Here is a 72,089-nt window from a genome sequence, read left to right as displayed (position 1 = left end):
TCGGCTCGGGCGCCCTCTCCAAAAAGGGGGGGGAGAGAGATAAAAAAAAGGGGGGGGGGAACAGCAGGCTGGATCCCATCAGTCCAACACCAACACAATGCACATCACTTAGGGGGGAACATCTCTTTGCGGTCTAGCCGCTTTAAGGGCTCTATCTTCTCTATCCAGCCACTGAGCCGCCATATCCGGCCGGTCAAAAAAGCGGGTTTCTCCAAGTGCGACTACCCGCAAGCGGGCAGGATACAGCATGGCATAGGGCAGATTTAGATCTCTCAATCTTCGCTTGACATCCATGAACTTTGCTCGCTGTTTCTGGAGTTCAGCCGAGAAATCCGGGAATAGGGATATCTTGGAGTTTTCAATAGTTAGTTTGCCTCCCATGGTTCTGGCCTTGGCAAGGATGGCATCTCTATCCTTGTAGTTGAGAAGTTTAAAGAGAAAGGCGCTAGGATGATTGCCAGGTGGTAGTGGGCGAGATGGCACTCTATGCGCTCTCTCAACCGCAAATAGTGGAGAGAAAGCATCCTTTCCGAATGTGTTGAGAAGCCATTGCTCAATGAAGGTGACCGGGTCTTTACCCTCTATTCTTTCTGGGAATCCCAGTGCGCGTACATTATTGCGGCGCATGCGGTTCTCTAAATCATCCAAACGCGCTGCGTGCTGGTCTACTAAGTGACAGTTATACTTTAAGTCCCTCTGCATGGGTACAAGATCGTCTTCCATCACACTGACCCTGCTCTCTACTGCAGCTGTGCGCTCTCTCAGTTTCTGCATGTCCTGTCTCACATAGGATATCTCAGCTTTGACTCCTTTAACTTCATCCGTCAGATGTGATATGGATTTGTTATATATAGTCACTGCTGAGAGAATGTCTCTGAGAGTGGGTTCAGTATTATCCACTGGCATGCTCAGTGTCTGGGTGTCCTGACATGTGTGTGGTGCTGTACCACTGTGGCCCAATCTGCAGGGGATCCAGTGCCATCCTCCAGTGGTATAGTGTTGTCTAACTCCAGCTGGCCTCCCTCCTCTTCACTGAGGTCGGATGCGGGCGAGGATGGCTCTTTAGAAGTTTTGTTGCCAAACAGGAGTCTCTGAGCGGCCTCCTTGTATTTCTCCTTCTGTGATCTCTGTGGCAGAGCGCCATCTTGGGCCTGAGTCACAGGCGGGCCGGTGCCTTCTTTTCCCCGTTTTGGCATGCTAATCAGCCGCGGATCGAACGGCGATATGGACCGGACTAGTCACCAGTAGCGTGCGGTTCCGATCGGGGGTGTTATCGGGTCGGATGGGTAATCCGCAGGATTAATTACAGGATTCTCGGCGGAGCAGAGGAGAAGTGTGTCCTGCTACATGCGCTGCCTGGCCACTAGATACATAGTCTTACAGATACAACCAGCCTTTTGAGGGCAACGATACTGCTGATGCGGCCTGCAATGAACTTGAGTTTGACACCCCTGCTTTAGATGAACAAATCAGGCAATGTTCACATGAATAAACACACACATAAAAAGTTTTCATTTTACAGAGGAGCCATATTTTATAATAACTACAAATGTAGGATACAAATTTAGCTTCAAAGTCTTTCAACACTCTTTTAAAATTTAAAATGTAGTTTTTGCTCTTGCTTTTACGTGGTTGATACGAGAGGTACCCACATCCTAAATCAATATATTGTGAGCCAACAGGCATATATGGGGGGGGCGGGGGGGTGCAGAAGGATTTTTCTTGGTACCATCAAAAGCATAACAGCCAAATAAAATCTAAATACTTTATTACATATTATATATTTTATGGAACATATACAAAAAGGTATAAAACCAAAAATTAGCCCATTTCAGTAGCTTAACTGTGCATAAATGTTATACCCATAGTAATGAATTAAGCACTCACTGTATGTAGTTGGAATGTACAGTTAGCCAGCACTCAACTTCTTCGGGAGTTCAAATGGGAAAGGAATCAATCCTACAACAACAAAAGAGGAAATTAAGTCATGTAGTCTATGTAACAAGGTATATATACTGTATATAAACATACAATTTTTTGTGGTCATTCCTAAAAACACTCACCCCAGACGTCAAATACACATAAGATGGAAGCCGACCATGAGAAGATTTGATTTATTGCTTATTTCAGGTCTTCATTAAATATATGGTAGCCTGAGAGTTGCTCCTTATCTGATGTACCATCTTTTTAAAGGGTAAATTTTTTTGAATTTCACAAGATTTTACACTTCAATATCACATTTCACTTTTTCATACAATATCAATGAAATACATTTCAGACTGTTATCATATATTTAGACCATATAACTGTTAATATCCAAGCATTCCAGTTTTATCATAGAATGTAATCAATAAAATTGTTTATTAAACATGTTGTTAACCGTTCTGATTTTTTTTTCCCTGTTTTTTGTGTCCCATCTATGTTCCAAATATGACATTCGCTCTTTCTCTCATTTCTCATTTTGATGTACCATCTTTAGACCATTTCTGATTCAATTTCTGGTAAGGGCTTGCCATCCATCTCAGTATATGGGTTTTCCCTTGTAACCTCTTCTATTACAGATGCTCTGGGGTCTTAACCTATTACATATTTCTATTTATTTATATATCCTCATATTTTCTTTATAGGCTGCATCATTGAACATCATTTGAACAATTTTTGGACAGTGTATATTGCATCAAACCCGTCACCACTTTATGTGAGCCCAATAATGTACCTAACATTAACCGACCATCAGTGGCCCACACCATGTATTCATTTATATTCCGCATACCATTTTGGTTTGGTTTAGCTCAGTGAGATGATACCACTAATACCAGCACCATAGTTTACAACCTACCTTCTTACTCATAGAGTTCCAAGTGGCCCTTTCTTACCTGTTGTAGATATATAGATATACAATTTATGCACAATGAAGCAACTTGTAAATTTTTGGTTTTAAACCCTTTTGTATATGTTCCATAATTAAGTAATAAAGTATTTTGCTTTTATTTGGCTGTTATGATTCTGACGGTACCAAGAAAAATCCTTCTGCCCCCCCTTCCCTGTATATGCCTGTTGGCTGACAATATACTCTTTTGTATTTTTTGCCAATACAAATTTGAGGTACTTTGCACAGTCCAAAATATTCACCCCGAATTAAAATGTAGCAGAGCAGAATCAAAAAATCTGAATCAATCTTTGCTTTTAAATTTTAGAGAGTTTTTTTGTTCCTTTCAACCTAAAAACATAGAAACCTTAAAGAGTGATGACAGAAATGCGCACAGAAGGTTTTTCACCTTCATGCAAAGAATGCATGAAGTTAAAAAAAACTTCTGCCTTTACAACCACTTGAATGTCCCAAACATGTTTAAATTGAATTACTCGTGACTGACTCAATACCTCTGCTGGAAGTCTGTTGCCTGTATCAACTATGCTTTCGGTAAAAAAAAAAAATATTTTTTATATATTCTGGTAACTATTAAAAATGACAAAGGGGAAACCCCATGTGTTACTTACAGGGTATCTATATGTTGATGGCCTGGTACTGTGGGGCATTAGTCCCCCCCATGCAGGGTTTCCCCTTTGTAATTTTTAGTATTTGTGACCATATTAGACCAATTAGGAATTCATATATGTCATTGCAGAGATACATTACACGCTTTCTCCTAATGAGTGACGCTAAGTCACGAAACGCGTCGAGCCAACAGATGTCGTGTTCCAATATCAATTATGTGTTATTATATCATTTTACTGTGGATTCCATTCATGAACTATGAATTTACTATATCAATCATGTGTTACTACTTTTCTTGTGGACTGTTTATGAATCATTAATTTATTATATATTTAAAATACAATTTTCATCTAGTATTCTTCATCTTTTTTTAATGATTGGGATTAAAGGAACCTTAGGCTGCAGGTACCAATTGTTGTATGTGCATATATATGAATTTTATTGATTATGTATTATTAATATGTGATACTGTGGTATAGATTAGCAGAATATATTGTAGATATGTTAACTATAATATAATTTCTATTCAATACAATATTTTGTCCCATCGCGTACTTCATTTAAAGTCCCACTTTTTTGCCTTTTCTCTGTTCATATTGATAGGGATGGAGGCAGATAACTATGTCATTGCCTAATTTAAAGTCCCACAAACTCCCCTCCTCTGGTAATATTTTTTTAATGTTTTTAATGATTATAAGGTTAGTTTTGAACGTTTTGCTAGTTTAAGGCCATGTCTCAATGTTCTTGATTTTAGCTTCATGTTGAAAATACTGCCCTCATGAGCCTTGTTCACAGCATTCATGTATTTAAAGCAGAACTAAACTCTCTCAATCAAGCATTAGTAAATAGATAGGAAGGCATATTATAAATAGCAAGTTTTGAACTTTTTTTTTAATATCTGCAGTTGCTGGCTTAGACCTGGGGGGGATGGGACTTTCTCAGGTAAGTACACCCGACTGGCCGTATGCCTGAGCTAAGGGCAGATGCATTCCAGGAAGTAAACACTAAATGATTTATCTGACTTCAATCAACATGATGGCTGCTATAAATCCTAGGGGGGGGGGGGGTTCTCAGAATAATAAAGCATGGAGACATGAATGGATGGGGGAGTTTGCTTTGAATATTAGAAATGCATTGAATAGCATTTTCTGCTTGTGGTGCTCATTTACAGTTTAGTCCAGCTTTAAAGGATTCAATCATGTCTACCCCTTCGCTTCTTTCCTCAAGACTATACTATAGTTACTGCAGTATCTCCTGATATGTTTTATCCCTCAGACATTTCACCATCTCTGGACTCATTCTATCTTAAAAACATCTTTGTAAAAATTAGGTCTTTGGACACAGTATTCTAAATGAGGTCTACCTCTTCCATTTTCATAAAGTTTGCTTCCAACATCTCCCACCCCACCCACTCCTATCCATTCTCAAAATAAAAAAAAAAAAAAAAAACAACGTTACTTTTTTAATTAACTGAGTCAAACATCAGGTAACATTTTGTGGTGTCTTTTTCGTTAATGGAAGCCAATGCTATGTTGTTCCAGTCCAGGCCAACAGAGCCATCTTGTTTTTGTGTACTGCATGGTGACATCATGACAATGCATCTTTAGGGATAAAGTACCCTACAAGGACCCTTCAAGAACGCTGTGTTGGGCACCTTCATTTAACCAATGGAAAGCATCCGCTCAATTCAGTTAATGACCCCTTTAGGACCCCTGCGTTGAGTACCTTCATTTAGCCAATGGAAAGCATTCACTTAATTCAGGTAATGACCCTTTAGGACCCCTGTGTTGAGTACCTTCATTTAGCCAATGGAAAGCATTCACTTAATTCAGGTAATGACCTGTTAGGACCCCTGTGTTGAGCACCTTCATTTAGCCAATGGAAAGCGTCCGCCTAATTCAGGTAATGATGCCTTCAGGACCCCTGTCTCGAGAACCTTCATTTAGCCAATGGAAAGTGTCCACTTAATTTAGGTAATGACCCTTTCAGGACCCTTGTGTTGAGCACCTTCATTTAGTCAATGGAAATTGTCTACTTAATTCAGGTAATGACATAGGCAATAAAAGAAGGACCCTACCACTCTACAAAACAGAAGAAAGAAGATTTGAGACCTAGCCTGACCAGAATTTTTTTATGGCTTTTTTTTTTTGAGAAAAATTCTAGATTAGATAGTGAAAGTGGAAAAGGGAAGGCTTTTTTTCGGAGGACTCAAAAATCAACTTTAAAGAATTTTGGATGTCCAAAATAAGAGATGTCTGCAGTAGGTGTTGCAGCCAATTAGCTTTACCGTTTCGTCAAAAAAATGTGACTGATGGTTAAGGGTTATTTGCGGTTTCAAGCTCTATGATCATAAAAATAGCTGTAAAAATACAAGGACAATAAAAAAAAATCTACTTACATCACATGTACAAAATGTATGGGGAAACCTGCCAAATTCCATCACAATACAGATTTTTCTTTTCAGTTTTATATATCCACTGTTTTTATCAAGGCTAAAACTAATTTTTAAACCGGTATTCAAAGATATCAGGAACCACAGGGGCTCTTTGAAGAGACAGACTAAGTGTATCCCGTAAGTTATAGCAAGAGGGAAGTTTATTATGATCAAATGGTATTTTTAATGGGAATTGATAGAATCTCTCATGAAAGGGCCTTTCCATGAAACCAGCACACATCCGGTTCCATTTAACTGTAATAACCTTCCTGTGGCCCTCATTACAGAGCTTCATGTATACGGCTCATATAAATAACCCGGCCTCCTGTTATAGATGTTACAGTTTTATAAGTGGTCATACATTCGTCTCCCTCAGCTAAATTGGACAGCTCCACTTTGCAGAGGCAGAACTGTTTGCCTATATGCTGGGAATCTGCTGACTTACAGGAATCAGAAATAGCTGAAACAAAAATCAAAACTTGTTATATGCCGTACACAACTCAAAGGGGCCGATCGTAGAAAATTGTTTGGAAAAGGTAAACAGAATTTTATGAATAACAGAACTGATGGATGCAAGGCTTATGCTGGATGGGATAGTGGAATTAGGTGCTTTGGAACACTCTTTGTAACTTTTTTAGACCTCTGGGTGGAAAAACAGTTTTTGAAGAGTCCTGGGTAACTCCCAGGCAGGCTTGCCTAATATACTCCCAGTCACTGCAGCAGATCGCTACCATGCCAACTGTCACCAGCATTGCACTCAAACTTGCCCCAGAGAAGATCTATGGAAGCCCCTGGAGTTGTGTTGGCATATTCACTCTAGACCAAGATTTCTTAACTAGGGTTCCATGCAGTGGCATGAAATCTGGGCCCCATAGCCCTGAGTCTCTAGGGTGATCAAGGTGGGTTCTGAGGCGGGGGGAGGCAGCCCACATCTCCCGCTGTGTCAGCTTTAATTTGACTCGCCGGGCACCCGCCGTCATAAAGTCCTGCCTCCTGGTATGGCTCCTTTGACAGACAGCTTACTTGTCCAATGAATGTGCGCTGCCAATCATAGGTGGGAGCCAATCCAGGAGGCAGAACTTATGTTACGGCAGCACCCGGTGATTCAAATTAAAGCTTACACAGCGGGAGACGCTGGCCTGTGTGATGATTCAACTGGCTACCCTCTTCCTCTCCTCTCTGATCCCTAACACAGGTGAGGGCGATGTGGGCACTGGTGAGGCTGCATTCCTGGGCACAGGTGAGGCTTCACTGCTGGGCACTGGTGAGGCTTCACTGCTGGGCACTGGTGAGGCTGCATTGCTGGGCATTGGGGAGGCTGCATCCCGGAGCACAGGTGAGGCTGAGATGTGGGCATAGGTGAGGCTGCATTCCTGGGCATAGGTGAGGCTGCATTCCTGGGCACAGGTGAGGCTGAATTAACGGGCACTGGTGAGTCTGCATTGATGGCACAGGTGAGGCTGCATTCCTGGGCACAGGTGAGGCCGCTTTGCTGGGCACTGGTGAGGCTGCATAGATGGGCATAGCTGAGCCCTGCATTCTTTATGTAGCGCACTCCTGAGCCCTGCATTCTTTATGAAGTGCACTCCTGAGCCCTGCATTCTTTATGTAGCACACTCCTGAGCCCTGGGGCTCTCTGGGGACCCTGATGTAAGGGGGAGGCTCTCTGTGCACCCTGATGTAATGAGGTGGGCTTTGGGGGCACTGATGTAAGTAGGGAGGCTCTCTGGGGACCCTGATATAAGGGGGGCGGGGCTCTCTGGGGACCCTGATGTAAGGGGGGATCTGCACTCAGATATGTAACAATATCTTATATGTCATATATATATATATATATATATATATATATATATATATATATATATACACACACACACACATGTATATCATATACGTGTGTATGCTCGTCCAAGCATATGACTTCCTTTACTTCGCTGCTATGAACTCTAGTCCCAGATCTTTTGTAGACCTAGCAAAACCCCTGGTTCCATCGAAACCTAGGATTTCTCCAGAGGTTGCTAGGGGTTCCTTGGGTACGAAGCAAGTTCTGCCTTTCAGATAAGTTCTCACTGACAACAATGATCTTTTTTTATGTCTTCCAACTTACGTCAAATGTAAGGAACGTTTTATCACTGATCATCCTACTAATGTCCATTGATCTGGAGATACAGTAATTATTAACAGGGGTTTCCTGAGACTGGAAAGATATTTCAAGGGTTCCTCCATGTTAAAGTCAAACTCCAGGTTTCTGTCACTTTAAAATAGTTAATTTGGACCAAGCTAGTCCAAAAGAACTATTACCTTCACTATCAGATGTGCGTGCTGGGAGCTCTGTATAAACTGTGTGTAGCATCAGCTGCATACAGTATACAGCCTGGGGGTGGGGACTTCCCATCCTTTTACCAGAACACTGTCGAGTCAGGCTGAGTGCTACTCAGCCATTCACAGGAAGCTTTGTATTTTATGAATGAGTACAAGGATTTATCTGATTGGCTGAGGTGGCGCTTTAAATGTCATCGCCTGCCTCTCCATCTGATCCAATCTGAAGGAGCCGTATATTTAGTCAGTAAATATAAAGCTTCCTGTGAATGGCTTAGCAGCGCCCAGCCTGATTTGATTTGTTCCAGTAATGAGACAGGAAGTCCCTACCTGCTGCCAGAACACAGCGCTGTATCCTGTTTGTAACTGATGCTACATACAGTTTATACAGTGCTCAAAGTGGGCGCATCAGTTGGTAAATATAATAGTTCATTTGGACCCACTTGGTCTAGACAAGCTATCTTAAAGCTGGAGTTTGTCTTTAAAGCGGACCTTTGGTCATTTTTTCAACTGTCCATCTATTAAATCTTCTGCCATTGTTGTTTTAACTTTGGATAGTAAAATAGTAAAACATTTTTTTTTATGCCAGTAAATACCTTATACAGCCCACTTCCTCTTTCTTGTCTGGTAAAAAGCCTAGGCTGATGACATCATGCACAGCGCTCTCTCTAACTCTAGTGAGAGTTTGCCAGGAAGGGAGGGGGGATGAGTCATAAGAGGGCCAATCAGGGCTGCAGAGCTGGAGGTGTGCCTCTGTGTGTCTGTGTAAATCCAGGAAGTGAACAGGCAGTAGCTGCCCACAGCTGAAATGGATGCAGCCAGACTTGGTGGAGGGAGATTTCTGCAGCATATTTGGCAAGTGCAGAATCACAGTATACATAAAATAATATGCAAAGTGGTTGGAGGGAAGCTTCAGAATGGCAAAGATGTTTTTATTACAAATTATGTGAGCAGACTGCAGTTCCTCTTTAAAGAAGATCCAAAGATGGCAAATTCTCATTTTACTCCTCTCAGCAGCACTTCCTCCAAATATTTCCAGCACACTCCAGTGGTCTACACTTGAGGCATTTGCAAACTCATTCTGAATCCTGGAGGCAATAACCGAGAACAAAGCAATTCATGTGGATCTTTCAGCAAATTTACAAGTCTGGCACAGATTGGCATGAGTGTCGTATGTCGCAGGCTGCACTGCATCCGTGCAGAAGCCAGATGAATAGAGCTGGACATGGTAGAACTCTGGGAAATGACTGGACACAGGAATGACTTGACACCGGGAAAGGAGACAAAAGCAGAGTCCAAGAAACAAGCCAGGTCATACATATGAAAGAATTATCAGGTTTCAGGGTCACAGGAACAAGCTGAAGACCATTCAGTAACTTCTCTATGGTTTCTATTGGCCACTGAGCGCCAAACCCCAGTGCCAAGCGTGCACACTAATTTCTGTGAGCATACATGGTCATAGCTCCTAACTGTCCCTGATTTCGAGGGACTGTTCCTGATTTTGAACAATATCCCTCTGTCTCTCATTCGCCCTCATTTGTCCCTCATTTTGGTCTGATTTATATAGCTGTATATAAAATGCACTTTTTATCTATCAAAAAGTGTTTTCCAGCGCTAAACCTTTCATCTGATTTCTAAATTGCTGCATTTGTAAATTCCAAAAGCCAATATAAAGGAATAGTAGTGGTAAAAAAAAAACACTTGTTGGTTTAACCTATCTTGTTTTTTTGTACAATTCTACTTTAAGGGAGTGTGGCAATGGGGTGTGTCCTATGCCTGCATACTTTTGCTGATAGGTGTCCCTCATTCCCATTTCAAAAAGTTGGGAGGTATGTACATGGTAAATGCTGGTACGTCCAGCGTTTCCCTTGAGCTTGGAAGTATGGGCAGTATAGTATGCATGCGCATAGGTTTGTAACACATTTTTCCTTCTGCTGGGAACCCGGTCTTCCTTACAGATAAGCTGCAGCAGAGATCTGTGTTAGGCCTCATGCATTTGGACATCTGGGCCTGTAGAATGTACAGCCACAGGTGCTGCATACAGTCACCCACAGATATGAATGACTTTATGATGCTGTACACAGGTATATGTTGGTACTTGCTCAGACACGTGTGTGTGTATATGCATATAAAGCATATTTCCCTGAACACGAAAGTGGTACTTTTGGGGAAATACACTGTATACACATGTGTGGGTAAATGCCAATGCAGAAGCCATTCACTTGTATGGGTGCGGTACACGGCACTACAGCTCCAAAGGTGCAGGAAAGCATTGGAGGTTTTATATTACAAAACTCAAGGGCATGTAGGTGTCCAATTTTGTCTTGGTATCAGCCTCTTGCAGTCCCTCTACGGCTATGCAGTGACAGATGTAGTCATCAAAGGGCCCCTGTGTAATAAGAATTTTTGGGGCCACTATTTAACTACTGTTTAGGTGCAAACACTTATTGAGGCTGAGTTCACACTGATGCGATGCGTCACATCGCATGTGATTCCCACAGGAATCACACCGCATTCCTGTGCAAATCCGATGTGATTCTGTGCGGTGCAATTTGAGCCCATTCATTTTGTATGGTTTAAATTGTACTACATCAAAAGAAAGAAGAAAGGTGCAGGGGGGCGCTCGTGAGCAGCCGCTCCATTGCCACCGCGCTTTTCCAGAAGCTGGTGCCTGCCATTCCAATTGAACACTTGGAATTAGATCACATACACAGGGCCCTCTGGCCAAAGAAGCCAGAAGCCCCCCCCCCCCCCCAGGGATATTGGAATCAAATTTACCTTTAACTGCACAAAAGAAACACTTCTGCGGGCGGCCCAGAACAAACGTGATCTCTGCTTCCAGGGCCACCCGTATCAACTTTTTGCAGATCTGGCGCCCTCCACCATACAGAAACGGCGTCAGATGAAGCCCTACACATGGGCCCTTCTGGATCATCACATCAAATATCAATGAAGCTTCCCATTTAAACTCAGCTTCACCTACCAAGGCCGGAACCATACGGTTTACAACCCGGAGGAGGCCCAGTTGACCCTGGAGGCGCTCCACCTTTTGCCCCTGCGGGACACCACCAGTAGCCCGGCGCAGCCCTCCAGTGCCCATCCTCCTTCCAGCCAACTGGGTCGCATATGGGAGAAAGTTGGAAGCCGCAAGCATCCCCTCCCTCACACCACTCCGCAATCAGGACCCTCACGCTCTGACCCAGGATGAATTGAGATACAGGGGTAAGCCTTGTTCTCTATAGTTCATATTGTACGGCTAGGCCACCACGTCAAAAGCCTCTTGACCCTGCAAGTGTAACGGCCCTTCCTACCCCTGGTTGAACATTACATCCCTCTATTTACATTTGTCCCCCCCCTTTTTTTTTTTTTTATCTGACCTGTGCCTCAGATGATGCGCAAAGTAGCGGCTGGTGCCACCCTCCTGGAAGTCACTCTACTTCAGGCTACTGGATTACCAATGCTTGAGACTTGAACTGCCCTTCACAAGTTGGACTGCCCCTCCTTTATAGACACTTCCCCTTCCTTCCCTTTCCTACGCCCGCCTCTGGCATCCACTTGGCCGGACTTTGTCCTCCCAACATGTGTAGACCACCTTCCTTCTGGTTTCCTTGTTTGCATGCCCCACCACCTCACTTTCTTCATGCTTTAGCAATTGTTGTATACCAAATATATTGCCTTACCAACTGGAGATCAGTTAAAATACATGCTTGTTAACTAGGTGGTCTCCCGGCCTCATCGGCTCGCATTACCGGTTGCTCGACTGTTTTCTTGGCCGGGCGGCCCCTGACTGTGTTTGTTTTGTGTGTTTTTTTTTGTTTTTTTCTCTCAAATTTTTTATGAAAAAGTCTGTCATTTCGGGATCATTTTACTTCTTATGTAATTGAACTAGTGCGCTCTCTAATGATCTTGTTTTTGCAATTATTGTCCTTCGCTTTTTCCCTTCCCCCTTCCCCCCCCCCATTCTCCCACCCCCCCATTCCCCCCCCCCCTTTTTTCCTCTTCCTCCCCCCTTCAACCTCTCCCCCCCTTCCCTCCCCACTTCCCTCCCCCTCCTTTCCCTTCCCACTTTCCTCCCCTTTTTCTCCCTCGCCTCTTCCCCTCCTCCTTTTCCCTCCCCCTCTTTATCCTCAGTTATCTACCAGACTGCTCATTTTTACTTTGGATGCCTCATTGTGTTCTATAGTGCAGCCATGTGTCACTGTTGTACTACACACTCGTGCACCAGTTTTCTTTTCATTTTCTGTTCTCTCTTTCCTTCTGCTCTTTCTCTTTGCTCTCCTCTTTCTACGGACTCGGGATCTACTGTACATCCATGTCTTATGATGTCTGGGCCTCTGCTCATTGTCCATTGTCGCGGTTCACATTCCTATGTTTGATTTAGCTCTGAGACCCTCGAAGATCCATTCCCAAAGTATTCATGGCTTTAACTCCCCGGTTAAACGATCCAAAGTGTTTCATCACCTTAAATCCCAAGCCGTGGACGTAGTCTGCCTGCAGGAGACAACGTTCTCCCAGTCCTCCGCCCCCCCCCCCGATACCTCTCCTCTCATTACCCGCCTTTTTCTCGGCTTCCGCTCCTGAGAAAAATAGGGGAGTGTTGATTGCGTTTAGGCTTAACCTGCTCTTCACTTGCTCTCATGAAATTGCTGATCCTACCGGTAGATACCTGCTCTTTCAAGGTACAATCAGGAAGTGACCTTGGTAGGGTATTATGCTCCGAATAGGTTTCAACATAGATTCTTTTCTCACTTACTGAAAGTCGTCTGGCGACACCAGAAGGGTGTTCTTCTCCTTATGGGTGACTCAAACCTAGTGCTCAACTCTTCACTTGACAGATGCTCCTTGAGTGGGGGGGCTCCATTCTATGATTCCTCATCAGAAAAGAGTGAATGCTCTCTCCTGCGGAACTATGGCCTAGCAGATGTCTGGCGGGAACTCTGTCATTAGTGGATAGGATCTCTAACCCTACTTCAACCTGGTCAGATTATGACCCTCTGGTCTTGCTGATGTACCTTGTGAATCTCTCGCGCCCTACCCATCAATGGAGGCTGAATAAATCCCTGTTCACCACTCAGGCTCCCTGTCACCAGATACACTCCCATTTTCAATCTTACTTTTCCAACAATCTGGCTTCAGTGTCTTCAGCTTTATCCCTATGGGAGGCTCACAAGGCCACTATTAGGGCTCACCTGATCCACTTTGCTAACTCTAGAAAATGAGACAGGGAACAGAGGGTATGGCATTTGGCTCTCCTGGCTCGGGCGGATGAGGCCTGGAAGGTACGACCGACTGTGGCCAACCGTCTGTGGCCAACTGTAAGGCCTGTGACGCCTTGGCCACTGAACTTGACCTCATTGCCACTAAGCAAGCTGAAAAGGCCTTGCACTGGTCCAGGCATACATTTTATACAAGTGCAAATAAACCTGGACCAGTGTTGGCCAGGAACCTCAACTCTGTGGGTTACATCCACAAGCCCGTTCAGCTACGTGCCAGGGGTGGTGGTCTTACCTCCGACCCAACGAAGGTCACGGCAGAGTTTGCAACTTTTTTGTCCTCATTATATCGGAAACCAAACCCGTTTGATCTAGAATGCGCCGAGAGATTCTTTCAGCATCTAAGTCTCCCCTCTTTATCTACAGCGGCCCGTGACCTCTTGAACACGGATATTTCTGAGGATGAGATTGCCCTGGCCATTAAGTTGCTAAAGCCCTCCAAGGCCCCTGGACCAGATGGATTTTCAGGACTCTATTATAAGAAGTTTGCTACCCTCGTGACCCCCCACCTCACAGCATACTTTAACTCCTTGAAACAGGGTTCTCAGCCCTCCCCCGAATCCCTTAAGGCTTATATCTCCATGATTCCTAAAACAACTGACGAGGCCTCTGAGCCACAGGCGTTCAGACCCATTTCTTTTTTAACGTGAATCTGAAGATTCTGGGGAAGGTCCTGAGCACCCATGTCAACAAATACCTCTAAACCCTCATACACAGAGACCAGGTGGGCTTCGTCCCAGGCAGGCAGGCAGGCAGGAGACAATATCCGTAAGGTTATTAATTTAATCAATATTTTACGTCAACATAAGATACCTGGCTTTTTAATGTCTCTTGACACATACAAAGCATTTGATTCGCTTTCCTGGGACTATCTAGAATTTGCACTTCTGCTGTGGGGATTTGGCAGAGATTTTATGGCCTGGACTAAAGCCCTATATTTGTCCCCTACTGCTTCTGTAAAATATGCTGAGTTCCTCTCCTCACGATTTTCCGGGCTGTCCGCTGTCACTGGCACTCTTCTTTCTTGCATTAGAACCATTGGCCATGGCCCTGCGGGATAATCCCGATATATATCTGGTGTTCCTTATGCGGGCAACCACTACAAGGCCAATTTTTATGCGGACGATGCCCTCCTGGTCCTCACTAATCCTATTACCACTTTTCCCAACTTGCAGGTGCTGTTGGATCATTTCTAGGCTATCTCTTGACTCCATATCAATCTCTCCAAAACAACGGCGCTGAATATCACCCTCCCTACTGACCTGGTCACACATTTACAGACACACTTTCCCTATCGCTGGGCACCCCACTCATGAGCTTACTTGGGGATTAAACTTACTTCCTCCTATTCCACCTTGTTTTCGGCGAACTACTATCTCTTCCTGCGCTCCTTAAACTTTTGTTCTTGGCAGTTCCGCTCCCTCTCTTGGATAGGCCGGATCCATGCAGTCAAGATGACTATCTTGCCAAAAGTTCTTTATTTCTTTCGGACCTCCCTATACACGTCCCATCTTTTTATCTCCGTCTTTTACAGAACAGAGTACTTCAGTTTATATGGGCTCATAAACGCCCCAGAGTACCCAGATCAACGCTCTATACCCATAGGTTGCAAGGGAGCACCTAACCTGGCCAAATATTACTTGGCAGCCCAGATTTCTCAACCTCTCTATGTTGCATGCCACTTTTGAGTCAAAAGTTTTGAAATCCCGTTGTGGGTGCTCCTGGAACTACCTAACTGCGCCCCGATTTTTCTACAAGCATTGCTTTGGCTTCCTCATAATTTACGCCCCCAGGCACTAAGCACTCTTATGCTTCATGGCTTGAAATTGTGGGACTCTGTCCGATATTCAGGAAATCTGATGTCCCCTTTCATGCCTCTTTTACCGATCGTTAACAACCCTCTTTTTCTGCTGGGGCTGGAACAACCCCGTTCCTTCTCTTGGGGACCTCCAATGGTTTTACCAGTGTGCATAATTTTTTATCTATGCGCTCATTTCCTTCATGGGAGACCCTCCGGGAGACACATGAGATCCCCGGGCAGGAACATTACCATTATTTACAATTGTGCAACTGGATTTGATATCTCCGTCGCACTGCCTCATTTCCTTTTCATAAGACGTCCTTTGAGCTTACCGGTTTACACTCCCCGGGGGCCCCTGGTCTTATATCATTGCTTTACGCCTCCCTTAATGATAGGTCGTCTTTGTCGACCCTTTCCTATGTGACACAATGGGAGCGGGATCTTGGTTCGGGCGTTGAGGGGGAGGACTGGAGTAAGGCCTGGACGACAATAGCAAAATGCTCATTTAATACTAACATTCTCGAGGCTGCGTATAAAGTGCTCCTGCGGTGGTACTGGGTCCCGGCAAGGCTTGCCCATGCTTACCGTGCTAGCAGTGACAGATGTTTCAGGAATTGCGGTCAGCGTGGGGATGTCATACATATATGGTGGTCATGCCCACGTCTGATCGGCTTTTGGTCCAGAGTCTTTGGCCTATTGCAATCCTTATTTCATGTAACAATTCATAAAGATGCCCGACTGGCTCTTTTACATTGTTCTATACCAGGTCTTTTCGCGCATCAGCAGAAATTGGCCTCATACCTTTTTATACCTGCCAAGCGAACTATAGCCCAGGCCTGGAAGACTCCGTCTGTTGCTTTTCAGGGAGTGAAAGCCAGAATGATTGTTCTGATGGTGGATGAGCAGATGTCTAGTATTTTGAAGGATTCGCATGCAAAATTCTTAAAAGTTTGGGACCCTTGGATGACGTACTCCTGCCTGTCTCTGCCCTCGATTAGTTATGGTCGACTGTAAACTTTGCTTGTGCAGGTTCTGCGTCCGTGGTACTCGCCCTCTCCTGGGGCCTTTCTCTCTCTTTCTTTTTCTTCTCTCCTCTTTTTATTCCTCCTCTGTCTTTCTTTTCCTCTTCATTCTTGATATGACAGCTATTATATGGAGACTGATTTCCCTTAGGGGACAATACAGTATAACTTGTGCTATTTGCCTTTCCTCTACCATGACCCTTTTGGGTCCTGGCAACAGTTTATAGTTATGTTAATCATTCTACGTACATAGGGGCGTGTCCGGATGTAAGCCGAGGAGGACGTGTCTCTGTGGAGCTCCGTTCATCCTGAACTAATCCATCGCCATCCTTTGCACAGACAGGCCCGGTGAGCGTACACGGCTGCCCTGCCTGTTCCCACTTGACTCCTGCAGCGATATCGCCCTTCATTTAGGAGTCCGGCGGCCGGTTGTGTGGATACACGGCCTCCGGCCTACCACTCCTCGGCAGAGACCGCCGCCATCTTGAGGCCTACAAAGCCTCCTGAAGCCTCCGCGCTCGGGTGCCGCGATCCGCGGAACGATCGATCGATCTACGCCAGCACATCCACGGCAGCTTCCCGATCGGCGGCCAGCTCCGGAGGTGCCTGAGGACCCCACACGTCCGGCCGCACACACCCGCGGACCGCCGCCATCTTGCGGCCTACGAGGCCTGCACTGCTCTCCTCAGCCAGGTACTGTGACCAGTGAAAGGGGCGGCCGGTGTACACCACCCCCCTTTGTGACAACTTCTCTGGGGGGACAGGTGGTGACTGCTACATCTGGGGACCTTAGGCCAGCACCATTAGGCCTCAGTGGGAGAGCGCAGCATTGCACCAGCCACAGATGTTTATCGCCCCTGTATGATAGTCTCTCTCACTGCTACTGCAAGCTCTTAAAGGGAACAAAACATTCATCCTGAACTTCTACCCTGCGTAACTCCAGATTGCTTGCTCATGCCATCAAAGAGCAAAACAGCGACTAAAAAGGCGCCAGCACAGCCTGCTCAGCCCGCTCAGTGTCCCAGTGCCATTTTGGAACAATTTAAAGCGCTTTTAGTGGACATGGAACAGGCAGCGATTCCAACGGCCTCTTCATCTCCTCAAGCACCTGCGCCAGTAAGTGATACCACTGTCATCCTTGCAGCCATAGAACAGAGCAGAAACTCTCTATTGGTCCGCATTGACCATTTGGCTGCGGAATGTAATCTCATCAGGGCAGACCTGGACAAATTCAGGGGCAGACTTTCTGAGACTGAGTCGCGAATTTCCGCCACAGAGGACCTCACTACCCGCCATGATGATGCCATCCACACATTGCAGCGCACTGTCCAATCCCTGGTGGCTAAATCGGACGCCGCCGAAAATCGTCTTCGGAGAAATAATGTGAGGGTCCTGGGTCTCCCGGAGGGGGCGGAGGGGGACCATCCAGCTGAATTTGCAGAAGCATTCTTTAAGAAACTTCTTAACTTGACTGAGGTCACCCCGACTTATGTGGTAGAAAGGGCCCATAGAGTCCCGACGGGCCGGAGCATCCCTGGAGCTCCCCCAAGGCCTTTCTTGGTGAGATTCCTCAATTTCAGAGATCGTGACCGCATCCTCCGTGAGGCCCGTAAACATCCCACCCTTCCTTTTGAGCACACAGTGGTGCATCTCTATCCTGACTTCTCTGCAGACCTACAAAGACGTCGCAAAACTTTCACCGATATTAGAAGACGACTTCGGGAACGTGAGATTAAATATTCAATGCTCTACCCGTGCCGCCTACGAGTTCAGCATGGTGGTTCGGTGAGGTTTTTCGACTCCCCTGATGAGGCCAACACCTGGTTACTATCGTTACAGTAATTTTTGAGCCTTCTCTCCAGTCTGCAATCCTGGCTGCTGTTGTTGTCCCAAGGCTCATCTGTTCTAGTTCCGTGGCGGTTTGATTAACCTAGCATATTACTTACTGGCATCGGTTAATACGGTCCTGGGGTTTTTTCTTTTTTTTTCCTTTTTGTGCGGTGCGGGACCTCTCCAACCTGGCCTCTGGTTGCGCCATGAATCCCCCATCCTTTTTTCTGGGAACATTTATCATTCATGGGGGAAGGAAAGGGCGCTAACTAACAACGTATCCATGTGAACAACTGACGGATATCCTTGCGGAGTTATGGAGCCCTACAGATACAGACACCGTCTTCAGGAAGATGGACATTAGTACAGTTTTTTTGTGTTTTCTTTTGCATTTTTTTATTTTCATTTTTTCTATGGTCATGCCTTCCAGGACTTTTTTTGGACAAGTTTTGGGGGAAAGCTGCGTGTACTTTTTGTTTCGGTTCGCTACACAGCAGCAGGGAGTTAATGGGGTTTTGGGATGTTTCTACTTAGCAGGTGCAGCCTTTCACTGTAGTCCCTTCGTTATGCAAATGGTGTGGTACACACATGATTTGCATAATCTACTCTGTTTTTTCTCTTTGATACAGGTACACTATATAATGTATGTTGAGTTAAAATGTGAATATGGCAGGTTTAAGGGTTAATATGATATCTTGGAATGTCCGAGGCCTAAACAACAAATTTCGCAGAGCCTTAATGTTTCAATATTTAAAGACGATCACACCGCACGTGGTGTTTTTGCAGGAGACACATCTGGATGGGAGCAGGGTACTGGCATTGCGTAGAGCCTGGATACAAAGGGCGATGCATGCAACATACTCCACCTATGCTAGGGGAGTGTCAATCCTGATTAGCAAGGCGGTACCCTGCACCATACACCATGTCATCTCAGACCCGGGCGGCAGGTTCCTGATAGTTATAGCTGACATTAGTACATGTAAGATGGTCTTAGTTAATGTCTATATACCTCCTCCTTTTCAGGTACAGATTCTTTATGATCTCCTTGGTAAATTAGCCCCTTACATGCATCTTCCTCTTATTATAGCAGGAGATTTTAATGCCATACTTTCTGCCGCTCTAGACTCATCGAATGTAGCCAGGGTGGCATCTGCTGACCTTTCTGCCTGGGCGGCAGCGGCCTCCCTGACAGAATTATGGCGATGGAAAAACCCCACCACCAAAAGCTATTCACACTTATCAAAAACACACAGGTCCTCCTCGAGAATAGTTATGGCATTCGCTAACGCGCCAATGTTACAATTAGTGGGAGGAGCTAGTTACCTAGCTGGGGGCATTTCAGATCACACTCCACTATCGGTGCATATTAGTATTCCCTCGGCTCTAAGGGGAGGGGCATGGAGGTTAAACCCTGGCTGGTTGGAGGTGGAGGAGGTGTCCTCCCACGTAGCGCCACATTTCACTGACTACTGGAAAGATAATATAGGCTCGGCAGACCCCACCACAGTATGGGATGCGTTCAAGGCTTGTATGCGTGGACATTATATCTCGGCCATTAAGCAGGCCCGCAGGTCTCACAATAAAAAAGAACAGGAATTGCAAGAAAAAGAAAGGGTCTGTGAACTTGCTCACGCAAATGATCAGTCCGATGTAACATATGAAGAGCTGCTAGAGGCAAGACGCGTGCTGGCACTTCACTTTACCGAATTAACACATACATCCAGGACAAAAAGAGCTGAATCCATTTTTGAGCAGGGAGATAAGAATGGAAAGTTGTTGGCAATGTTAGTGGCAGAACAGAGGATACAAACAAACATACCATGTATTAAAAATGACCGGGGAGACATTCTCACAAACCCAACTGATATTATGGATACGTTTGTGGAGTACTACAAGGCCTTGTATGCTCCCATACCAGTCTATGATAATCAAGAATTGGATGCATTATTGACGTCACTGAATGTGCCGGTACTGACCGAGATGGATAGGGACGTTTTGGAAGCTGACATAACTGACAAAGAAATTGAAACGGCTATCAGGGCCTTCCCTCCTCATAAATCACCCGGACCAGATGGTTTTTGTATTGAGTGGTATAGACTACATATAGAGGACATGGTTCCCAGACTGAGAGCCCTGTTTCATCATTGTCTTAAACATAAATGCCTCCCAGACTCATTCTTAGAAGCACAGGTGATTCTATTGCCAAAACCAGGCAAGGACCTTTTGACGTGCTCCTCCTACAGACCCATAGCACTATTAAATCAGGATTTAAAAATTTTAACAAAGATCTTAGCTACAAGACTGTCCCAAGTTATTACCACCTTAGTAGACATAGACCAGACGGGTTTCATGCCTCAAAAATCGACAGACACTAACTTACGCAGACTTTTTACTCATTTGCAGATTGATCATGACAACTCAGGATCTAGGGTGGTAGTGTCCCTCGACATGGCCAAAGCTTTTGACTCTGTGGACTGGAAATATATGCTGGCGGTACTGCGCCACATGGGGTTTGGGGACGTGTTCATGACCTGGATCTCATTATTGTATAGCAATCCCAAAGCGGTCATAAAGCTGGGCACCTCGGTCTCCTCCCAATTTACAGTGGGTAGAGGCACACGCCAAGGGTGCCCGTTGTCACCATCTCTATTCGCCCTAGCGATAGAACCCTTGGCTATAGCACTGAGAAGATCCCCTAACGTTGGAGCATTGGAGGTGGGAGGTATACGGGAATGCATTGCACTCTATGCAGATGACATGCTACTTTTCCTAAGGGACGCAGGGCCATCGCTAGAGGCAGTGTTTGAAATACTGGATAAATTTGCCATCTTTTCGGGACTGCAGGTTAACTGGGAGAAATCCAGTGCAATGGCTATTGACGCAGATACCCAGGCCTCAGCAACCAAACGGGTTCCCATTACATGGGTAACCGAGTTTAAGTACCTGGGCATACGTATATCGCCCAGGGTTGGTGATTTTATGTCCATCAATTTACTCCCTGCACTGGTCAAGGTCAAATCGCAGCTTGATGCCTGGAAACATCTCCCATTGTCCCTAATTGGTAGGGTCAACCTACTTAAAATGAAGATTCTCCCAGTTTTCTTGTACTTCCTACGGAACACACCAATTTGGATCCCCTGTTCCTTTTTTAGGAGGGTAAACAGCTTATTTAGCTCCTTCATATGGGCCACTGCACACCCCAGAATAGGTCTCCGTACTTTACAAGAGCCATGGGGTCAAGGTGGACTGGCAATACCAGATCTTTTCAAATACTTTATAGCGGGACAGATGGTGATTGCTAGACGCTGGTTGATGAGGGACGATGGAGACTCGGCAACAGTATTAGAAGCAGCTCTCATGGGATCGTATGAGAGCCTATCTTACTTAGTTTACAGGGGACCCCAAGCCTCCCCATCCCTGACTGCCTCAATGCGTGTCACCGTCCGTGCATGGGACAGGGCACAAGTTTTGATGAAGGTTGAAGATGGGAGCTGGTCACAGGACACCCCCCTGTGGTTTAACCCTAGACTATCACACTTTGGTGCGATCCCTGACCCGGTGATTTGGGCCAGGGTTGGCATTAAACAACTGAAGCACATAGTGGGGGGGGGGAAATTACTCACATTTGACCAACTTAAAGATAAATATAATCTTCCCAACTGGTATCTATTTAGATACCTTCAGTTGAGACATGCGTTTCTCACTCAGTTCAATTCTGACACACTAGAGCTGGGCATGTCCCCATTGGAGAACATGCTCGGGGCTGAGGACCTACAGAAACCGCTATCAACAGTCTACAAAGAACTATTTGTGGAAAGACCCAAAATGCTTAACAAATGTAAAGACACATGGAGTGCATTAGTAACAGATTTTGGGGGGGAAGATTGGGACGACATGTGGGATCACCCGTTCCAGACTCTGGTGTCGGCCAGGGATAGGCTCATTCAATTTAAAATACTTCACAGGGTGTATTATACTCCTGTAAGGATAGCCCGGATATATGGTACAGGTGCAACAGAATGCTGGCGATGCACGGTTAGCCATGCTGATTTTGACCATATATTTTGGCAGTGTCAGCCGATAAGGGAGTTCTGGAAGGGGGTATCACGCACCATACAGAAGGTACTTTCGGTACCGATTCCTGTTACGGTCGCAGTCTGTTTGCTGGGTCTAGTGGAGGAGTTGGCGCCCCGGAGGGCGCAAAGAACTATGATCTCTCTCTCCCTTTTTTATGCACGTAAAGCTATTTTATTGTGTTGGAAAAAACCTGAACCGCCCACAGTGTCTTATTGGAAAGGCATAATCAATAAAGCATTACCTTTTTACAAGGCAACATACTTAAGCAGGGGTTGTCCAAAAAAATTCGAAAAAGTATGGCAATGTTGGCTGGATAACAAGGACACTTTGAATTGATCTGTTACGCTGGGGGAGAGCCTTAGCAAGCACTCTAAGTATTGGGTAAATGATGATGTAATCCTGATTAGATAATTATTTGACTGTATGAGGATTGGGTGTACCATTGATCTCTAACAAACGAAATATTTTATGAGTATGGAATGTGATTTAACCATAGTGAAAGCAATATTCAAGGGTTGTGCAAGAGATTCAGCAATAGTGAAAGGCTGCACAAGGGTAAGGGTTAGGGGGGAGGGAAGGGAGGGAGGAGGAGGGGGGATTTTGGTACACGTTGTACTGTACTGTATGAGCGGTTAAAATGTTAATAAATAAAAATTTTCAAAAAAAATCATTCTACGTACATAAGGTTTTTCTTTTGTATGTGCCTGTTCAATATTGCCCCAGCGTGGGAAAACCATGGCTTGTCATACTCTCTCGAAACTTAATAAAAAATATTGAAACAGAAAGGTGCAGGCACCTTTTTTTGCCGCACTGGAATCAGATTGCATGGGTGTTCATACCGATGCGATGCGATTCTGACAAACACACTGCGTTCTGCACCTTGCGCACAAAGGAGTTAATAATTCAACTGAGCTTGGGATAATAGCACAAGCTCAGTTGAGTGACTCCTCAATAAAATGCCAGCTAAGACAGTTGGCCACAACAGATTATTATATACACATATGTACAATGGAGTACCACTTGAACATAACCTGAAAGGATAACCAGAGGTTAAATATCAATTCTGACAATACTTCTTGAAAGAGAAACCCAGGCCGGCCTGTTTAACCTTTGATCCTAATGAGAGATGAAGCTAAACATGAATGGTATGAGGGCCCTTTAAGTAGCAATGACAGAATGTCCCCGTTGCAGATCTGAAGGTCTTCACCGGCAGTCGGAGCTCATTAATTGAATCCAATAAGGTGTAGTAACAGAGTGGTAGTATATCTGGTGATGACTGTAGCTAAAGATGCTTATGTACGGTGTTTAAATAAAGGTGCAGTGAAGTGTTCCCAAAGTAAAGCTGTCTGTGCACAGTGTCCCAGTGAAACAACAACAGAAAGGTTTGCAAAGATGGGCAGTAGCCCTCTCACCAACGACCAGACCGACTCGATGCCTTCCAGCTGGTGAATCCCGGATGGACGTCCTGGCTGAGGACCCGCTTGTGACGTTCACCTGTAGCGGAGCACAAAGCGTGGGTTGCTGCACTAAAGAGGTGGTGCTGATCAGATGTCCGATGAACAGCAGGCAACGCTGGACCCCTTCTCGGTCAGGTCGGATGACTGTAGACCGCGTGGTAGGCCGCGACCTCACTGCCCTTGCACGGAGAGATCCTTCACACACAAGGTCTGGGAGGAAGAGAGTGTGGGGTGGATCCCTGGTCTCTTATATAGCTCCTCCCAGCATTCTCTCTGGTGATAGCAAGGATCCCTGGGATATGTAGTCCGGGTGTATAGTCATGCAGGCGAATAGCCATCTGATGGAACTAGTCTCACAATCTCTTTGGTTGGGCTCACAAATATGATGTCAGTCTAGTAATGCTTGGCACTAGAGGGACAATATGATATACAGACAGGGCAGGTAATAGCTGTTTGTTGCAATCATAGTCCATATTGCTACATATACAGTACTTTCTGAGTAACTGATCTGGAACATGTGTACCACAAACAGAATCAGTGTACTGTTCAAAACTCCTAAACCAGGGGTGTCCAACCTGTGGCCCAGGGGCAACATGCAGCCCAAGACAACTATGAATGAGGCCCAACATAATATTGTAAACTTACTTTAACCACGTGCCCTCCGGAAGATTTACCCCCCTTCATGACCAGGCCATTTTTTGCAATATGGTACCGCTTCACTTTAACTGACAATTGCGCAGTCATGCAATGCTGTACCCAAAAAAAAATGTATGGTCTTTTTTTCCCACAAATAGAGCTTTCTTTTAGTGGTATTTGATCACCTCTGCAGTTTTTATTTTTTGAGCTATAGACAAAAAAAGACTGACAAATTAAAAAAAAACACAATATTTTTTACTTTCTGCTATAAAACATATCCAATAAAAAAATGGGAAAAAAAAATATAATTTGTTGATAAATTTAGGCCAATATGTATTCTGCTACATATTTTTGGTAAAAAAAATCCCTGTAAGCGCATATTGATTGGTTTGCACAAAAGTTATAGCGTCTACAAACTATGGAATAGATTTATGGAATTTAAAAAAAATTTTTTTTTACTAGTAATGGCGGCAATCAGTGACTTATAGCGGAACTGTGACATTGCGACAAACAAATCGGACCCTAACTGACACTTTTTGGAGACCAGTAACACCAATACAGTGATCAAAGTGTAAAATGTGTGCTTAGGGAGTGCTTGCTAACTGTGTGGGGGGTGCTTTTACTATGGGAAGGCAGAGATCTGCTTTGTAGGAACACAGGATCACAGCCTTCCCTTCTCACAGAATGGCGATGTGCCTTGTTTACATAGGCAGAACGCCGCTCTGCCTGTGTACCAAACAATCGGCAGTCATCGATATATATTAATCATGTGTAATGATAATAATAATAATCGTGTCTGCAGGACCCACTGATTGGCTCCTGCTGTGTCCAATTACAGCGGGAGCAGGTTGTTGGCGGCGCTCTTGTGCACCCCAGACCCAGAAGTGCAGGATCACGTACAGGTACGTAATCCTGCCCAGGAAATCCTTGCCGCCATGTATTTACAGTATACGGTCAGCAAGCAGTTAAACTTTTTTTTTTTTTTGTAAAAATTAGTTTACACTTAGTGAACACATGCGGCCGAAGAAAGATTTTCCAGTGTCTCTTCAATGGATTTTTATAAGACTTATCTTCCTAAAGAAAAATCTCCCACTCTTCACAATCACGCCTTATTCATGTCATCAGTTTTTTGCAGCACCTGTATTTGTGAGCAACTATTTTCAAGGATGAAGCACAGAAAGGGCAAAATTAGAACCAAAATGTCTGATGAGCACCTTGAGAATTCATTGAGAATTGATACTCTGTCCATCCAACCAGATGTGCTAGTTTATCAAAAACAGCTTAAAGCATTGCACTCATTTTATGATGCCCTCTTATTTTATAATAAAAAATATTACAAAAAAAAAGTTTTATTACTCAGATAGGTACATTATCTATATGGGTGGCACACTACCTGCCTGGAGTTTGCATGTTCTCCCTGTGCCTGCATGGGTTTCCTCCTGGATACTCTGGTTTCCTCCCACACTCCAAAGACATGTTGGTAGGTTAATTGGCTTCTGTCAAAATTGGCCCTAGTATATGAATGTGAGTTAGGGACCTTATGCCCCGTACACACGATCGGACATTCCGACAACAAAATCCATGGATGTTGGCTCAAACTTGTCTTGCATACACACAGTCACACAAATCTTGTCGGAAATTCCGAACATCAAGAACGCGGTACGACGAGCCGAGAAAAATGAAGTTCAATAGCCAGTGCGCTCTTCTGCTTGATACCGAGCATGCGTGGAACTTTGTGCGTTGGAATTGTGTACACACGATCGGAATTCACGACAACGGATTTTGTTGTCGGAAAATTTGAGATCCAGATCTCAAATTTTGTGTGACGGAAATTCCGATGGAAAATGTCCAATGGGCCCTACACGGTCGCAATTTCTGACAACAAGCTCCCACTGAACATTTTCCGTTGCAAAATCCGACCGTGTGTACGGGGCATTAGATTGTAGGGTAGGAAGTTCCACTTTGGGGTGGAACTCCGCTTTAAAGGCTCATACACACAGTATGAAAATCAGAAGGGAAAAGTCTGAAGACGAGCTGTCCGTGGATTTTCGAATCGTTAGTACAGTGCATTCGACAGATAATTTGACTTTTACATAAGACAAAAGCTGGATGTGCGGGCTATAAAATTTTTGTCTGATGTGAACTCAACATCTGATTTTCAGATGGTCAGTACAGAAATCCGTCACACAAAAGTCAAAAGTACAAACACGCATCAATGCTCACCAAACACGAAATTAGCAGAAGGGTCCCAAAGGGAGGTGCTCATGTGCTGAAAGTCCTTGTAGTACGTCACTACGTTTGTTGGCCACCAATTGTGTACCGTTAGTATGCAAGACAAGATCCTAGCACACACCCTTTGGACAAAAATCAGAGTCTCGGTTGGCCAACAATCAGATCGTGTGTACCAGGCTTTAGAGTTTCAATTTGTATGCAATCAGGTAGGCCCTTGCACTACATGTTTTGGTAAATCTGAAGACAAAAATCTAAAGCCTGGTACACACAATCAGATTGTTGGCCAACAAGCACAAATGTAGTGATGTACTACGAGGAATTTCAGCTCTTGAGCGCCACCCTTTGGGCCCCTTCTGCTAATTTCGTGTTTGGTGAGCATTGTTTCCGAGCATGCGTGTTTGTACTTTGATTTTTTGTGTGATGGACTTGTGTACTGACCATCAGAATATCTGACAACTGACCGTTTACTAGCATGCCATTCAACATTTGTTGGCAGAAAGTTGGACAACAATTGTCAAAAGGAGCATACTAAAGCCTCGTACACACGATCGGACTTTATACAAACTTCCCCGTGGATTTCTGTACAAAGGGCGTTGGCTGTGAACTTGCATACACACGGCAGGACTTTTTAGGCAACAAACACGAACGTAGTGACGTTTCAACGTACTGACGACACTTTAAAAGAGGACGTTCAATTCTCCGGTGCCACCCTTTGGTCAATTTCTGTATTGTTGTCTGATCTTTTGCATTGGTTCTGAGCATGAGTGTTGGTACTCTGTACTAAAGTACGATGGTTTTGTTTACGCACGATCAGACAGATGTCAAGTTTGTCTGTTCGCACAGCCAACATTTGTCCGATGAAAACCGAAAAAGTTTGTTCGATGGAGTGTACACACGGTCGGATGTTGCCTTAAAACAGCTAATTTGCATGTTTGTTGTCAAAAAGTCAGATCGTGTGTATGGGCCTTAATGGTCAGATTTTAGGACAACAGTCTGTCAACAGAAAATCCCCTGCCAACAATTGTACCATGTGTACAAGGCTTAGTGTGTATAGTGTAATAGTGTGTATGGGGCTTTAGTCATTGCAGATCATTGAATTTTGATCTTTGCTAACGTATGTCTCGCAAAGAAAAGAAAAAAACTTTTCTCGTTTCATTGAAAATCCCCACTTTTTCCACATCAGGCAAAAATGTTTCCAGCATTTTTTTTTTGCACACGCACATATGATTCATGGCTTGTGTAAACATATCTCTAGCAGGGTAGCAGTACCAGCCTCAGGATGCCTCGTTTAATAAGTAATCATCCAGCTGCTGCATTACTGGCCAAGAGCTCACTGACATTCCAAGGGGAGAACTCAGGATTTCACTTACTTCATATGAGGAGGGACAAGCTGTGCTGCTTTCTCTCCTATACAACTGCAGTGCAGTGCTAACAATTAGTGCTTCGGAAACAAGATGTAATTTCACGTAGACAAAAGCCTCGTACACACGATTGGATTTTCCGATGGGAAATGTTGGATGTCAGGCTGTTGGTGGAAAATCCGACCGTTTGTATGCTCCATCGGACAATTGTTGTCCGATTTTCTGCGGACAAATGTTAGTTGGCAGGTTTTAAATTTTCCACAGACAAATGTCTGTTGTCGGATTTTCCAAGTATGTGTACACAAGTCCGTCGGACAAAAGTCCAAAGTACAAACACGCATGCTCGGAAACAGAAGCGGTCGGTCTTGTAAACTAGCGTTTGTAATGGAGAATTAACATTGGTGACGTGGCAAATTATGAAATCTCCAAATGCAGCGCACAATTCTCTTCTTCTTTAATGGGATAATAATGTAGCTGCTTTGCTGGTGATACTGATGGAGTTATTGAAAACAAATTTTCAAAGGCTTTTTTTTTTTCTAGTGATATCAAAAATAATATTATTATGCTTTTTTTTTTTTAAATTTGTGCAAGTTACCACATCACCATTATCCTGTAGTTTTTAAGATCAAAGATACAACTATGTTGGTGTCCCTTGTTAATTTTACATTGTATTTTTTAAAATGTAACTACCTACTCCCAAACTGTCATTTGAAGTAAAACACTTAGCCAAGTATTATTCTACACAATTTTTTATTGTGCATTAAAAAAGAAAACAAATAAAATTAGACATGCTATCTGCCAATAGAACTTAACCAACAAGTGCATTCTATGCATCCAAAAATATAGAAAATATACCAAATCAAATCATTATTCAACCAAAAAATAAAATAAAAGCCTCATACATGTGTCCTGCTTCTTAATATAAGGGGTCAACAATGCCAAGAGTTGGTGAAAGCAGGGGTCCGTCATCCGGAGATAATTCCGAAAATCATCCGGATTATTCTCCTGGAGCTCCCGCAGCAAAGGCATATGACATAATTGGTCACGATTAATAAAGCAACCAATTTTTGGTCAAAGAAATCCTCCTCCTCCTCCTGTTCCTGGACTGGACTTGTGTCAAAGCAATAACTCCAAGGCAAATAATAATCTCCTCCGATTCTGCCATTCAGAAACTAACTGAAAAGTGCGAAATGAAAAGCACTAAATGAAAAGCGCGAATCAACACTCACCAAACTTCTACTAACATGAAATTAGCAGAAGGAGCCCAAAGGGTGGTGCTAAAGAGCTGAAAAACCACATAGTACGTCACTACGTTCCTGTTTGTTGGCCAACAAATCCTTGCCGTTTGTATGCAAGACAAAATCCAGGCACACGCCTTCGGACAAAAGTCCAAGGTTTTGTCTGCGGAAAATCCGATCGTGTGTACGAGGCTTAAGGCCCCATGAACAAGGGCAATAGGAGAGATGCTTGAAGTGTGTTCTTAAAGCTGAAATCCAGGGAAATGATGAAAAACTACCTCTGCAGTGGGGCTCCCCTGCACTGCAAGGGTTAAAGGGTAACTCCATCTTCATGGGAAGGGAAATGAGCAAATAAAAAGAAATAATATAGCATATACAGTTGCAACACAAGTCATGTTGTCATTGAATGTTATTAAAAATTACTTTTCCTTTTCAATCTCCTTTCACACTTGTGACTTTGACGCGACTTGAAGCAATGCCTGTGTAATCTCGAGGTCTATGGACCTCAAGTCGCATCAAAGTCGGACCAAAGTAGTGCAGGGACTACTTTGAAGTTGTTCAGGTATGAACGGTACTCATTGGAAACCATGGGGTACGACTTGTCATGTGATTTTGCAGTCCAAAGTCGCAGGACAAGTCACTCAAGTGTGAAAGGGACCTAAAATGCAATGCAATATGGTTATCTGGTTACTTTGTTACCAAGGATTGTGTACAGAATGCCCCCCAGAGATGTTATTTCCTGCTTGTGTGATTGACTTACTGATTTTCCCAGAAGTCTGCACTAAGATACAAGTCCGATTTTGCGCATTCCACTGCAGCAAAAATATCATTTTTGGTTAGATACTCCCAAAGGGAGATCACGTGTAAAGGGATGCAGGCCCTGCCACCTTCTTTATTAGAGCCCTTCAGGTGCAGCAGCTGATTGATAGTTATAAAACCACTTCCCTACAGATTCACTTTGCACATGGACACAGACAAACAAACAGCTCTTTCTTCAGAATAACAAAAGGTAGGAATCTGCAGCAACGTTTGTTAAAATCCTTGTATTGTACATGGAGGGGAATTTTTTCTTTTTCAACAAAAGTGTAGTTACTCTTTAAATACTCAGCCTAAGGTACCATATAAAGTAGTTTTGCTCACCTTAATCCTCGCTCCTGCAGGCTCCTCCTGACCATGTTGCCAGCCCCCTGTAGACACTCTGATCATTGGTTGCACTCTGACATCATGGCGTACAAAGCAGGACCAGCAGTCCCGCATTGTAAGTGAGGATGCTGAATTCACAACCCGGAGCATCAGAGTAAGAGAAGAGCACTGGCTACTGGGGGTGTGAGGAATAAAGTAAAAGTGCCGTTTAGGGCTCTTTTACACTGGCAGCTGGGGGCGTGGGGGTGGCAATAAAGACAGGCGACTGATTGTGGTTTTACCGGCTACCCACCGGAATTTCTAACATCATAGCCTGACTTGGCTATACACATGTTGATGCTTTGCTTTGTGGCAGAGGCAATTTTACTCAGGCCGCAGAGTTTGACAGGCGGTACTGCCTGTCAATGAGATCTATGGAGCTGCACCGCCTTTGTGGAGCAGTCCCACAATGTGAAATAGCCATGCGGCAATTTAAAGTGGAGTTCCACCCACTTTTACAACTCTTCAGGAGTTGTAAAAGTGGAGACAGGAGAGGCGCTTTACAGGCGCTTTTTTTAGCTCTATAGCGCCTGTAAAGCGCCTCAGTGTGAAAGCAGCCTATGAATTTAGGGACACGTCACGCACCCACATGCTCCAGCACCCACACGGATTTCAAACTGGGAGCTGTGGCTATGTTTGTGCAGCTGCTGCATTCCTGATTGACATCCATGGTGTTCTGTGCATCCCCGTGTGGGTAAACACAGCTCTCACAGCTGCTGTAGTATTCCTCGTGTGAATGAGACCATAGAGATGGCAGAAAGTATAGTATAGCTAAAGAGCACCTGCAATGTCTAGCCACAGATGTACACTGGGAAGGGTAGCACCGATACACGTATTTTGGCGCGTTGCACAGTTTACTTTTTTTTTTTTTGTTAGAACTTTATTGACATGTTACAAGTAATCTTTTAATAAGTTTTATTGATTGCTGAGCAGTGCATGGAAATGGACTATAGCTGTATGCGGTACTTTTTTCAGCACACATTGCCTCAGTAAGGTAGTGCGAAGTGGCCTGACAGGGAACGGCGCTTTTTGCCTCGGCTTACGTTAGGCCATCCCAGTGCACCTGGTGTGAATGACCCGAAAGGGAATCTTATGCCTTTTTTAGGCCGGGTTCACACTGGTGCGACACGACAGCCGTCCTACCTTGGATCCGACTTTGCCCTGCGACTTGAAGCCGACATGTGTCCGACTTTCAATGAACGGGGATCCGACTTGGATCCCCGCCAATACCAGGCACTGTGTTTGGTATGAATCTTGAGGGGGAACTCCACGCCAAATTTTAAATAAAAAAAGGCATGGGTTCCCCCTCCAAGAGCATACCAGGCCCTTGGGTCTGGTATGGATCTTAAGGGGAACCCCCTACGCCGAAAAAATGGTGTGGGGGTCCCCCCAAATCCATACTAGACCCTTATCCAAGCACGCAGCACGGACGGTCAGGAAAGGGGGTGAGGACTAGCGAGCACCCCCCCTCCTGAACCGTACCAGGACGCATGCCCTCAACATGGGGGCACCCCCCCACCCCAAAGCAACTTGTCCCAATGTTGATGAGGACAAGGGCCTCTTCCCGACAACCCTGGCCATTGGTTGTCGGGGTCTGCGGGCGGGGGGCTTATCGGAAATCTGGGAGCCCCCTTTAATAAGAGGGCCCCCAGATCCTGGCCCCCCACCCTATGTGAATGAGTATGGGGTGTCAATAAAAAAAAAAACACACTAGACAGGTTTTTAAAGTATTTTATTGGGCAGCTCCGGGGGTCTTCTTCCGACTTCGGGGGTCTCTTCCTTCTCTGCGGTCTCTTCTTTCTTCTCCGCGCTCTCCGGTCTCTTCTCCGCGCTCTCCGGTTCTTCTCCCGCTCTCCTGTATCTTCTGCCAGACTCTTTTGCTAACGGTGGCCCGGTCTTCTCCGCTGTCTTCTTCTCTCTTCTCTTATTCCGATGTTGACACGACGCTCTCTCCCACTGTAATGCCGTGTGCGCGGTCTGCAACAACTTATATAGGGATGGGGCGTGGTCACCGGCTGATGTCACCCGGGGACCCTGCCCCCTATGACGTCACAGTCCCATCATGCCCCATCATGAGCTGCCTAATAAATTACTTTAAAAACCTGTCTAGTGTGTTTTTTTATTGACACTTTTTTTCCCTAGGTGAATGGGTAGGGGTACGGTGTACACCATACTCATTCACATAAGGTGGGGGTCCGGGATCTGGGGGCCCCCTTACTGAAGGGGGCTCCCGGATTCCGATAAGCCCCCACCCGCAGACCCCGACAACCAACGGCCAGTGTTGTCAGGAAGAGGCCCTTGTCCTCATCAACATGGGGACAAGGTGCTTTGGGGTGGGGGGGCTGCAGGGGGCGCCCCCCTGCCCCAAAGCACCCACCCCCCATGTTGAGGGCATGCGGCCTGGTATGTTTTTTAGGCGTAGGGGGTGCCCCTTAAAATCGATACCAGACCGGGCCTGGTATGCTCTTGGAGGGGGAACCCATACCGTTTTTTTATTTAAAATTTGGCGCAGAGTTCCCCCTCAAGATCATCTGAGCACAAGTCGCATGCCAAAGTCGGATCATGCAAGACGGCGATGCGACTTTGATCCGAATTCAATGATAGTCAATGGGCTGAAGTAGGATCAAAGTCGGACCAAAGTAGTACAGGGAGCATTTTCAAAGTCGGAGCGACTTGTGTCAGACCAGTTAGAACGGCTCCCATAGGGAAACTTTGAATTTCACACATCATGCGACATGAGCTCCCAATGTCGGCGCGTTTGTCGCACTAGTGTGAACCCGGCCTTAAAAAAAAACTGCAGCTGCTTTGCAGTACACTATGATTGTGTTATGTACCGCTGATTACAGCACATGTTAACATACAAAATATCAATATACACTGATGGGGATTTTTTTTTTACCAAAAATATGTAGCAGAATACATATTGACCGAACTTGATAAATAAATTCGATTTTTAACATTTTTTTATTGGATATGTTTTATAGCAGAAAGTAAAAAATATTGTTTTGTTTTTTTAAAAATTGTCCATCTTTTTTGTTTATAGCGCAAAAAAATAAAAAACGCAGAGGTGATCAAATACCACCAAAAGAAAGCTCTATTTGTGAGGAAAAAATGAGGACAAAAATGTTATTTGAGTACAGCATCGCACACCCACGCAATTGTCAGTTAAAGTAACGCAGTGCCGTATCGCAAAAAATGGCCTGCTCATTAAGGGGGTAAAACCTTCCGAGACTGAAGTGGTTAATTGTTTAAAAAAAAAAAAAATGCACCTGCTTTGCAGCAGACTGTAAAGCATGATTAAGTACAGTACTGCTTATTACAACACATGTTAACAAACAAAATAACATAATAATTTGTATACATTAATGCATTGCAAGAACTTGGATCCAAAATTGATATTTTATTACTTATAACAGATTGAAACTGGTGCATCCTACTACTATTTATATGCTACATGAATCATAGACACTATGGCTTAGATCGAATGCTAACCAGCAAAATGGTGCTCAACTACAGTACACCAGAGACAATAGTAGCGAATTGCGCATGCTCAATCTATACCAGAGCGCCGTGTCTTTAGACGACGTCCTGACGCCACGCTCTGACCCGGAAGTGTTCGCCGGTTCCTTTCTCCTTTTCCGGAGCGGCGGTGGCGGCGTGTTGCAGAGGGCTTTGTAGCCATGAGTGTCCCGGCTTTTATTGATGTGACCGAGGAGGATCAGGTGAGGAGCTCCGGACACCTTTATGGACGTGCTTCTCCGGCTGCAGTGGAGCTGGAAGTCATGAGGGTGGGGGGTGCTGCTGAGACTTGTAGTTCCACAGCAGCAGCTGGAGGGGCCTGTAGTGTGTGAGGGAGGAGATGAGTGCAGCGCTGACCTGTAAGAACCATATTAATGTACAGGATGCTGTATATGGAGCTGTGTGTGTTCTATAGCCATGTGTTCCCCCTGTCCCATTCATATGACTGATCTAGTGAGACCATCAGCTGATCCCTCCGCCACATGTCCCTCACTGTATACCGCTCCTTCCGGGTGTGGGGCTGGGATCTCCCAGAATGCAGTGCCCCAATTTCCAGGCCTGTAATATATCAGGGGTGTCACACCCACAACTTACACTCCCCATATGTCTTTATTTCACTATAAAGTAGCTGCATTTTGTTAATGTGAGTGCATTTCAGAATGCAGATAAAGGAGTGCAAGCACTGGGGTTACCGCCTCATCCCTTTAAACCCGAACACATATCAACTAGGGCCAAAACAACGAATCAATTGTGAAGATAGTTATCAACTATTTTCATAATCGATTAATTGGTCAGCCGATTAGTTGGCCTGCATACAGAATGCATTATTTGTTTACATATCGGGGAAATGAACAAATAAAAAGTTGCGCTAATTGTGTACTAACCACCTCCCGTCCGCGCTATAGCCGAAAGACGGCCACAGCGCGGACCTATTTTGCCGGGAGGGTGTCCATAGACTCCCCCCCCCCCGTGCTCGAGTGGCCTGCGCGCCCCCTGCAGGGAGCGTGCGGCACGCTCTGTGATCAGCGAGTCTATCGATCCCGACCCCTTACCATGTGATCAGCTGATCATGTGATGTAAACAGAGACAGGAATCGACTATTTTTCTCCTCACACTAGTAGCGTGAGGAGGAAAAAAAGTGGATCACCAGCGGCTGTGAGAGGGACATCAGTCCCGATCTGGAGAGCCTCTGCAGAGGCTTCTGTGCCACCTATCTGTGCCCACCAGTGCTGCCTATCAGTGCCTCATTACCGGCGCCGCCTATCGGTGCCTCATTACCGGCGCCGCCTATCGGTGCCTCATTACCGGCGCCGCCTATCGGTGCCTCATTACCGGCGCCGCCTATCGGTGCCTCATTACCGGCGCCGCCTATCGGTGCCTCATTACCGGCGCCGCCTATCGGTGCCTCATTACCGGCGCCGCCTATCGGTGCCTCATTACCGGCGCCGTTTTATCAGTGCCACCCACCGGTGGCGTCTTATCAGTGCCAGAATGAATACAATAAAAAATATATTCTATAATACATTGGGGATGATGCAGTATGGCATTTCTGACACAGTTCTGGTGCTGTGGTTGTAGTCAGACTTAATGGCGGTTGTGCCAGATTCATGAAACCCGTGCAATTGTTCATAGTTTGTACCGGCCCATGCAACAAATTCGTAGTTTTTATTCGCAACACTTTTGCCATATGCTGTTGCAACTAATTCATAAAGAAATACTAGCAGAGATTAGGAAGGTACATAAGACCTCTTCCAGGTTGGAGTAAATTGTGTCAGACAAAATTCCAAATGGACAGCAGTAAAAAAAAATCAAAAAACGTGGTTATTACTAGGGATGCACCGAATGGGTTTTTTGGTGCCGAAAATGAAAAATACACTAGGCCGAAACAGCACCGATACCGAAAGTGGCTGTTTTTAAAAATATTTTTATACAGGAGATGGTCAGACTGGGGAGATGGTCAGAGACTGGGGACATGGTACAGGAGATGGTCAGAGACTGGGGACATGGTACAGGAGATGGTCAGAGACTGGGGACATGGTACAGGAGACGGTCAGAGACTGGGGACACGGTACAGGAGACGGTCAGAGACTGGGGACACGGTACAGGAGACGGTCAGAGACTGGGGACACGGTACAGGAGACGGTCAGAGACTGGGGACACGGTACAGGAGATGGTCAGAGACTGGGGACACGGTACAGGAGACGGTCAGAGACTGGGGACATGGTACAGGAGACGGTCAGAGACTGGGGACACGATACAGGAGATCAATGCAGCCTCACCAGTGCCCGTCATGCAGCCCGCGTTTGCCCATAAGATGCAGCCTGCCAGTGCCCGTCATGCAGCTTGCCAGTTCCCGAATCAGAGCGGCGATCTCCGTGTGTCACGGAGCTGCATTTGAATTGCCCGGGTCGCAGTAACGATGTTCCGCCTCCTGTAATCACGTCACACTGATTCAACGTCCCACCATTGGATCAGTGTGCCGTCTGTCACTGCGGTCTGTGTAGTTAAGCTTCGTGACACAACGGAGATCGCGGCGAGGAGGGAGGGGAGGAGAGGACTGCGGAGCGCCACGCCAGAAGGATACCCTCGTAATGGGCAGCACCAGGGACGGGGCCCCCGTCAAGGCCCCGCCCCCATTTTCGGCGCTGTTATCGGCGAGATTTCCTTTTCCGATATGTTTCGGCGGCCGAAAATTTGGTGCATCACTAGTTATTACTCTTCCCCATGTATCATAAATTAAAAAAAAAAAAATAATAATAAAAAAAAAAATAATTCTGGAGTTGGACTTTTAGAATGGTGTCAAATGTATGTGGAGTGGGAAGTGCTGTGCCTGTGTGATAATGATCCCTCTTCTTGCAGGTTCTGCTGAGTGTAGATAAGGGAATCTGCACCACTCAGAGCTGCTAAGGATCATCCATGTAAACCTTCAGTAAAAATATTTCTTCCTTCTCTTTAGGCTGGGGAGCTTCGTGCTTTCTTAAAATCTAAAGGAGCAGAGATATCGGAGGAGAACTCGGAGGGCGGACTTCACATTGACTTGGCTCAGATCATTGAAGCATGTGATGTTTGCTTGAAAGACGATGATAAAGGTTTGTCATATTGTGAATTAAAGGAAACCTGTGCTTGTCAATACATGGACGGACTCTTGTGAAAATGCTAGATACTTGGCTGTTTTATGGATCCTTGGCTTTTATTACCATTTTGAGCCTTAACCCCTTGACTACCAAGCTATAATTTTTAAATGGTGCAGTAAACAAAGGGTTAAAACAAGCTCATGGCTGCTACTGCTTGGTGTGGATTTTATCAGCTGGCAAATGGCTTTCAGATAAGAGCTATGGCAGTGGTCGCCAATCTTTCAGACCTCACAGACCGCTGACCACTAACAATTTTGCATGTCTTATACACACAATGCCGCCCCCCCCTTCATGTGCTTGAGCTCCATGCTCCCTCCTGCAGTCTGTGATCAGCACTGCCATTAAAAGTCCCCTCTTTCTTCACCTCCCACTCTCTGCACTACTCCTGGCACCTCCCTCTGAGTTCACAGGAGCTGGAACCACAGAGGAGACACACATGCATTGAGACCAACACTGCAAACAACATTGGGCAGTATATCTGCCACAATGTTGATTCACAGCAGAACCCCTGGGTACCACCAACATTTTCTTGTGGACCGCTAACCTATGGGACTCTGTGATTTATTTATTTATTTTTTTTTTTTTTCCCCCCAGCTGACATTACCTATGATGGTTCCTGACCTCTCCCATTCCTCTGGGGAGCCCAGAATCATAGCAAACAGCTCCTGCAGTGAGAGCAAGGGAGATCAGGGAACAGATGTGTAATATGTCACTTCCGGGTCACAGCTCAGCTACTGGAGGCAAGGATACAGCTAATCAAGCACAGTCTGTGTTTGGTTAGTTGCACTGGAGGTCTAATAGACCTAATGGTCTAAGAGACTACCTGTCATGTGCCCATGTTATCACATAGGGGGCTTGTTAGCCCCTTTGTGTTGGCAATGAAGTTACATAAAAATAAATAAATTAAAGTCCACCAATCTTTCCTGTTTGGTTTACAGTGAGTTTGGAGTTGCAGTCAGCAATCTAGGGGAATGGAGAGAGTGGAAACCTTCAGCTTGTGTGGTGAATGATTTGCACCTGGGGAAAGGGACTTTCATTAAGAAAATGACAAGCTGCCAGTAACACAGGCCGGATACTACACCTACCCTGTTTCCCCGAAAATAAGACCTAGCGTGATTGTCGGTGATGGCTGCAATATAAGCCCTACCCCCCAAATAAGCCCTAGTTAAAGTCCTTGTAGGTCTTATTTTCAGGGTAGGGCTTATTTGGGGGGAAACAAGGTAGGGCTTATTTGGGGGGTAGGGCTTATATTGCAGCGATCACTGACAATCACGCTAGGTCTTATTTTTGGGGAAACAGGGTATCTGATACAACCTAGTATAGTACCTGGCTTGTGCTGTTGTCAGCTTGGGATTTTGTAAATGAAATCCCTTTTCTTCAGCTGTGATCATTCACTGCACAAGCTGATAGTTTCCACTCTCTGCACATCTTGATAGTAGGCTGCTTTATAAATGTGCATAGCCATTTACCCTGCTGTTTGAATGTAAATAATTCATTTACAAAGGAAGGTACTGCCTTTGGCCACTAGATGGTCTGAAGTATCATAGGAAATTCAGTATTTCTCATTTTTAAATCAATGATTACAGCACAGCATATAGCATGTTTACATTATTTTTTTCCCCTTTCACACAGAATGAATGTATGTGCTCTTTCACTGGGGAATGGCTATGCAGATTCTTTATAAAATCCACACCTTTAGCACACCGTTTAAACTTAAGGCTCTCGCTGTCTGGACAGAGGCAGAGTTTATTATCTTTTCAATCATCAGAATGCTTCATATTTTAAATTTTAATATTTCCAGATGTGGAGAGTGTCATGAATAGTGTGGTGTCCCTGTTACTTATCCTGGAGCCAGACAAGCAGGAAGCTTTAATCGAAAGCCTATGTGAGAAGCTGGTAAAATACAGGGAAGGTGAACGTCCTCCTTTAAGACTGCAGCTGTAAGTATGTCCATGACTTACCTATAAGTACCTGTAATAAAAATCACCCAAGGAAAGTTCTACCTTTCCCTTTCTTTTAAAACGGAAAACATTTTTAGTGTGTGAACATACCTATAATATAAAGCTACACTTTCTTTGTGTTTCATTGGGTGAATGCTTACAGGAAGGCTCTTTTCTGTTGTGCCCAGAACCACTCATACTTCATTGTGTAGCCAGTCTTCCTCCTGAAGTATTGACCACTAAGAAATTACTGCACATCATTGAGATAATTACCGGTCACTTTATTAGGTTCAATTACTTGGTAACACAAATTTCTTAGCCAATCGCATTGCAGCAGCTCAATGCATTTAGCCATCTAGATGTGGCGAAGACGACTTGTTGAAGTTTAAATCGAGCATCAGAATGGGGAAGAAATAGGATTTAAGTGACCTTGAATGTGGAATGGTTGTTAGTGCCAGACAGACTGGTCTGAGTATTTCAAAAACTGCTAATCTTCTGGAATTTTCACACACAACCATCTCTGGGGTTTGCAGAGAATGTTCCGAAAAAGAGAAAATATCCAGTGAGTGGATGTTGTGTGGACAAAAGTGCCTCATTGATGTCAAAGGAGAATGGGCAGATTGGTTTTGAGATGATAGAAAGGCAACAGTAATTCAAACACTCATTAGAAACCAAGATTTGCAGAATACCATCTCTGAACGCACAGCACATCAAACCTTGAACCAGATGGGCTTCAGCCACAGAAGACCACACCGGGTGCCACTCCCGTCAGCTAAGAACAGGAAAATGAGGCTACAATTTGCACAGGATCACCAAAATTAGACAATAGAAGATTGGAAAAACATTGCCTCGTCTGATGAGTCTCGATTTCAGCTGCGACATTCAGATGGTAGGAAATCATGGATCCATCCTGCCTTGTATCAACAGTTCAGGCTGGTGGTGTATTGATGTGGGGGATATTTTCTTGGCACACTTTGGGCCCCTTAGTACCTATTAAGCATCGTTTTAAACACTGCGGCCTACCTGAGTATTGTCGCTGACCTTGTCCATCCCTTCATGACTAGAGTGTACTCATCTTCTGATGGCTCCTTCTAGCAGGATAATGCACCATGTCACAAAGCTCAAATCATCTCACCACTGGTTTCTTGAACATGACAATGAGGTCGTTGTACTCCAATGGCCTCCACAGTCACCAAATCTCAATCCAATAGAACAACTTTGGGATGTGGTGGAATGAGAGATTCTCATCATGGATTTGCAGCCGACAAATATGCAGTAACTGCATGATGTCACTGTGGCCCAAAAGCTCTGAGGAATGTTATGTTTTCAACACCTTGTTGAATCTATGCCACGAAGAATTAAGGTAGTTCTGAAAGCAAAACGGTGTCCAACCTGATACTAGCAAAGTGTACCTAATAAAGTGACCAGTGAGTGTATAATAATGTAAATGGATTGAGGAAAGTGATCTTTAGTAAAAGGATTGTTTTAGAAATATACACTTGTCTGTTTGTCAATAGCCACTTTATTTTTCCTTTTTATTTTTATTTTTTGCTCATAATTGTAAAGAGCCATAATATGTAGTAATCTATTACAATTTGACTTGCTTTTGAATTTTATAACAGCCGGAACAGTGAGAATTTGATGGGATGCTTTATGCTGGGTAAAGAAGTGGCTACATCTGTTTCCCACTGACATATTGGGGTGGATTTACTAAAGGCAAATAGACTGTGCACTTTGGAAGTGCAGTTGAACTAATTTTCCCCAGAGCTTGGTGAATATGATGAAACTTCACTTTGTAAAGAACACCCAGTCTGGTGTGCAAGGAAAATTATGAAAATCAGCAGAGCTTCACTGTATTCACTAATGAGTGTAACTGCACTTGCAGTGTACAGTCTATTTTGCCTTTAGTAAATCCACCCCATAGTGTCTTCTGTATATAGTATAGTGGTTTTGATTATTACAAAGTCTTGGTGATTATTATTATTTATTTTTATTTTTTTTGTGGATATACCAGTACTTTTTAATTTGCGCATATAGTGTTTTTATCATGATTGATCTTTTTAGCTTTGGTACTGTATTTTGGAAGGTAAACTAAACAGCAGTGCAGTTAATTGATTTTCTGCTTGCCAATGTTGACACTCAAGCAAGTCATGCATGCAAGTCTGTCACCTGGAACAGAGCAGACAGCTGTACCTCCATGTATGTGACCTGTTTGAATGTCCAGGGTTATCACATAACATATGACCTTTGCATATATATGTGAATCCAGGGACACTTTGCCTTACATTAACAGCTGTTAATGAAGACTTGTGTAAAAATTCTCTTACTAAGATTATAAAGAGAATGTCACTATGGAATATTTCCAAGCCATCCACTTACCACCCCCTGTATAATTGTGTGCCTGTGAGGCAAATAAAGGCATTATTGTAAATGGGAAAGATGGATGGGGTTTAAGAGTTTGGGAAATGTTAGCATTTAGTAACCCAGTAAAATTAGGGATGAAAGGAGCACAGAAGATGCGTTCTTACTCACCATCTGCTCTTGGGTAGAACTTTTATTTCCTCAACCGTCTTTCATGATAACATTTGGGGAGAGCGTTGGAGCATAACTCCACCCACTTTCCCAGGAAACACTTCGACTTGGATCTTCAAAAGGCAGGATACGTGGATCCGCCATGGTGGAAGCACTGCATGGTAACCATGGGTGGTGCTATTCTCTTGGCAGGTTGAGGGGTTTTGTGCAGCCATTCTTTTTTCTTTTTTCCTCTTTATTTTGATGACCATCTCAGCACCCCACTGACGATAGTGGCTTTTCTGGAGCCCTCTTCTTGCCTATTAACTCAGGGAGAGTAATGGCTGCCTGGGTGTTTACTGCCTTTGCTTGGGGTCTATGGGGGAGGGTGCAGGTGGGGGCTCATTTGGTTAATGCTCAGTGTTTCCTGGGCACTCCGCTCACTCTGGCAACGGGTGACATCACATTTAGGTAGGAGGAACTTCCAGTGGGTGCAGACAGCTTCTGGTTCTGTCTGCTGGAATGGAAGGGGCAGGTCAAGCTGGTGCTTCCAGTTCTGGTCCTCACCAGTCTGAAATATGTTCCCTTTCTAAAAATAACATTTTGGAAGTTTCCAAACTTTATTGAAATTTTTTTTTTTTCTGCTGCCTTTTATTTAGACTAATATATCTCTTTACTGTATTGCTTTAATTGTTGGTCATTCTGCAGTGCTGTTATAGGCCTCCTTCCCAGTGACTGTTGCTTCTATATTGTAAGATAAAAATGTACTGTGGTCTGCTTATCTTCCAGACTGAGTAACCTATTTCATGGCATGGACAAGACCACCCCTGTCAGGTACACCGTATACTGTGCCCTCATCAAAGTGGCAGCCAGCTGTGGAGCCATAATGTTCATTCCAACAGATCTTGATCAGGTCAGTACCTTTCCCTCTTCTCCTTATTTACTTAGAACAGCTTCCTGAATTACAGACAGTTTCACTTGGGTTTTGTTCTTTTTTTTTTTTTTTCAGGTTCGCAAATGGATCACAGACTGGGGCCTCAGCACAGAGCAGAAACACATTTTACTCCGGCTCCTCTATGAGGCTCTTGTTGAATGCAAACGAAGGTGAATGTGAAAAGTTTTGGGTGTATATTGAAAAGGCATTGGGTGTTTATAAAAGCCCGCTCTTATTTAGTTTTGAATACAGTGAGGAAGACTTAGGAAGTTCATCAGATTATTATTGCTGCCTGTGTTCATACCGTGTAGTAAAAGTGACGGGAAGTAAGCAGCATATCAATGGACAGTAATAAAAGCACTATTCTAGTGAAGAGTTGTCATTGGTGTCTGTGTCTCCACTCAGCAGAGTCCCTTCTCCTGTTCGATCAGCAGAATAGGAATTGAGGAGAATTCTCCCCAACTGGGACACTGACAATAAAAAAAAAATCTTGCTTCTAAGTCCTTTCTGCTTCTTTCAAAATTTAAGTCATTTTCAGTAGACTTTTAGTTCCAAAATACATTATTATGGTGGATACAGATGAGTCCCAGACCATACAACTTCAAGAATAATTCAGCTGTGTAACTTTTCTGACAGGTTCTCTTTGGAGTATAGGTGCACTATGCCCTCCAGATCTGGCTTTCTCCTTTTCCTTTTTTTCTGTTTCTGTATTTTGTGCTCTCCTCTATGTACACATGAACCTGCACATCCCTCCTTTAAGTTAATATAAGGTGAAATGGTTGTATTTGTCACATGCTCACTGAAATGCCACTATACACTGTGTGTGAGCATGGTAGGCCTAGTTCTAGTATTAGTTAAGTCTCGTACACACGATCTGATTGTTGGCCAACCGAGCGTCTGATTTTTGTCCAAAGGGCGTGTGCCAGGACAGGATCTTGTCTTGAATACTAACGGTATTCAATTATCGGCCAACAAACACGAACGTAGTGACGTACTACGAGAAATTTCAGCTCTTGAGCGCCACCCTTTGGGCCCCTTCTGCTAATTTCGTGTTTGGTGAGCATTGATTCCGAGCATGCGTGTTTGTACCTTCAACTTTCGTGTGACAGACTTGTGTACAGACCATCAGAAAATCTGACAACAGACCGTTGTCCACCGAAAATTTACTAGCATGTCATCCAACATTTGTTGGCCGAAAGTTGGACAACAATTGTCAAAAGGAGTGTACTAACGGTCAGATTCTAGCCCAACAGTCTTTCAACAGCCAATCCCCTGCCAACAATTTGATTGTGTGTATGAGGCTTAGAATAAAGATCACGATTCTTGCGGCGTAACATCTTTCACATTATACCAAAAAATTGGGCTAACTTTACTGTTTCTTTTTTTAATTTTTTTTTTTTATTCGTTTGAAGTGTATTTTTTTTTCCCCCCAAAAAATGCGTTTAAAAGACAATCGCCATTGTATTTCCTAGTGTCTCTGCTAAAAAAAAAATATATATAATGTGTATATGTTTGGGGGTTCCAAGTAATTTTCTAGCAGAAAATACCGATTTTAACTTTGTAAGAAACAAATGTCAAAGGTTTAGTCTTTAAGTGGTTAAACTTCCCTTATTTACCCACAAAATGTTATCCCTTTGATCTAAGAACGAAAAGTTACAATGTTTCATGGACAATTGTGAAAATCTTGGCAGGCTGCCCTGTTTTTTCCTTTTGACAGCTGAGTGAGCAGAGAACTCTCTACACTTGTTGCATGAATGAATCTGGAAATTCTGCATATAGATAGTGAGGAGGGTTGAATTGAGATCATGATTTTTAACAATTTATCGTGCAGCTCTTTATTGGAAGGGATAGACTGATGCTGTGTGAAATTGCACTTTTACCACTGACCTGCCTACAAACTTTGGTTTAATCTGTGTAGTTCGAGTTGCAGGTAATTAAGATTCACCAATCGACCATAACATTATAACCACCCATCAAAGCATGAACTCCCCTAGACCTCTGAAGGTATGCTATGGTATCTGGCACCGAGTCATGAGTAGCAGATCCTTTGTCTTGTAAGTTAGAGGTGGGGCCTGTGTGGAGCAGACTTGGATTTCCAGCACATCCTACAGATGCTCCATGAGATCTGGAGAATTTAGAGGCCAAGTCAACACCTCAGACTTGTTGTTCTTGAATTTTGAATTTTTCAGACCAGGCCTCCTCCTTCCATTGCTCAGTGGTCCAGTTCTGATGCTCACAATCCTATACAATTTTTCTGAAATTTGAGCCACAGTAGCTCTTCTATTTTCTCACACTACAGGGCCAGCCTTCGTTCCCCTTGTTAATGAGCCTTTGCTGCCCATGACCCTGACGTTGGTTTAGCGGTTTTCCTTAGACCACTTGTGGTAGGCCCTGGCCACTGCAGACTGGGAACATCCCACAAGAGCTGCAGTTGGAGTTGCTCTGACCCAGTTGTCTAGCCATTACAGTTTGGCTCGTCAGATCCTTACACTTGCCCATTTTTTCTGCTTTCAACATATCGACTTCAGGGACAACCTGTTCACTTGCTGCCTTATATATTCCGCCCACTGTAGGATGCCATTGTCACAAGATAATGAATGTTATTCACTTTACCTGTCAGTGGTAATAATGTTGTGACTGATCGTTGTATATCGGCACGTACAAAACTTGCTCACATATTATAAATGTCTGTCTGCAGAAGTTCCACATTACTATGAATTCTAAAATTCCATACATTTTGTTTTAGCAGTGATGATGCCGCTAAGGTGATGGTGGAGCTATTGGGAAGCTACACAGATGACAACGCATCTCAAGCCCGTGTGGATGCACACAAGTAATTTATCTAACATATCTTTCACATTGTTTTGCACCAGGAAAAGACACACAAGTTTACTTCACATGGTGGCCAGTCTTTACAGAGATTACATGTCAGGTGTAAAGGTGTGATATGGCTGCCATCAGGGAAATTTGAGTGCAAAAGTGATGCTTTATGGCATTGTGATCTACGCTCTGCAGAAATTACAGCTTTGTATTTGTGACTGCTAAGGAAGGGGGAAATCTCATCCCATACGGGAATTCTTAAGCTGTTTTATATCATTTTCTTGTTAAATTTTCTTTAAATTTACCTTCAACTATGTAGTGTGAGGACCTGTCTGATTGCACACAATTAAAGTGTTTAGGTTTGACCTCGTATATGGTTTTGGTAACTCTAAGGGCTGGTTCACACCACAAAAACACTCCAGATCCATTCCGGATGCATTTTTGCGCGCGTTTCTGGAAGCATTCCAGATGCTTTTTTCTCTTTTCCTGTTTTTTCACTGTACTGGGGTCTGGTGGGTTTTTTGAGTTTCAGTGCATTTTTGATGTGTTACTTCGTTTAAGTACAGTCCAATGCAGGAAAAATGCAACATGTTCTACTTTTTTTTTTTTTTTTTTTTGTTTTTTTTTTTTTTGTTTTCTGGAACTGGAAAGTCCTGAAACTGACTGTACTGGTGTGAACTATGCCATTGGAAACCATATAACCTACTTTCCATGCGTTTTTTTGATGCAGACCAAAAAAACGCCCTAAAGGAAAATTGTACAAGAAAATTGTGTAATGTGTAGCCAGCGTTACCTGAGAATCATCCAATCCATCCAGCACCATAATCACTTACTGTGACTCTGTATTATAGTGCATAAAGCCAGAACACTGCCCGTGTACCTCCAAAAATGTATTGAGGTCAAAATGCAAAAGTGGTAACATTTAAAAATATTAGTTATTTTTTAGTTATATTTTAGTGGGACTGCGACATTGTGGCAGACAGATCGGGCACTTTTGACACTTTTTTTTTTGGACCAGTGACATTTATACAGCAATCAGTGCTAAAAATAGCCACTGATTACTGTATAAATGGCACCGGCAGGGAAGGGGTTAACACTAGGGGGCGATCAAGGGGTGTTTCTAACTGGGGGGGAGTGTACTGACTGGGAGTAGAGAGAGATCGCTGTTCCTGATCACTAGGAACAGACGATCACTCTCTACTCCCCTGTCAGAACAGGGATTATTTTGTTTACATTGACAGATCCACGTTCTGGCTCTCTGTGGAGCAATCGCGGATGTCCGGCGGTGTGCCTGCTATTGCTCTTAAAGCGGCTGACGTACAGCTACGGCGATTTGCGAAGCCGAGTCAACCTGCCACAGTATGACGATGGCGGCTGGTCGGCAAGTGGTTAATGTGACCTATAAACTGTACAACACAATTGAAAAACAAAGTGAAATCTTTTAGGGGGGAGAGTAAAAAATAAACTAAAATGTGGGTGCACACCCTCTTATAACTGGGGATGTAGCTGTGTTCAGAATTGGGCAGTCACATTCAAACTCATGTTAAATAGGAGTCAGTACACACCTGCCATCATTTTAAAGTGCCTCTGATTGACCCCAAATAAAGTTCAGCTGTTCTAGTAGGTCTTTCCTGACATTTTCTTAGTGGAATGCTAAAGCAAAAGCCATGGTCCGCAGAGAGCTTCCAAAGCATTGGAGAGATCCCATTGTTAAGTTATCAGTCAGGAGAAGGGTACAAAAGGATTTCCAGGGCATTAGATATACCATGGAACACAGTGAAGACAGTCAATCAGGTGGGGAAAATATGGCACAACAGTGACGTTACCAAGAACTGGACGTCCCTCCAAAATTGATGAAAACCAGAAGAAAACTGGTGAGGGAGGATGCCAAGAGGCCTACAGCAACATTAAAGTGGTTGTAAACTCTTACACACCACTTTTACCTACAGGTAAGACTATAATAAGGCTTACCTATAGGTACTGGACCGTTTCTATAGTGCCTGTGCCATGATCGTCTGTGCATGTGTGGGAGTGACGTCAGGCGACTCCGGCCAGTAACTGAGCCGGAGTCCACGGCCCTGGAAGGAAGAGGGGCGAAGATGGATGCTTCAGAAGAAGATTAATGTTTTGGAATGGCCCAGACCTGAATCCGATTGAAAATCTGTGGGGTGATCTGAAGAGGTCTTTGCACAGGAGATGTTCTCCCAATCTGACAGATTTGGAGTGTTTTGGCAAAGAAGAGTGGGCAAATATTGCCAAGACTAAATCTGGCATGCTGATAGACTCAGACCCAAAAAGACTGAGTGCTGTAATAAAATCAAAAAGGTGCTTCAACAAAGTATTAGTGTAAGGGTGTGCACACTTATGCAACCATATACATATTTTTTTTTTCTTCCCTCCACCTAAAAGATTTCAGTTTGTTGTTCAACTGAGTTGTACAGTTTATAGGTCACATTAAAGGTGGAAAGTTCTGAAATGATTTATCTTTTGTCTCATTTTCTTTTTTACATCACAGAAACCTGACATTTTAACAGGGGTGTGTAGACTTTTTATATCCACTGTATATGAAATGTTGCCTGGCCAGGCCCTTTGAAATGCTGAGGGTAACTGGCCTTCATGCGGAGGCCCTAACATTTAAGAAGTGTCAATGGTGCTTCTTAAAAAGGGCAAGCCCATATGCTTCTCTGTTTGCTTTTTGTGCTAGTGATTGTCAGAGACGCTGTATGCACCAGAGTCCATGTGTTACAGCAAGGACAAGTGTCAGTAAACATTATCCTTCATACAGCCAGCATTAAAAGTGCTAATACACACACTCCTCCAAAACTAGGCCACTGTACAGTCTTTAATTTAGATTTGCTAAACTATTAACTAAAGTGTGTATATATATAAGCCCATTCACCAAAATATCATACTTTTTTTTTTTTTTTTTTTAATTTTGGAATTTTAAACATCGCAAGTCTATATCTCTGCAACATTCATTTAAAATAACCGGTTATCTTTCCATTATCCCTTTTTCATGCTTTTCCTGTTACGGGATGACAAGGCTTTGTCCCTGGCTCCTGAGGCATGGGCTTCAGTGGTCACTATTGGGATATTTGCCCTGATCAAGACCTGTAGCTGCTGCTGGATCAAAGGCATGTAGGCAGGTAGTTGCTGTAAAAGATGAGAAGCCTGGAGGTGCATACAAAGGATAAATGAAGATGAAACTGGCATTTTCAAAAGAAAGCATGGCAATTGTTTATTTCACATGCTCTTGCAAACTAAATTTTATCCAGTTAGGGTTTACCTCTACTTTTAAGGATATGACTGATTTTTGTCGTCGTATATAATGACTCGTCGTGTTTAACAATATATGTTGTGCTAATTTAGACTTTCTGTTGTAGATGCATTGTGAGAGCACTGAAGGACCCCAAAGCATTCTTACTTGATCACCTCCTTGCCTTAAAGCCCGTTAAGTTTTTGGAAGGAGAACTTATTCACGATGTAAGTGTTTTATGTAAAGGCAATAATAATGTGGCCAAACATAACTCTGCAATTGTCCGTTTTATTCGGCAAGGTCTCTGCTTTCAGGAAATATATAATTCTTTGGGGATTTTAAAGTAATTTCTAGCAAAAAATGCAGATTTTAACATGTGCCCTGGTAGCCAAGTGGCTAAGGTATAGTTATGGATGTCAGTGTATAATATAGGGGGTTACTGTTCGTAGATGTTGTCCTGTATCCAGCTCAGTCTCAGGTTGGTCTCTAAATGTAAACTGTGGGAGAGATAGATAGATTAGCACTGCTAAAACTCAGTCCATGGTACTTAGGGTTTGCTTATTGCCATTGCACATTTCTCTCCAGTGATGTCCATCAGCTGTCCAGGATATTCCTCCTGATTGGCTGAGACACAGCAGCGGTGCCATTGGCTCCTGCAGCTGTCAGTCGGTCAGCCAATCAGGGGAGAGCGGGTGCTGGGCCAGGTCGGGGCTCCTTGTCTGAATGGACTCAGCTCGGGTGCCCCCATAGAAAGCTGCTGGCTGAGGGGGCACTCGAGGGGGGGGGTCAGGAGCAGCAAAGAGGGACCCGAGAAGAGGAGGATCTGAGCTGCTCTGTGCAAAACTAACTGCACAGAGGAGATGAGTATAATATGTTTGTTTTTTGTTTTTGTTTTTTTTATGAGACTTTACAATCATATATAAAGTGCTGCACCGGAGTTATTTTTCTTTTTGCCACTCATCTCACCACTGGCCTGCAGTCTGCTCTGCATAGCGGTGACTGAACCCAATACTATACTTAGGCAGCATATCTTGTAATTTTGCATTTCATTATTGGGAAATAACGGTTTTGTTTTCCCATATTATTGTCTTTTTAGCTTCTGACAATATTTGTGAGTGGCAAGCTGTCTTCATACGTCAGATTTTACCAGAATAACAAGGATTTTATTGATTCATTAGGTAAGTAATGATATCTTTATAATGCTGGCATCGGTAAAATTACATTTCAGATTTGATCTTTCTGGATAAACGTAAAGGTGAAGTCCAGGAATATGATAAAAAACACCCTTGTAGTGGGGCTTTTCCCATACTGCAAGAATAAAACATGCTTTGTTGCCTAGGATAACAGTAAAAAAAAGCTATTTTACTTTTACTTTTTCTCTTTTCTTCCCCAGCATCTGGTGCTCTTCCCTTCTCTAGTTCTCTGGTACATGGGCCAGTGTCCTTCCAATGCAGGACTTGATGGTCCTGCTCTGTATGTGATGACATCATAGCTGCGGCTGCCAGCCAGGGCGCTGAAGGGAAGAGCATCCACTACATACAGTATACAGCACTGTGGTCTGTTAGTGGTAAGGGGACTTCCCGTCTGCTGCTGGAGCAAAATCGTTTTGGGCCAATTGCTGCTCAGCCATTAACAGGAAGCCTTGTATTTTGATCAACTAATACAAGGCTTCCACTGATTTGCTGAGGTGGAGATCGTAATATCTTGCCTGCCTCTCCTCCTCAGCCATTCAAGGGAAGCCTTGTATTTGATGAAATACAAGGCTTTCTGTGAATGTCATTCACCCCAACTTGATTTTGTTCCAGCAGCAGATAAGTCCCCATACCGCTGCTGGGACAGCACTGCATATAGCTGATACTGCATACGGTTTACAGCGCTGACAGCAGGTGCATCTATTGGGAAAGTACATAGTTTTTGGGGGCGGGTTGGCCCAAGCAAACTATATGGAAGCTGTAGTTGGGCTTTAATCAGCAGTTGTACAGTCTGAGAGGTTCTCTATGTAACCCATTCAAATTACATCCAGGCAAGCTGGCTGAGTTGCACAGTTTGTGGATGTATTTACCTGACAAATCAAAATCTTTCTGTAGCAAACATATGACACTGGCCGTGTCAATCAGGGTGTGATTTGCTGACTTTAAAGTGAACTTGTCGCATATTTTACACAACCCTCAAATGTATGAGCAGCTTTAGGGCATATATTGATGGAACGGTATCAAAACGACTTTTCTCTTTACCAGAGGTCTTCAAACTGCGGCCATTTGCTTGCCTTTATCCGGCCCCTGGGGCACCATTCCATCCACTGCCGCCAACGATGGGGCACCATTCCATCCACTGCCGCCAACGATGGGGCACCATTCCACATACTGACCCCAGTCTGGTCCCCCTAAAGTCTTAAGGACCGTAAACTGGCCCTTTGTTTAAAAAGTTTGGGTGCCCCTGTTCTGTACAAATCAATGGTGGTGATGAAGCAGGTTATTGCAGCTTAGGTGAAGCTAAAAGAAAAAAAAAAATACAGGTCAGGTGGTCACACCTGCAGGTCAAATGCATTTATAAGTGAACTCTGAAACTGATAACAAATGCAAGCAGAATGCACCTGAAAGAAAGCTACCTTTGCCATTCGTGAAGGTCCTAAATACCTGTAACATGGTGAAACCAGAATCGGAAGCGCATGCAGTCAAGGCTTTTAAGCCTAATAACAGTAACGCATTCAGTTACCAAGTTTAACTATAGCTGACGGGTGTATAAAGGTATCAGTGGAAGTTAGTAGTGAGACATTTAGAAACACAAGTCCATCTTATTTACCTGTTATGCAGTATGGTTGTTACTTTTTGATGGGATTTGATCTCCTGATGATATCATGGCGTTTGAGGGACCTTTTACCATTGGTTGGATTTTGTTTAAATACAATGTTTGGCAGTTAAACATACATTCAAGAAAACGTCACACTGTAGTGTGACTATCCAGTACAATAAACAACTTTTTTTGCTTGAACTAGGCCCTTTTCACACATGCTGTCCAATCAGGTCCACCTATTTGTTTTTCAGGCAGACCTGATCAGATGCTCCATTCACCTCCCTATGGAGCGACGGATGACATCCGCCGCTATCCAATCCTGTCCGCCAAATCCAGATGGATGAAAACCCTATTTTCCATCCGTCTGGTGGATGGAGTTGGATGAAAACGGACAGGCATTTTCATCTGATCTCCCATAGAGGACAGCGGGGCTCTGATAGGTCCGCACAGGGGCTCTGCACAGTGAGCAGAGACGAACCTATCATCTGCTTGCTCAGCAGGGATCAACAGATCGATCCCCACTGAGCAAGCGGAGTCTGTCAAAACTGACGTGCCCCGTGTGAAAGGGGCCTCAAGGTGTGCCAATGACCAATTCTGTGGCTGGTGGCTCTGACCCCTCTCAAATAACATTATTTTTGGCATTGTTCATGCACTTTGTTCTGGTAGGCTTTACCCACTTTCGCTCTGGGCCTTTTCTGGCACTTTTTGTTCACTTGTAACCATCAGTATTTTGTGCTAGAATATTACTTGGAGCCCCCAAACATATATATTTTGCAATTTATATCGCACTGTATTTGCAAATGCAATTTTTTTTGGGGGGGGGGGGGGGGGGGGGGAATACACTTTTGAATTTTATTACAAAAAAACACAATACATAACCCAATTTTTTTTGTAAAAGATGTTACGCTGAGTAAACATGTCACATTTTAAAATTGCGCATGCCGTGCAATGGTGACAAACAACGTAAATTTTACTACCCATAGGCGTCACTTTAAAAGCCTTTACAGACTGTTTTGACCACATAACTCAGCTTGAACTTTGTGTCTTTATATTATGTCTTTGGCATTCTCCTGATTTTTCTCATTGTTTTACGTTGCAAAATACATCCGGTTTACTTTGTTTTCTTTTCTTTTCTCTTCTTTTTTTTTTTTTTTTTTTTTTTTTTTTCCGTGCATTATTCTGACCTGATGCATGTCCCACCTTATTCTGCTTGTGTGGGTTTGTTTGTTATTGTTTTAACCCATACCTACTGTGCATTTTGTAATCTATGCATTCACTGAATAAAAATATTCAACCATTAAAACCTTTACAGGTTACCACGTTAGATGTACAGAGGAGGTCTGTTGCTAGAATTTCCTGCCCATGATCTGATGTTCGCAGTGATACGTCATGTGTGTAACGATTGCTGTACGCGTTTGCCTTTGTGCAGGAGGACAGGGGCACTTTTGTTGTAAAACTTTTTTTTTTATCGCTGTCACAAGGAATGTAAACATCCTTGTGACGGCAATAGGCATGTGACAGGTACTCTTTATGGAGAGATCTGGGATCTATAAGGCCCCAAATTCCTCCCCTGCACTTGGACATTAAAAACACGGTGCTTTAGGTTTTTTAAAAATGGCGCTGATTGTTTTTGAGTAAACTGGAAGTGACGTCGTCGCTTCCAGTTTATTATTCTGAACAGCCGATCCTGGCTTTGCTTGGCTGTCTGGCTTGCTGGCGAATGCGGTCGCTCAGAGCTCCTGGTGGGATGGGAGAACCTGATAAAGCTGTGGGGAGGGGTGGGATGTCCCCTCCCGCTGCTTGTAATAGCAATCAAGCGGCTAGTTAGCCGTGCCGATTGCTATTACAAGAGATCTGACCGCTGGCTCTAAAAACCTACAGCTGCAGGCATCACCCCAGTATAGCCACTGAAAGTCCAGCGATTTACAGATATGTTGCTGTACGGAAGTGGTTAAGCATAGATGCATTTTGGTACCTGGTGGATTATACCCTTCTATAAAGCGATTTGCAGTCTGATTCAAAAGACATGAACGTTAAACTTCGATCTGTGTAGATGGATGTAAATAATATGCACCGCTTTGTGTTGGAGGGCTGCCGATAAGGTGCTGCCCTCACTACACACCTGTCCTGGTGGTTTTAATTTGTTCTTTGTGCTGACGACCCCCTGATAATAAAATACAACCTCCTCCAACAATTCCTCCCAGAAAACAGCAGGCTGGAGGCATGATGACAAGGTGGTTTTATAAAAATCCTCACTGAGGAATGGATTTTGGCGGCCCTCTTAATAGTGGGATGGTAGAGGTTCCTCCACACTCGTCCACTTCATATGGCGTGGGGGATTAAATAAAATGTCAGCAGATAGGAAGGCAAAACAGAAAAACACTTCAGACCGTGAACCTATAAAGCTGGCAGTCCAATGTGGCGGCTGTTAATTTGTTTCATAGCATGCAGCATCTGTGTGATGGAATGTTAATGTCAGCAGCTCTTTTATTTACACACCCAGGGAATAGGGAGTAGTCATTAACACTGCGACACTCCCCCATTCATGTGTAATTGACTGTTTCAAAGGAGCACAAGTCCATAAGCTATTGCATGCATTACAATTACATTTCCCATATCAAATTTTTTTTTCTCCCTGCCATTTTTTTTCTTTATTTGGCCGGGGGTCAGACACAATGCCAGCCATGTTAAATGATGCATTTCAGAAATGATGTACTGAGGTTCTGACAACTGATACGGACGAGAGTTATCAAGGGAGAATAGGCTTTCCAGTATTCATTGTTTTGTGCCCAACTTTAAGAAGTGTAGAATGCATTCCAAATGTGACTAGACTGTTGCCATCGCTTTAAAGCCATACTCCCTGCAGATGGTGAAATAAATAAGAGACTCATTTTACCAGCCAAAGAGTTTTGTAGTTCTGTCCATCCCTACCTGAAATTTACACAGCTTTCTTTGCTTCATCTAGGCCACCTCACTGCCGCTAGACAGCGAAAGAGCAACAGACTGATGAGATCATCTCTCTGCTCTCATCTCCTGTCAGCATGTTACTTTTTAACTTTTGCAGGACACCTGATTGGCTTGCCCTTTTCTCTGATTGCTTATGTACAAGAGGCTGGATAGTACCAAGTCAGTCAGGTGTTGATACTACTTTTTGTGTTAATATCTGCCTGGGGTGGAATTGGGCAGAGTTGATAATCTGTCAGCTCTCTATTGGTATCTGCAGGGGAGATCTCTTCCCACTTCCAGGCCTTCTATTACAGCTCCTGTGTGTTGGGCCAGTCAGAGGAGAGGGCTTTGACGTGCGAGGGGGTTGTTCTAGGGAATTGACCCTCCCAGGTGTAGTGAGTTTCTAGCAAGTGGCACATTGCAACTCAATAGAAACCGCCAAGTAAATATTTTTCTATGCTTTTGCATGCATTTTTTTCCTAAGTTGGGGACAGAGTCTATTTAGGAAAAATTGTATCGGGCTTAGTTAACACATGCAGTTGGGAAGTGGGCAATAAAAATCGTTGGTTGAGCCCCATCTTTACCACACTCTTTAAGCTGCAACAAGGCAAAAACGAATCCTTGCCATGTTCAACAGGCAGTACCACCGAGGAATGCGATGCAGTATCGCCTCATGCCTATCAGCTGTGCCTGCACTGCTCTCTGAAAAGTGATCCACCATGGATCACTCTCTCAAGAGTGACACAGATGTAAATGAGCCCCACTTTAAAGAATCAAAGTGTTTAACCATTTGCCAACCAGTTTTGGGAGGGTGTAATATAACGTGCTTCCGTGATCACACCGCCGTGGTGCACTCTGATCGCTGTGTCATTAGGATACAGTTAATCACGGATTGGGGTGAAGGGACAATCGCAGCTGATCACGGTGTAAACACAAGCTGGTTATCGTCATTCCTTTTCCTCGCGCTGATAGCGTAAGGAGAGCTGATAACCGGCTTGTGTGAAAGGGACATCTAAACTGATAATTAGGGCAATGATTATCAGTGCAGTTCCAACAGTACTCATCAGTGTCTCCTATAAGTGCTGCCTATCAATGGCCATCAGTGTGCTGTTTAGGTGTGCTGGCTGCAAAATAAGGAATTCCACACTGTGGGGTTGATTTACTAAAACTGGAGCACTCAGAATATGGTGCAGCTCTGCATGGTAGCCAATCAGCTTTCAACTTCAGTTTGTTCAATCAAGCTTTGGCAATAAAACCTGGAAGCTGATTGGTTTCTATGCACAGCTGCTCCAGGTTTAGTAAATCAACCCCTCTGTGTCTCTCACTTGGGTGTGTGTTTGCAGACTGAAGCTCTGACAATCTCATGTTTCAGGTCCAGTTGCTGTTTAAGCAGCAAGCAGAGTTCAGGCACATCTCAGGAGGCAGTGGAAAAAAGGATTAAGGAACGGGGGGGGGGGGGGTGAAATGGAGGAGAGATGAAGGGAGGGGGATAAGAAGCGAGGAAAAACCCAGATCACCCAAAGTTTGTGCCCAGAGCTATAGGAATCTTCTTCTGAACCTTAGTAGTCGGCCACATGCATCTATACATTTCCTAGGACACTGTCTGCTCTCGTACATGATTCTATAGAGGAGTAGGAGAGCAGATAGCGAGCTGCGGATGATGGAATCATGTAAACTGACCACGGTGTCGGCAGCCTTGATTATCGTGGTCAGTTTGCAGGGGGGGGGGGCCATAGTCAGGCATGATCCGCCGGGTTTTTTTAGGTGTTACAGGGGGCCAAATGACACAGCACAAGCACTGTGCTGTATAACTCTAAGGCAGTGATGGTGAACCTTGGCACCCCAGATGTTTTGGAACTACATTTCCCAGGATGCTCATGCACTCTGCAGTATAGTTGAGCATGTGACTGGCGGCTCCCTGCCGCATGCGTTGGAGTGACGTCACGCGGCTCCGGCTAGTCACAGAGCTGGAGTCCGCGGCCCCAGAAGTAAGACGGGTGAAGATGGATGCGGCCTGCAGCGGGGACGGTGCAGGCTTAGTTTACAGGTAAGTGTTACATAATGTGCTAGTATGCAATGCATACTAGCACATTATGCTTTTACTTTGCAGGGTAAAAGAAAGGAAGTAAAACCCATCAGGGTTTACTTCCTCCTTTGTGCTGCCAATGTGTGTGGTTTTTAGCCAGAGATTGTAGGGGGGAAAAAAAACGTATTAAATGTGTTCTGCTTTTACTGACACCCCCTTTATTACTTCCCACCATGATGACCTGAATGCTGTGTGCAGATAATATGGTCAAGTTTCTTTTAGAAGGCAGCTAATTTGATTTGCTTTACTTCTCTGAGAAGAATGTGCTGATTTCCTTGATTTACTAATTAGAAGTCAAGAAGTTCAATTTGTCATGCACATCGCCTCGGCTTGTACACCTTTTATATCTTTGTGCTCAGCAAGCCTATTTATGCTGTACCAGGTTAAGCAGATTGCTTTGTTAATTATGCTAATTCGTTCTAATTGACTTTTATATTTTTTGAAGTCTGTTGACCATAGACCTTTTTTTTTTTTTTTTTTTTTTTTTTTTTTTTTTTTTTTTCTTTTGTTGCTTTGAGTTATGACTTTTGTTTTTATTGGGTCTCTGCTTTCTTGTTATAATTACTGGTAATTAACAGAGGTAATTAGTAAAATGTCTTGTAATGCTATAAAGTTGATCTTTATGTATCTAGAAAAAAAGAATTCCCTCATTAGCCACATGATTTCTTGTCTATAGAGCCAGGCAGAAGCCCTCGATTATGACAATTTTTACTTTTGTATAAGTCCCAGGTAGCTTGGTTCTATTTAACATGATCGATTTTCAGTATGTTTGGAGAACGCCAGTCTAATGAACGGGTAGTATATATATATGGCTTATGAAGTAAACATAAGAGGTTAGAAATATAGCATTTGCCATTACAGACTTGTGTTTAGGGGTGAAGGCTCTAGGGCTGTCATTCGGATTCTAAATTCTCTAGAGTCATTGACCTGGAACAAGCACCTTCTCTTTTATCAGTGAATATATATAAGGCTTTCTTTTATTGGCCAAGGTGAAGCTTGTGACACCCGCCTGCCTGTTCACCCCAGTCAATGGGAGAATGCCTTGTATTCATTAACCACTTGATTACTGGGCACTTCTACCCCCCCTCCTGCCCAGGCCAATTTTCAGCTTTCATCTCTGTCACACTTTTAATGACAATTACTCAGTCATGCTACACTGTACCCATATGACATTTTTATCATTTTTTTTTCACACAAATAGCTTTCTTTTGGTGGTATTTAATCACCACTGAGTTTTTTTTTTTTTTTTGTTTGCTAAACAAAGACCGAACATTTAAAAAAAACACATTTTTTCCAATTTTGTTATAACATTTTGCAAACAGGTAATTTTTCTCCTTCACTGATGAGCGCTGGTGGGGCCTGATATGTGGCACTGATTAGCGGCACATGTGGGCGCTAAGGGGACCGATGTTCCCTCTAACGGAAGCCACGGCATTTTTTTCCCTTCACGCTGTTAGCGTGAAGGAAAAAAAAAAGATAACCGACATCTGTATATTTTTGTGATCAGCTGTCATTGGCTGACAGCTGATCACCTGGTAAAGGGTCTGCTGCGAATAGCCCTTTACCTGATCTATGATAAGTCGAGTCTCATGGACTCTGTGATCACCATGCGTGCAACCTGCGCACTCCAGGGGAAGCACGAGAACGGGAGGACGTCCATGTATGCCCTCCCGGCAATTTAAGCCTGGGTTGTAGCAGTCTTTCGGCTATAGTGCAGTGGTTAATAAAAGGAATACAGCTAAATTTTCTTTTTCGCTTTGTATTGATCTAGCCTTTAATGTTTGTTTTTTAAGGTCTGTCACATGAGCAGAACACAGAGAAAATGCGACTTCTAACCTTCATGGGAATGGCTGTGGAGAGCAAAGAAATTTCCTTTGATACCCTTCAGCAGGAGCTGCAGATCGGGGCAGACGATGTGGAAGCCTTCGTAATCGATGGCAAGTCATTTTCATACTTTCCATAAAGTACATGACACATCTGAACGTGTAATGTAGCATTCTGCCTAAACAGGATTTAACACCCTGCATATTCTGTGGTAATATTTGTTCTAATGTGTAATTGTATCAGCAAGCAAGGTTTTCTAATATCTTGACTGTCTAAAATAAGCCAAGTTGGAAAGAGATATATATATACACACACACACACCCCCTAGAGAGTAAAATGGTGGGTGTTGCATATTTTTATCACGCTATATTTGTGCAGCAGTTTTTTTTTAATGAATTTTTTTTTTTCTTAGGAAAAAATACACTTTAATGACTTCTACTGCATATAATACCCATTTGTTTGGTAAAATCTAAAAGATGTTGCACTAAGGAAATAGATACCAAACGTCATACTTTAAAATTGCGTATGCCCGTGGAATGGTGGCAAACTACAGTACCTTAAAAAAAAAAAAAATCTCCATAGGTGGCGCTTTAAAAGCCTTTACAGCAAGGTGGATTGGATTTAAATCTCTAGTAAAAAGGCTTGATTTAAATCAACTCTATTTTTAAATCATATTTTTTTAAAGAGCAACTGTCATCTTTGTCCCACAGCGGCCCCTCCCTTGCCCCGCTGTTGACTTACCAACAGTCCCATTCACTTTAATGGGACAGCTGGTGATGTGGCAGCCACAGAACAAGGTGAGGCACGTGGCGCCAGCAGGTGAGTGGATGCCCACTAACAGGCACCGCCATGATGGATCTGAAATGACAGGTGTTCTTTAAATGTAAGGACTTCTTGCTGGTAGTTAGAATCTCTTAAATATTTGCAAACAAAATGAAGGTTTCCTATTTGGAATAATAAGCTGTCAGGTTAATAAAACAGCGATATCAGAACCAATTCAATCATACAGTTTGTAGTGTACATAGATTTATGTGCAAAACAATGGTATAAAGGAATAGTCCTGAACTTTGTTTTATCTCATGGTTACTGTGAATTTGTGTGAATGCATCAATGCAGTGCATGTTATCTCATCTTGCAGAGCTTGGATTCATTGAATGAGGTTACCAAAAATGTAAATATTGCAGAATATACAGCCTCATGCTACATAACTAAGCTCCATTTCATGCTGAATAACCTAAATTATTGTATCTTAAATAGAAAATTATCCTTTAGATATTTTTACTCCAAAAGCATGTTATTAAATTTGATAATCAAAATCTGATTTAAATCCCAAAAATCCTTTTTTTTTTTTTTTTTTTTTTTTTTTTTTTTAATCATTGATTTTTATCTACCCTGCTTTACAGGTTACCAGTTTTTAGAGTTACACAATTATTGCTCCTGTTCTGGTGATCATGGTGATAACTCACATGCGATGCGATCGCCGTTTACATATGCGTGCGGGGATCAACATTTGTGTGTGTAAGAACGGGGAGCTTTAAAAACTTTTACAGGCGGTGGAAGAGGAGGGGTGGCCCCCTTCTGCCTGTAAAAGTGATCCAGTGGCTGTATAGTTGCTCGGATCACTTTTAATTACCAGCTCTAAAAATGATACCGGGATCATGGTTGTAGCATCGACCATTATACCAGCATAACCACTTAAACCTTAGACTGTTTTTTGTAAATGGCCTAAGGGACAGGAAGTGGTTAACCATGTAGAATCTTTCCAAAACCACACTAGGGGCCTGAAAAGTGAAATATGATAGAATGCTATATGAAAATGAGGTATATTTTGCTTTGTTTTTATTGGGTAAATATTCTTGCTTTCTTTTATACGTTTTTGTAGCTGTAAAAACCAAGATGGTATACTGCAAGATTGACCAGACGCAGAAAAAAGTTGTTGTAAGGTAATGTATTAATGTATTCGTTTCTCCTCTATAGTTTGCAGTCTAGTGTGTTTTAATTATTTCTCGTAATATATATTTAATATTTTAGATTGTTCCCATCATGTGCTTGTAGTTAAATGCCAGCTATTTATCATAATTTTATTAAGGCCCAGACCGAATGTGATTAGCTTATTTAATGAAAGTGTCCTATTTTCCAGCACATTTCACTTAATGACCGTGACAGTGGCCTGAATGCTAATTAGCTACACGTCTTGCTATAGTGACTTCATAAAATGGGAATTGTGCTGAGAAATCCTCTGTGTAAAATAACATTGTCTGAATTACTGAAGGCAAAACTTGGCCGTGTTTATAAGTTTGTCTTTTTTTTTTTTTTTTTTTCTTTTGTAGTTGCAGCACACACAGGACCTTTGGAAAGCAGCAGTGGCAGCAATTATATGACGTGCTCAACACCTGGAAAATTAACTTGACTAAAGTGAAGAACAGTCTACATAGTATTTCTGATGCTTGACCATGTTAGCCATTTCTATGAACCATGTTGGATATTGCTACAGCTCTGGACTTTAAAGGCCAATTCCACCCCTAATATGTATATATCAGTTGTATGTTGTCGCTGTCAAATCGAATCATATGCTAACTTTTTTTTTTATTTTTAAAACTCCAGTGGTTTTGTCTTGATAACCAACATTCTTTTTAAATGCCCTGGCATCAGTTGAGAGGAAAGGGGCCTTGGTTATGGATCAGGTTGGAGGGAAGAAAAACTTTACCACTTACTGATATAAGATGATTTGACCTACCAGTGCTTATCTGAAACTGAAATATACCTTTTTAGTAGAGTTGGCCTTTAATGTGTTTCACCTATGTCTGTACTAGCTGTCCTCAGATTTGTTTTAAATAATGGAACATAAACTCTTTAAGGAAAAATATACAATACTTTTATAATCCTCATCCCATAGGTGTGTGATAGGACACTGGGTTCTATCAGTGCTCTATCTCCAATACTGTGACACTGCTCCTGGGTCTCTGCTCTCTCTGTTACTTTTGGAACTGAGAAGATGTGGCCTTTGGTTTATGCCTGGCATAAAAAGCTTGACTCTTTTGGCAGTTTCACAAAGCCTGAGATAAGGGGAATTTCTTTTACAAAAGCTAGACCAAATTAAATTATGACATTTGAAACCGACCTGATATAAAATCTGAACAGAACCTCTTTATTGTGTGTGGTTTTTTTTAAATTTATTTTTGTCTGTGTTGTGGTTCTATTCTTAACCGATTCAGCCCCGGAAGATTTTACCCCCTTCCTAACCAGAGCGGTTTTTGCGATTCAGCACTGCGTCGCTTTAACTGACAATTGCGCGGTCGTGCAACGTGGCTCCCAAACAAAATTGATGTCCTTTTTTTCCCACAAATAGAGCTTTCTTTTGGTGGTATTTGATCGCCTCTGCGATTTTTTTTTTTATTTTTTGCTCTATAAACAATATAAGAGTGACAATTTTGAAAAAAACGCATTTTTTTTACATTTTGCTATAATAAATATCCCCCAAAAATATATAAAAAACCATTTTTTTCTTCAGTTTAGGCCGATCTTATTCTTCTACATATTTTTGGTAAAAAAAAATCGCAATAAGCGTTGATCGATTAGTTTGCGCAAAAGTTATAGCGTTTTAATAAATAGGGGATAGTTTTATAGCATTTTTATTAAAACATTTTTTTTTACTAGTAATGGCGGCGATCAGCGATTTCTATTGTGACTGCAATGTAATGCGGACATGTCAGACATTTTTGGGACCATTGTCATTTATACAGCAATCAGTGCGATTAAAAATGCCCTAGCTTGGACTGGGCTCTATGATGTCAGCCGACAAAGCCCGCTGTCAGCTGAAAACTGGTCACAAGAGTGCAAAATTAACTGCACTCCTGTGATCCACAGGAGAAGTACAGCCAAACGAGCTTTGGTTGTACTTTTCCTTTTAATGCAGGGGTCTCAAACTGGTGGCTTTCCAGCTGTTGCAGAACTACAATTCCCATGAGGCATTGCAAGGCACAGGCAGACTCATGATGGTACTTGTAGTTCCACAACAGCTGGAGAGCCGCCAGTTTGAGACCCCCTGCTTTAAAGCATATATGTCTGAATGTTCATTTGAAATTTAAAGACTAATGCAGGGTAAACAATGGGGACTCCCAGCCAACCCCACGCATAATACACTAATCAAGGGCTGCTGATCAAATTCTGTTTTTCCATCAGAACTTTTTAACAGAAGGGGGTCTGACAATCATCTGATTAACAGACAGGGCTACACATAGATCTAAATTTCGAACAATTCTTGCTGAACTGGCTAAATTTCAATATGGGTATACCCAACTTAGGTTCACCTTTTTAGGGAAGAAAAATAAATGCATATAATTCGTAGGAAAAAAAGTGCATTTATTTTTTTTCACAAGAGATCAGTGGATGCAATATAAGGCTCCTCCAGACTCTTGCTCCAGCTTTCTGCCCTTACCCCTGTATGTGCTTTGATGTATCAGACTAGGAAGTATCAGACTATGAGCATGCTGATTACTGCATTCGTTGTCCACTGAAAACTATAGGTCCGTCTGCTGCAGTGGCAAAACCACACCAATTTTAAATCGGACAACAGCTGCAGGGGAGAATAACCTCCACACATTGTTACAGGAAGGTTGGTGCTTAGGAACATGGTGTACCCTAAATACGGGGGTTACATGTTCCTAAAGGTGACCTTTGAGTGAATCTGTTATAACGTAAAAGAAGCATCAGATTTAGGGCCACTGTCACACAGCTTTTGCTTGTTTTCAAGGGAATTTTGCATTCACATACATGCCTATCAGAATACAAACCCTGCTTGGTGGAGGTCATGGAAATGAATGCTAAATGATCTCAAAAGTGTCTCAAAGTAATGTCATCAACACAGGCCGTTAAAGGATAAGTTCACCCCCATATTTAGGGTGGAATATATTCATGCAGCTGCAGCCTTATCCCCATTCCCTGTGACAGCAAGCGGTGGATCTTCTCCCCAAACCCGCTGTCTCTATTTGGAAAAAAAAATGCGGCCATGTCATTCATTTACAGTTTCCTGTGAATGCATGAACTACAACTACTCACCCAATGTGACTGACTGCTTGTAGTTCTCAGTGGACTGTAAAGTCTCGTATTTCATTACAAGCTGCAGGGCTTGTGAAACAGTCAGTTCATATAGAGGTAAAGGCTCAAAGCTGCAGGAGTCTGGCATTGTACCACTGATCACAGGTGCAATGCTTTCCAGGCTCCTTGGGGATAAAATAGTTTTTTTTTTTTTTTTTTTTTTCCCCCTGCAAAACTATGTGCATTTATTATTATTTCCCAAAAGGTGAACTTATTGTTTAAAGCTGCTGTCCTGGCTTGCCTACTACTTCAGAACACAGTTATAAGATGCTCAGTAGATTCATGTTCTCTGCCCAGGAAAAGTAGTGCTGCTTTCATCTGGATGCTTTTCACATAGGATTTTGCTATTTGACAAGATCAGAGGTCACCTAAAGTCCAGTACTTGCTGTCCGATCAACTTCCTGACCTTGTAAACTATTTCCCAGACTCTGAGGGTGCAGTATGAGGTGGGGCAGCTTTCAGTAGATAAACCTAAAACATGGGGAAAATATAAATATTTCATAAATGAGCCTAAACAGATATCATTTGAGTCCTCATAGCTAAATAAGTGCAATTGTAACTGGTTTTATTTAAGTGAAAGTAACAAGTAGTTTTGTGGTGCTATTTTAATGCAAATACAGTTAGCAATGTAACGTAAGAACATAAAACATACAAAATGTTGATCAGCCAGACTAGAAATATGTGGCCTGACACTAATTGTTCTTCCAGGTCCAATGTCAGGTAGGTGTATTTCCAGGCTGTATGCTGCTTGGATGAGGAATGTAATGTGTGGTTTGTCTTTTTTTTTTTTTTTTTTTTTTTAAGCAGAGCTCCCAAATTATGATTGGCCCATGCAGTGACTCCAGCATTTGAGATGATTTTTTTTAATCACTCGTAGAAGAACAGATTGATTTTTAATTTTTTTGGGTCAAGTATCACTTAAGTTTGCCTTCAGTTAGCTTGTCTTGCACTTATGTGCCTAGACATAAAAACTGAGAGATCAGGTTGAAGAAAACATTATGCCTGGTCACCAGGACTTGTCAAACCATGGAGATTAGGTTAGCAATAGAAGATTTATCCATTTGCAGTGCATATGAGGAAAGATGGCAAATTTTACCCTGGAAATCATCCAAGTACTTATCAACAAATATAAGGTAAAGATCCAACCACCTCACCCACACTTTTTGTTTTCTACTTTAACAAAAAAGAATATTGGGATGATTTCCCCAGAAAAAAATAAAATCAAAACCTTTTAGGATCGGTGCAACTCCAACAAACAACATTTTAATTTTATGACATGAACACAACACTTTGGGGCATATGTGAGTTTGACATTCACTGGTGTTTACACACATAAATATGCCCCCTCCGTCTTTAAGGTTTTTTTTATACTATCTGTTGCAAATCTGTACATCCTGTTGTTAAAGTAGAATTTCAGCCTAATAACTAGTCTTAAAAATGTTCCCTCCCTCCTACCTAACCTGTGTGAAGAAAAAAAAAAAAAAAAGGAATTTTGTATACTTGCCCTGTGTCAGTCAGTGGTAGCTGCAGGGGAGAGGAGGGAGCCTATAGGTGACAGCATGGCTCCCAGAATCCATAGCTGTTATTGGCACTCTCTGCCTGCTGCACTGCTCCATTCGAACCTGTGCATGTTGCTTTTGAGTGTTTCTGCAGTGCTTTCGGACATGCGTGTTTTTTTTCTTATTCTTTCTTTTTTCTTCTTTATTTCGCTAATTTGTTGTTGGGCAGATTAAATAATGCAAAATGCATCAAAAAATGCTAAAAATGCACAACGTGCTTTTCTGCAGCATCTCCATTGAAGTCTATTGAACCAATAAAGCAGAGTTTCCTGTTTAAAAAAAGTCCCTGGCCCTTTCCAAAAACAGAGGCATAAAAATGCATTGATGTGAATGTGTTCCATGTTAAGAAAAAAAATGTCCTGCATTTCTGCAAAAAGCATGAAAAAAACACATTGGTGTGAATGGAGCCTAACACAGGATCATGTGACCAGATCACAGTAAAGTAAAAATAGTTAAGCATACACTTTTATTTTCCTTGCACAGGGTAGGTAGCAGGAGGGGACATTTTTAAGACTAGTTAGTGTTAGGCTGGAATTTTAGTTTAATGTGGATGGGTATTTACACATTTTTGGTAAGTAATTAACAAAATAAAAGGCACCCTAGCAAAACACAATGAGTGGTAGGTAAAATGTTGCCTGCATTTGGATCATTACATTGCTACATCTCTTTGGCAACACCTTGAGAAGTGCTATTTTCTTTAGGCTCCTTGGTTTCATTGCAGTCTTCCAGCTTTCTCTTTGATCCACGTAGGCTGTGGTACTGTAGAAATGTCTCAATAGCATTTATCTGATCCTGTATGCTGAAGCGTGAGCTGCTCTCTGCCTTGACTTGACCTGAGTCATGCTGTGCTTTAGTTTGTGCAATGTTTAGGCCTGTAGAACGGGCTGCCGCTAAGTCGCTGAAGCTGCGGTTTTGCTTTTCAATCACATTAAACTAAAAAAAGAGGAAATGACTTAAAATCGGCATACATTTAGTTATTTTTGGTCAATAACCAGTTTATCTCCATTAACATTATACACAAATACACAGTGCTATGGACCATTGCTTCTTTGATGGATAAGAAGGCTCCACATTTCCTGAGAGCGAGAAATAAATAGATGTACAGTAGCCTATTTAACCTGTCAAGGAATAAAGTGACAATGCTTAACGGATGGGCAGTGAACTTTTCAATAAACATACTGCTGTATGCAAATGCCAATAAACAAAACACAAAACATACTGCTGTATTTTCACACAAAAAAACAAAAATTATCAACTAATGAGACAGTCTAGCTTTGCTAACTGGCTTTTTTTATGGTTTATTTTTTCACTTAAAAAAAAAAAAAAAAAAATTGTCAAAAGTGTTGGAGCGTCTGTCTTTACACGCACATGAACTTTAATAACATGCCAGTCTTAGTCTGTAGAGTTTAATATTGAGTTGGCCCACCTTTTGCAGCTATTAGAGCAGGGGTCTTCAAACTACAGCCCTCCAGTTGTTCAGGAACTTCAATTCCCATCATGACTGTGAATGTCAGAGTTTTACAATGCCTCATGGGAAGTGTAGTTTTGCAACAGCTGGAGGGCTGTAGTTTGAGGATCCCTGTATTAGAGCTTTAACTCTTCTGGGAAGGCTGTCCACAAGGTTTAGGAGGGTGTATATGGGAATGTTTGACCATTCTTCCAGAAGTGCATTTGTGAGGTCAGGCACTGAAATGGTTGAGAAGGCCTGGCTCACAGTCTCTGCTCTAATTCATCCCAAAGATATTCTATCAGGTAGAGGTCAGGACTCTGTGCAGGCCAGTCAAGTTCCTCCACCCCAAACTCGCTCATCCATGTCATTATGGACCTTGCTTTGTGCACTGGTCCAAATCATTTGGTGGAGGGGGGATTATGGTGTGGAGTTGTGTTTCAGGGGTTGACTCTGACCCATTAGTTCCAGTGAAGGGAACTCTTAAGGTGTCAGCATACCAAGACAATTTCACGCTCCCAACTTTGTGGGAACAGTTTGTGGATGGCCCCTTCCTGTTCCAAGATGACTGCGCCCTAGTGAAAAAAAAAGCAAGGTCCATAAAGACATGGATGAGTGAGTTTGGGGTGGAGGAACTTGACTGGCCTGCATAGAGTTCTGACCTCAACCCGACAGAACACCTTTGGGATGATTTTGAGCGAAGACTGTGTCTGACATAAGTGTCTGACCTCACAAATGTGCTTCTGGAAGACTGGTCAAACGTTCAAATAGACACACTCCTAAGCATTGTGGTCAGCCTTCCCAGGAGAGTTGAAGTTGTTATAGCTGCAAAGGGAGGGCCAACTCAATATTGAACATTACAGACTAGACTGGAATGCGATTAAAGTTCAGGTGCGTGTAAAGGCAGGCGTCCCAATACTTTTGACAATATAGTGTATGTTGGCACTTAAATACTATAGAGTAATTTGAACTAAATATACATGCCAGCATCTTTGCAGTCAACATAATAAAGCCAGCCAAAGGGCTCAGTTTCTTGGATTTATGATTGCCCTACCTGACTGATCTAAAGGTTCCAGCAACAGACATGTAAACCTGTAATTTTAGGTTTCTTTAGGTGCCTGATTTAAATACTGCCATATACTCTTTTGCCAGTTAGAAAAATTAGACCATGCTGCCCTGGCCATCGTACATGAAACCTGTCGAAGCCTTAAAGCATCCAGCTGCTTGTACAATTGCACATAGCTATGAGGTTAGATCAGTCAAGGTGCAGTGACTGATGATTTGTAATAGACTTACGTCTTCTGTGGGAAAAGGGGAATTGTGAAACGTCTGAGCTATTGCATTCCATTCTGCACTGTGATCCTTCCTGGGAACTGGTTGGACATTCATGGACAAGTTGTCAAATGCCAGCCTCTTAATTGATGAACCTGATGAATAATGAATTTGAAAAATTAGATTGTGTATTTAACAGATGTACTGAAGGAGCTGAAATGAACAGTGGGACCTTTTTCATTTTCTCAAATAATATTCACAACATGGCAAGGATTTTGTTGATGTAAGCGGACAAGGTTTACCAAATAAATGAGTTATGTATGAATGTAACTTAATCAGTTAATATTTTAGGAAAATTTAACAAAAAATTCTTAGCGTTTTATTCATATAAATATATATATATATATATAAATATATATATATATATATATATAATATACACCTTTCTAGATTGTGGTCACTGGAAGAGGTGTCCCTATAAGAAGATTTACCCGTACCCTTTGTTTTGGAGAAATTTGGGATTCCTTATCTTTTAATCTCTGTGACAATGGTCAACATGGCAAATACAGAGGGTGAATCTCCCAAACAGGAACCCAGCAATAAAAAATCTCATAGGGATTTTAACCCTTCTATACTATCTAAAGTCAAAACAAATATTTTGGCTATACATACACATTTATTCATCAGTATGGTCACTTTGCCACAACCCTCTTCTAAACTTTTTTTTTATTAGTCTTAAACAAGTTTTCCAGTTTTACCAAGCAGCAGTAGGACCCTGCCAGTGAGGTATTCTGAGACTTCTTCAAGCAGTACTCCAGTTTGGACGGAACCCTGCAGTGTCCAGTGATGTCATGGGTTCTTACTGCAGAACAATGAAGTGTCAATGACATTGTGTGCTCTTATACCATGAGCACTACTGTGATCCCCTGCTACTCTGCTCTCTTGAGTCTCTTCCAGCCTGGATGTGGAAAAGCCTTTCAGTGCAGACCACACATTGGGGGGGGTTACTAAAACTGGAGCACTCCGAATCGGGTGCAGCTATGCATACTAACCAATCAGCTTGTTCAATTAAGCTTGACAACAAAACCTGGAAGCTGATTGATTTCTATGCAGAGCTGCACAATGCAATTTTAACCAATAAACCCCAATAATTTTACATTTATGTAGTCCACCATGCTGCTAATAATTCAGCAATGTCCAGGCTTTGGACCTATGGTTTGGCTCCTTTTGACCACACAAATACATACAGATTATGCAATCCCCACCTAAACTGATAGGTCATGAGAAGAAAAGGACCACTGTCAACATTGATATATATTTTTTAGGAAAGTCCCATGAGTGCCACATACTTATGCTGTACAGTATATTGCTTTGAAAAAGCTATGCATTAACACTCCCCTAATATAGCAATTAAAAGACACTGGGGATTTTTTAAATAAAACACCATCAGCTTGATTCATTTCTAATTTGTCACCACCGACATACTGTAGAGTATAAGCAACTAAAATATGTTTGTTTACATCAGGGGTGTCCAACCTTTTGACCTTCCTGGGCCACATTGGAGGAAGAGGAATTGGCTTGGGCCACACATAAAATACAGTATACTAACAATAAGGAGAGCGGATGAGCAGAAAAAGTTGGGCAGATCACAAGTTAACGATCACTGATATAGATAATAAAACATATATTTTTTTTTTGTAATATTTATTATAAAAGTAAGAGGGCAACGTAAAACGAGTGATATTTGACGCTGTTTTTGATAAATTTAATACATCAACATCTGGTTGGATGAATGTAGTAGCAATTCTCAAGGTGCTCATCAGATATTTTGGTTCAGATTTTCCCCTACCTGTGCTTCATCCTTGAAAATAGTTGCTCACAAATATAAGTGATGATGAAAAGTGATGACATGAGTAAGGCATGATTGTGAAGAGTGCAAGATTTTTTTAGGGGAAGATAACATTTTAAAAAGTCCAGTAAAGAGATACTGTCAAATTTTAATTCAGCCGCATGTGTTCGCTAAGTGTAAACACATTTTAACAAAAGACTCCCCCCCCCCCCCTACCACCACCAAAAGAAAAAAAAATCAAAATTTTTATGTTGGGCCACAGGTTTGACTGGACACCCCTGATTTATATGGTATTGAGAAATGTCCTGCCATAGCCACATCAGTGGACCTCTATCAATATATTTTATAGTTTACAGCCACCAGTAGTCATAATAATATAAATCTGTTTTACAGAAATAAACATATACTGCTGCCTACCTATCTCAGCTTTGGTGCACGTATCTCGACTTGATAAATATGGCAGTGTACAATTGCCCAAATTGCTGGATGGTTTGTTTGAAGGCTGACTATTCCATGGGTTGGCTCTCGATAAACAAAGTCGTTTTGCTGAGCTGTCAGACATGTTAGTTATCTTTTCTCTTTGTGAGTTTGTTTTGGCTATTTCTGTGGAGGGCCCAACAGGTTTTGTGAAAAGCTTTTGTACAGTTTGTCCGCTACTTTCTTCAAGTGTGAAATTAACAGGCAGATTATTTCCCACAATGATATTTTCTTTCTCCACACTCAGTGGTTCACCGCTTTCTGCTACCTGACAAATATTGACACTATGTCCATCAGCAAGCAATCCTCTTCTATAATTGATATCACTTATGTTTGATCCTTCAAGCTTTTCATCTTCTTCCCTCACTAGGGGACACATTTCTCTCCGATCTCCAAGTAAATTTTTAACTTCTGAGACATCTGTGTTCTCCAGATTTGACCGAGAACCCTGGCAGTCCTGCTTATGATCTGAAGCAGACTGCAAATGCATATTTTTGACTGGTTCCTTGCAAGTGTTTGGAGCATTGCTTGGCAATGAGCACAAAATCTTCCCCTGGCCTATGCAGCTATCATTTTCTGCTGTTGTGCCACAGCTGGGCCTTCCTATGTCCTCACAGTGTTTGCTAGTATCTTCTACAAATAGGCTTTGGTTACTTTTCTCTATTTGATTAGAAAGTGAAGAATCTTCACAAAATCTAGTGTTGCTCTCTTGTGCCACTTTCATTGGTTCTATTTTAGGCTGTGTATTTTGATTATTGAGACAAGAAGCCCTACTCAACTCTGATGTGCCACAATTCAGAACTGAAGAAGAATCGTTATTCTTATCCCAAGACAAGCTGCCTGTGCTGTCTCCATATACAGGGTCCTCTTTATCTGTACCATGCCCATTTATTAATTGTTCTGTAGTCTGAGGAAACAGTTGGGATTCCTTTGCGTGTGTCTCATTTATTAGGACACCTTGCTTGTTCTCAGTAGTGTCTGTCTTATCTATTACAACATAAACTACTTCACTTGTACCTTCTCCAGATTTATGATGGCTGCAGTCTGTCTGCTGGTTTGCATCTTGGCTGCAGACATCCAGTGGTTTATTATTGTCTCGGAGTAGCAAGACAGATTCCATTATAGCTTGTGTCTGCAGAGTGCTGCAGCATTTAGCTGCACTCTCTCCATCTTCACCGAGATCCCGCAGGTCTGCTTTGTCAGCTGGGAGCTCTTCAGTAGATTCCCCATCACAGCACTCATTTAGGCCAGGCTGAACGGCTGCAAACTTGGCTTTGTTCTCTGTAAAGTTGCTGTCGCTTCTCTGTTCTTCACAGAGATGGACCTTATCTATTCTGTTATAAACATTTGGAAGACTGCTCCTATCTGTATTAAAACAAAAATGTATTTAAGAAACATTAAAGCAGTACTAAGGTTGTGGTATATGTCACGCTCTTCTTGCAGACAGTAACCATTTGTAAAGATGAATTGTTATGACATTGTTAAAGGGGAACACCAGTATGGCAATCACTGGTACACTTGCCTAACACCAGCTATTTAAACTCAGCCATTTTCTTTCTGATTCAAATCAAGTTACTATGTCTCTATATATATGTCATATAACCTTAATGTCTTGAAGCGGTAGTAAACTGCAAAAAAAAAAAAGACTTACCGTAAAACAAAGCCATTCAGCAAAGCACTGTCACCACTGACAGGACTTCATCTTCATCCTTCTGGGTTGATAAATGCATGTGCGCAGGAGTCATAGCTGCAGCACAGCTCTCTTAGTGGATAGCATTCTGTGAGATCACTGGCTTCTACTAAAGTAAATATCTAAATATAAACTAAATATGTACCTTTATATAAAATAATACCCATTGATCCATGTTCATAGACATAACAGGTTGTCATTCTCCCCCCATCTTCTCTTATAAAGAAGATAAAAGGTGCCCAAGTTGTACTTACCCTTTTCATGCTCCAGCACTGTCCCCATGCTTTCAGCTTCACCGTTCCTTTTCTGGCAGAAGGACAGTTGTATAATTCGCCCCATTTCCTGTGACCTGTGATCCCGCCTTTATTCCCAAAGGTGCGTCACCACGCAGGCTGGGGCCCGACAGTTCTCCAACTGAGTGAAGCACACATGTAAGTAAGCACTGCTCAGTCCAAGAGGAAAAACTGCCTCCCTCACCCCCCACTCTTCTGAGGAAGAATAGGACGCTCCCATGACATCATTGAACCAGCTAGAAGACTGCAGGTAAAGGTATGGCTCCCCTATCCCCAGTGGTTAT

The 72,089-nt window shown here is 43.0% G+C and overlaps 2 protein-coding genes across 3 annotated transcripts; one reads left to right on the top strand and one right to left on the bottom strand.

The window, feature by feature from the left end:
- Window positions 1–33,927: 33,927 nt before the first annotated feature.
- On the top strand, window positions 33,928–61,264 carry EIF3M (eukaryotic translation initiation factor 3 subunit M). Of its 2 annotated transcripts, none has more exons than XM_073604483.1 (11): window positions 33,928–34,080; window positions 36,834–36,966; window positions 38,813–38,951; window positions 42,252–42,375; window positions 42,472–42,566; window positions 45,146–45,229; window positions 48,600–48,699; window positions 49,569–49,650; window positions 58,091–58,234; window positions 60,004–60,064; window positions 60,452–61,264. In XM_073604483.1, the coding sequence occupies exons 1-11, from the start codon at window positions 34,039–34,041 to the stop codon at window positions 60,570–60,572; spliced, it is 1,125 nt and encodes a 374-aa protein (XP_073460584.1). In that variant the 5' UTR covers window positions 33,928–34,038; the 3' UTR covers window positions 60,573–61,264. The 2 variants fall into 2 exon arrangements, with proteins under 2 accessions (XP_073460584.1, XP_073460583.1); XM_073604482.1 differs by having other exon boundaries at window positions 45,143–45,229.
- Window positions 61,265–63,099: 1,835 nt separating this feature from the next.
- On the bottom strand, window positions 63,100–71,851 carry LOC141111705 (uncharacterized). Its single transcript, XM_073603851.1, has 4 exons — window positions 71,767–71,851; window positions 69,763–71,187; window positions 67,521–67,651; window positions 63,100–65,710 (listed from the first exon to the last, which is right to left on the bottom strand). Exons 1-4 carry the CDS (start codon window positions 71,849–71,851, stop codon window positions 65,435–65,437), a joined length of 1,917 nt encoding a protein of 638 aa, XP_073459952.1. The 3' UTR covers window positions 63,100–65,434.
- Window positions 71,852–72,089: the final 238 nt, after the last annotated feature.

This window comes from Aquarana catesbeiana, linkage group LG11, assembly GCF_042186555.1.
Source record: "Aquarana catesbeiana isolate 2022-GZ linkage group LG11, ASM4218655v1, whole genome shotgun sequence".
In the NCBI taxonomy this organism is placed as follows: domain Eukaryota; kingdom Metazoa; phylum Chordata; class Amphibia; order Anura; family Ranidae; genus Aquarana; species Aquarana catesbeiana.
Note: the sequence above shows the minus strand (reverse complement) of the source record. Positions and strands in the feature narration are given on the sequence as shown.

Coding starts and splice junctions, on each gene's coding strand:
- EIF3M (XM_073604482.1), top strand. CDS start 34,039: ATGAGTGTCCCGGCTTTTATTGATGTGACCGAGGAGGATCAG. Junction 34,081..36,833: donor ATGTGACCGAGGAGGATCAG/GTGAGGAGCTCC, acceptor CCTTCTCTTTAG/GCTGGGGAGCTTCGTGCTTT. Junction 60,065..60,451: donor CAGAAAAAAGTTGTTGTAAG/GTAATGTATTAA, acceptor TTTCTTTTGTAG/TTGCAGCACACACAGGACCT.
- LOC141111705 (XM_073603851.1), bottom strand. CDS start 71,851: ATGGGGCGAATTATACAACTGTCCTTCTGCCAGAAAAGGAACGGTGAA. Junction 71,188..71,766: donor AGTGCTGGAGCATGAAAAGG/GTAAGTACAACT, acceptor GTTTTAATACAG/ATAGGAGCAGTCTTCCAAAT. Junction 65,711..67,520: donor CCCCTTTTCCCACAGAAGAC/GTAAGTCTATTA, acceptor CTCTTTTTTTAG/TTTAATGTGATTGAAAAGCA.